The sequence below is a fragment of the Barbus barbus genome (genome assembly GCF_936440315.1).
Source record: "Barbus barbus genome assembly, chromosome: 24".
Taxonomy (NCBI): Eukaryota; Metazoa; Chordata; class Actinopteri; order Cypriniformes; family Cyprinidae; genus Barbus; species Barbus barbus.
This window is the reverse complement of record NC_136752.1, coordinates 29,579,334-29,651,422: the sequence shown is the minus strand read 5'-3', so window position 1 is coordinate 29,651,422 and position 72,089 is coordinate 29,579,334. Positions and strand designations below refer to the sequence as shown.

At 36.2% G+C, this 72,089-nt stretch overlaps 2 protein-coding genes across 4 annotated transcripts; one reads left to right on the top strand and one right to left on the bottom strand.

The window, feature by feature from the left end:
• Positions 1-57,448: 57,448 nt before the first annotated feature.
• LOC306844067 (alpha-1,6-mannosyl-glycoprotein 2-beta-N-acetylglucosaminyltransferase-like) lies at positions 57,449-62,758 on the top strand. Its single transcript, XM_079375929.1, has 2 exons — positions 57,449-57,587; positions 60,472-62,758. The coding sequence occupies exon 2, from the start codon at positions 60,675-60,677 to the stop codon at positions 62,037-62,039; it is 1,365 nt and encodes a 454-aa protein (XP_079232055.1). The 5' UTR covers positions 57,449-57,587; positions 60,472-60,674; the 3' UTR covers positions 62,040-62,758.
• A 3,844-nt stretch (positions 62,759-66,602) lies between these two features.
• wdr20b (WD repeat domain 20b) lies at positions 66,603-71,755 on the bottom strand (the record flags this gene model as incomplete). Of its 3 annotated transcripts, none has more annotated exons than XM_079375926.1 (4): positions 66,603-67,656; positions 68,063-69,307; positions 69,829-70,011; positions 71,468-71,755. In XM_079375926.1, the coding sequence occupies 4 exons, from the start codon at positions 71,723-71,725 to the stop codon at positions 67,603-67,605; spliced, it is 1,740 nt and encodes a 579-aa protein (XP_079232052.1). In that variant the 3' UTR covers positions 66,603-67,602. The 3 variants fall into 3 exon arrangements, with proteins under 3 accessions (XP_079232052.1, XP_079232053.1, XP_079232054.1); XM_079375927.1 differs by having other exon boundaries at positions 71,539-71,592; XM_079375928.1 differs by lacking the exons at positions 66,603-67,656; positions 68,063-69,307; positions 69,829-70,011 and adding an exon at positions 70,901-71,071 and having other exon boundaries at positions 71,468-71,716.
• Positions 71,756-72,089: the final 334 nt, after the last annotated feature.

Genomic DNA, 72,089 nt, shown 5'->3' with positions numbered 1-72,089 from the left:
CTCAAAACTGACCAGTGTATAAAAAAACAATATGCCAATAAGATTTTTTTATGCCATGGTGAATTGCAGTTCTGTGGGTTTTTTCAGTGGTTTTCTGAATTCCCTGCAGGTCTGGCTACATTCAAACTGATCTGAAGATCGTTTTGGGGGCTTTAGTTCAGTTCTGCTGCTTGGCAGAAGCTTCTGCTTGATCTTATTGGACGACAGCGTTTTTTCTTTGCACTGCAGCCAAACAAAACCGTTGTGAAAAGCTGCTTGTCTCCAAATAAACAGGCTTTGGTGCGTCCTGCGTTCTTCACATCTCATACCATACATCAAGTGATGCTCTGTGAGCCTGAAGTTCTGCTGGCAAATCCAAAGAGACAAATACTTCAGAAAACATCAGCTGCAGGTAAAACTCACCCGATGACACCAGCGTACCGCGGTAAAAACCCCAAAACGCCGTCTGAAAGAAGCCTGCGGCGCAGGATGAGGACATCAAACCAAGTGTGCAAACTGTTTGGAAAAACATGATAAATATGATTATAAATATGAACAAAATGTATGATAATATGACACATTTGTTTACATTGATAAATATATGGTGTGGTGGATATTGCATATGCTTTGATGTGTTTCTCCCATCCTCATTTCTCAAGCCTGCTCTCTGAAAATCGCTGGATATGTTCTTTTTTTTCAGAATTTTGATAGTTTAGTTGTGTTTTTTTGGGGGGGGGTAATTTTTTTTATCATTTTAAATTATGCAGCTATTTTTATAAATGGTTTTATACATAATACAGTTAAACTAAATTAAAACAGGAAATGTTGCCTTAGCAACTAGTTGAAATGAAATATAATTTAATATATACTTATAAATATACCTTTTTCTTTTTTTAGCTTGTATAAACGTTTTATTTCAGATTTAGTTTTAGTTATTTTAGTAAATCAGTTAAACAAGATGAAAATAAGAAATATTGCCTTGGAAACTAGATTAACTAAAATAAGTTATACAGTATATATAAATACGCACACAAACAGTATATATTTTGAAAATATTTACATGTATTTACTATATTTATATTCATATAATTTATATATTTTTAAAATATATAGTTAATATATAATCATAACATATTTTTCTGAAATATATTCATGCATGTGTTTGTATTTATATATACATAATAAATATACACAGCACGCACACACATATTATGTAAACAAAAACCTTTATTTTGGATGCGATTAATTGCGATTAATCATTTGACAGCACTAAATATAACATACTGTGGCTGGATGCAAATGATTTTTTGGTGAAAAAAGTTAATTTAATATGCACTAAGATGTTCTTTGTAACTCTGCGGCTATTTCATCTAATGTTTATTAAACCAGTGACTAGATGAATCCAGAGACACACAAGTGTGTGACACGATAAAGGCTTGTCAGTGACATTTCACATTTAATTGACTGTAATTCTCTTTCCTTGTACCTGCGCCACATTAACAGAGACATCAGCCGAACCTGTCAGCACACAAAACACAATCACCGTCTCATTAGGAGACCTTGTAAACTCCAGACTTGTCTGGAAACGTCAGCCGCCGCGGCCTGTGTGAAACTACAGCCGACTCCAATTACACAGATAACACCTTCTGCTTTATATGACAACTAGTAGTACATCAGTGTCAGGACACGTCTGTGTTCACACTGCAGGAGCCAAACTTCTGTCATCATTTACTCACCGTCATGTCGCTCCAAACCTGTGTGGCGCTCTTTAGGATTCACACTAGATGTTAGGCACGATATTCATGCTGCTCTTTTCCATTAAATAAATGTGACGCAACCTGCTAACTTCAGGAATGACAAACAACACTGACATCATGGCGCTCACAACGCCAATGTCATGGGTTTGATTCCCAGTGAATGCATGAAGTGATATAATACCTTGAATACAGTGTAAATTGCGTTGGATAAAAGTGTCTGCCAAATGCATGAATGCAAATGTAAATGTAGTTTTTGTAGTAGTTTCTTTTTATGTCTATATAGTTTTAATTCTTTTTTAGTTTCCGTTTTTTTATGATTAAGGTTTTTTTTTTTTGTAATATGCATTACATAAAAGCCTATAAATGCATATGTATACTAAAAAATTTAACTAGCCAGGTTGCATTAATATTTGTTAATTAAAACTTAAAATTTGAGTTAACAACAAAATACACTTTTGTTTTAACTTTGTGTTTTGTTGTCATAACTTTAGATGAAACATTGTATGTAAACTTAGAACTTATTTTTACAGTGTATCCAAATATAATTTCACTTAACTTTAAACATATAACTATAAATTCATAATTTTAAGTTAATTACATATAGTTTATTACAATTATCCAAGAAATTTCCATGCACAGTTACCATAGAGTTTCTATAGTGTTTTTATGCATTTGTTGATGACAATTTTTCAATAAATTCTCATATTTCTTACATTTATATGGTGTCATTCTTATTGAGGGGGGAACTGCATGTGTGTGTGTGTGTGTGTGTGTGTGTGTGTGTGTGGAATATTTGTGGAAACATTGTTAAAAAAACAAAAACAAATGGAGGAAGTCTTAAATACATTTTTGTAGTTTTTAGTGAACCAATTAATTACATGAGTTATACTATTCCAAGTAGGCTATATAGCAAACAATCTAATATTGTTTTGGTCAGTTTTGTTTTTAATTAAATATAGGTTTGTATTTCATATTTACTTTTGGAATCCAGACTCGGGCCAGTACAGGCTAATTGTACAATCTATGCAGGCGTGATAGTGGCCCAATGTGTGCAGTTAGTGCACAAATGACCCTTGGATAAATAACAGAAGTGATCAGAACCTGAAGCGACTCAAATGCATCGTTTAATGGATGTGAGTTATGCGTTTCCTTTCTGCAGTGAACTTTAGAGTTGTGACCATGGATGCTAAATTTGTTCCTCTTGATCAAATGCTAAGGCCTGATCTGCTTCTAATCTTTGTGACTTTAGCACTTTTTAAATGCCTAATATTACGGTCTTTACAGTACAGTCCAGTGGTGGAGGAGGAGAGAACTTGTTCTGGACCAAGTCTTTGGATAGATTTACCACTGGTTTACCTCTGCATGTTCTTTGTGTTTTTACTTTCACTTTTGGCTTGCAAATTTGAAAACTTGCAAGATTAATTTCTTAAGGTGAAAGTCACTGAGGAAACAGGTGAGTTGGCTGATTTAAAAGCTTTATCCTAAAATGTTTTATATTAAGTCAGTATCACTAAGGCTGGCAAAGTTGATATTTGTGCCAATTGGGATTAAACCAATTCTTTTTTTTATTTGTCAAATGCGACAAATACAGGGGAAATGGACAGTTAGGAAAGTACATTGATTTCATTATAATTATAACCTTGTTTAAACAAAACTCTTGTGCTGGAAAATTAAGGAGGCCTTTCTGAAATAAATGTGTAGTTACTAAATAGCATACATTCTGCTAGTGTGGCAGTTTTTGGCAGTAACCACTACAATCAAACCGTTTTGAGTCAAATGGAAGCAATATAAGTGCATTTACATTTAGAGAAAAAAAGTGAAAGAGCATGAGGTTAACAGTAGCCTCCTGAGTACGTTTTAGCCATTTGATAAGCATCAAGTCACGCAGGACAGATGTGACCCTGGACCACAAAACCGGTCTTACATTTAAATTTTTGGAAGTTGAGATTTATACATCTAAACGCTGAATAAATTAGCTTTCCATTGATGTATGGTTTGTTAGGATAGGACTATATTTGACTAAGATGCACCATTTGAAAATCTGGAATCTGAGGGTACAAAAAAAAAAAAATTATAGAACATGATCTTTACTTAATATCCTAATGATTTTTGGCATAAAAGAAATGGAGCCATACAATGTATTGTTGGCCATTGCTACAAATATGCCTGTGCTACTGATGACTGCTTTTGTGCTCCAGGGGTCTCAAATAGAAACTCACAAATATTGCACAGGCTTGGAATTTCCAGCCAAAACACTTACAGATCAAGAACAAAAAAAAAGGCATCACAGGCTGATTGAATAAAAGCGGTTTTATTAAAGTCATGTGCCCTGCAGCCAGAACTGAATCAAATCATGGACAGGGAGATGTGTAGGTGGTCTCAAATGAATCACCTGAAAAATTCAAAGAAAGTGAGTTGGACCATGTTCAACAGAATTCAGCCAAAGCAAAGCATGATCAGGATGATGAAAGCATACTTGGTTGATAGTAGTCAAACTTTGATCACCGCTGACTTGAGATTCTTGCAATCAAAACTCTGCTTCAGCTGCAGATTGTAACTCATGGGAATGCCTTTGGGAACCTGCAAGACCGAAAGGATTAAAAGCAGCACACAAGAGGGCAGTTTGTGAATATCCAGTGTACAACGTCTCACCTCTTTCAGATACACCAGGACATGATCATCTATGGTATCAACCCGCTCCACTAGAGGGGCAAATGAATTTGGTGTAGATCCAAGCTGAGGAACATATCATGGTTTAGCTACACGGTTACATGGAGCCTCAAATATCTAGGGATTTTCCCAAGTCATCTTAACGCATACGCACCGGTGACGTATCTGCCACAAAACCTGACAGTAGCTTAATGTCCACTATAACCATGTTAGTGCTAGACTTTGGGCCATCGTATCTGAATGGCATGGAAACAACAAGCTTTAGTCGACAAGAAAGCAGCTTCCCTTTGTAAGAGTTAATCATGAGCTGGTTTCAAGACAGTCAAAGCTGTTCTTACTTCACCGTGAACCTCAACATGAGATTGGCTTCAAGCGGTTGGCAGTCTCCGGTCACCTTTGCTTCAACACTCAATGTCCTGGCTACTGTAACGGGTGTTGGGATGTTGTAGAAACACGCTACCTATAGTACACAGAATGCAGAGCAAAGAAAACACAGAATTAGGGCACGCAGCACAGAAACAGAGAGTGAGGGTGAAGATACAGACCTGCACAGACACACAAGTGGAGCACATTTCATACACAATTATATAGCATATTTCATACACAATGGCAACTCAGATCTCTTTACATAAATTAGTAAAAATCACAATAAGGAATTTATCATTTTCAAATTGTTAACCGAAAGTTATACAAAATACAGTTCAATCAGTTCAGACGTAGCACAGTGCTCATTCAACAAATGCACAGCTAAACCGAGGAGTTGAGTCTGGATTTAAATGTGGCTTGTGTTTTAGCACATCCGATTTCTTCTGGAAGCTGGTTCCAACTGTGGGTGGCGTAATAGATAAAAGCGGACTCCCTTGTTTTGGGTGTACCCTTGTATTTCTAACTAACTCAATCCTAATGAGAGTGGTCTGTTAGGTTTAGATTCAGTGAACATCTGAAGTTCATTTAGGCCCTAGGCCATCGAGTGACTTGTAAAAGAGTAAAAGAACTTTAAAAATCAATCCTAAAGGTAACTGGAAGCCAGCGCAAGGACCTGAGGGCTGGTGAGACATGCTCAGATATTCTGGTTCTAGTCAGAATCCTGGCAGCAGCGTTCTGGATGAGCTGCAGCTGTCTAATGGTCTTCTTGGGAAGGCCGGTGAGGAGACCACAATAAGCCACCTTGCTGGTGATAAAGGCATGAACAAGTTTCTCCAAATCTTGACTGGAAACAACACATCTAAATCTTGCAATGTTTTTGAGATGATAGTTTCAGTAGTCATGTCAAAGCAGTAACTAAATCAGCATAGTAAGGTCAGTCTCCAGAATCACCCCAAGATTTGACTTGATTTTGAGTTGTTTGCCCCCCCCCCCCCCCCCCCCCAGAGTCAAGGTATGCGTTTCCAAGTGCAATGACTTCAGTTTTCTCCTTGTTTAACTGAAGAACGTTATGGCACATCCAACTGTTAACTTAATCTATGCATTGGAGTCAATGTCTCAAACAGAAGCCTGATAAAAATCCCACCTTCAGAAATGGCACGGTTGTCCAAGATAATAAACAGCTGTGCTCGAGTATTGAGCTCCTCAGCCAAACTGAAGGCGTATGCGAGCAGAGCCGTGGCATAAGTGTTTCCCAAGTTCCGAGCGACAGGCCTCAAGCAAGACAGAGCACTGGTGATGACTGCATTCTAGATAGAAAGAGAAAAAACAAAAAAACAAAACTACTGCCAGAACAGGAAGGTCATCTGCATGTGCTGGAGAGGTTTACCTTCATGTCATAGTGGTGCAGAGTTCCCTGTTGCACGAAACAGCCGTCTGAAACCTGCTTGCTCATCAACCAGTCCTTTGCGCTCTGAAGGACATTCGGATCAATGAAGATGAACCGTCTCGCTAGGGCAAAAGACCTCATGACGAAGGTGGTCAACCTGGCCGTACAGAAGTTGACAAACTAAACATACAAAACCACTGTTGACTAAATTAACACTGCTGTTGTAGCACCAAAGACGAAAACGACAAGCAGAACGCTTCAGTCTCCCACGTGGTGATTGTGTCAGGAACCTTGAGAGGAACTCTTGTGGATCCAGTGTCTCTAAAGGATAGCAGAAAAGAGATAAGGGAAACCGTAGTAAAAACTGGGAAACTGGCTTTAGATGCAGGTGCAATATGCCTTGCTAACCCCACTTGAGCAAGCTGCCAGATCCACGTTTCTGGAAAGTAAGTCCTGATGGTCCCATCAAAAAAGCTCTTGCCAGCCGCTTCTTCGCCTGAAGCAGCAGCCACCACCTCAATGCGCTCTGAAATGCATACAAAACCATGCAACACCAGATAAACTTACCTTCAGGTAAGGATTGATACTCCTTGCACTGAAGGGCTAGAACGGCGATATTTGTTGCGATCTTCATTCCCATGCTCTGGAGTAACAAGTCAAAACACGACATTTAAAGTCAAGGAGTCTGTAGTATTCAGGGACTGCATAAATCATGCATGGTTTTCTACCTTGAAGGTTGCGTAGGCATGACTTAATTCAGGCTTAACTGGACGGGATCGAAAAAGTAGACACTCAAGGTTCATCCTCAACACTGTATGGGTAACCTGCTAACCTCGGGAGCAAGTCAAACACCTAGGACCATGAAACCACAGTCCTTGTTGCAATGTTGAATTAAATGCACAATTTAGTACCTTACATAAGCCTCGTTCAGACGGTCAGCCCAAATCAGATTTGTACAAATCGGAAGGCTGCGGGTCCTGACAACATACCTGGCCGTGTTCTGAGAGACTGTGCTGCACAGCTGACAGATGTCCTAACAGATATCTTCAACACCTCGCTGAGTCAGGCAGTCGTCCCCACGTGTTTCAAATCCACAACAATCATACCGGTACCAAAGAAATCACCTGTGTCCTGTCTCAATGACTACCGTCCCATAGCACTGACTCCAATCATGATGAAGTGCTTTGAGAAGCTAGTCATGCATAACATCAAAACCAGCCTCCCCAACACACTTGACCCGCTCCAGTTTGCATACCGTCCAAACCGCTCTACGGACGATGCAATTTCCTCCACCCTCCACCTGGCTCTTACCCACCTAGAAAATAAAGACTCCTATGTTAGAATGCTGTTCATTGACTTCAGCTCGGCATTCAACACAATAATCCCACAACAGCTCATAAATAAGCTAAACCTGCTGGGCCTTAACAATTCCCTCTGTAACTGGATCCTGGACTTTCTAACTGGAAGACCTCAGTCAGTCCGTGTCGGCAACAACACCTCGAGCACTACAACACTGAGCACAGGTGCCCCACAAGGCTGTGTGCTCAGCCCGCTGCTCTTCACACTGCTGACCCACGACTGCACTGCCAAGTTCAGCTCCAACCACATCATCAAGTTTGCTGATGACACAACAGTGGTAGGTCTCATCAGCAACAACGATGAAACGCACTACAGAGAGGAAGTGGCACAGCTGGCTGAATGGTGTGGCACAAACAACCTGTCCCTCAATGTGGAGAAGACAAAGGAGGTTGTGATGGACTTCAGGAGAAACTCCGTTGACCACCCCCCACTGACCATCGACAGCTCGACTGTGGAGAGAGTCAGCAGCACTAAATTCCTGGGGGTGCACATCACAGAGGATCTCACCTGGACCACCAACACCATGTCACTCTCCAAAAAGGCACAACAGCGCCTACACTTTCTCCGCCGGCTGAAAAGAGCAAGTCTCCCTCCACCTATCCTCACCACATTCTACAGAGGCACCATTGAGAGTGTGCTGACCAGCTGCATCACTGTCTGGTACGGGAACTGCAGTGCTGCTGACCGCAAGACCCTCCAGCGGACAGTGAACACAGCTGCAAAGATCATCGGTGCCCCTCTCCCCTCCATCCTGGACATCTTCCTTACACGATGCTCCAGCAAAACCAACAGCATCGTGAAGGACTCCACCCATCCCTCCCACAGTCTCTTCCAGCTCCTACCATCAGGAAGACGGTACCGGAGCATCAGAGCCCGCTCCGCCAGACTGCTCAACAGCTTTTTCCCCCAGGCTGTGAGAGCCCTGAACTCAAACCACCCCGCCCCCCTCTGAAACCTCATGCAAACCCCTACCTCCTGAACATGGACCACCCCCCACCTCAAACCTTACCACACCAAAGAAAAACTGTATGGAACTTTTATATATTTTTTTATTTATTTTATTCTTATTTTTCTTTACACTATGGACACTCTCCTCTATGTGCACTATGGACACTTTACACTATGGACACTCACACTTTACACTATGTGCACTATGGACACTTACACTTTACACTATGTGCACTATGGACACTCACACTCTACACTAGGTGCACTATGGACACTTACACACACTGCTGCGTGTGCACAATCTCACAAAAAACTCAGCAATATATGTATGTTATGTTTACATGCTCTTGCACTACAAATCATCCTGCACTGTTCCCCAACCAGCTGCTGACTCAAATGTCTCTCTTTGCACATGTACAGTTTGTATTTTTCGTCTTCTATTTTTTAGTTTGTATAGGATAATATTTATGTGAAGCATTCGTATAGTTGTATTTTTTATCCTTTATTCTTTTAGTTTGTATAGGGTAAATACTTATATATAGTATACTTATAGTTAAATCTGTTAGTAGTGTATAGGTTTATAGTGTTTTTTCTTACTTCATTGTTGTATGTCTGTATTTATGTAGCACCGTGGTCCTGCGAGACACGACATTTCGTTCCACTGCATGTCCCCACATGTAGCGGAATGACAATAAAGCTCAACTTGAACTTGAACTTGAACTTGAAATCAGATTGCATTTAAATAGTCTGAACGGCAACAAACTACACAATCCGATTTTTGCAAATCTGGGTCGAGCTACATTCGTGTGGTTTGGAATCCCATTCGAATCGCATTCCTGGAAATCCGTTTCAGTCCGACTGGTTTCAGCCTAGCTTTTTCACGCCATGTAAGACGTCAGATATTGTAGAAACAAGCTTGCATTGTTGCAAACTGCAAGGCAAACGGAAAGACAAATCCATCTTACTGGATTTCTGCTGCAGCATCATATGACGACAACATGTTGCTGTATTATGGATTTCATGTCGCAAGACAGCATCTGTATTGCAGTTATTGTTTTTTCTTATGTCGGCGTAACAATGCAACAACATTGCTAAATAAACCAGTGCACATTCCATGAATGAAAGCGCAGACAAATCGGATACGAACAGTTGTAATACACAGTGTGGACAGTCAGTTATTCAAATCTGATTCCATTCGGATATGCACAAGATCTGACAGTCTAAACGAGGCTTTAATAGCTCAGGTTTGTCCAACTGACCCATCCACAACACATTCTAAAGTTTAACCTGGATGTTAAAATAAGTTCAATAAGAATCTGGTGCCTCCATGTCCTGCAGAGCGCGCTTTAGCTTCCACTCTCCGCACAACATTGTTATATGCTTGAACTGTTTTAGTATATCTATAGATTTTATTTTAGGCAAGTCGCGATGATAGGAGAAGGCTAAATTGATCAAACATAGGCTATGATCAGATCATGCTGCTTAGTTACTTTAAAAAAAAAAAAAAAAAAACCTCTAGCCCATATAAACAAATGCTCCAAACGTTTTTCTAAATTAACTTAAAACAAGACGAAATCTAATAATTTTGCCATTGCCGAAATAGTATAAACCATTTTAGGAGAAGGGGGGGAAAAAGAGACTGGCTCGGGTCGGACTCGGGCCAGTAATTCTGATAAGCTGTCAGATGTGGGCTGGGCTAGGGCCTAAATTCCAAGCCGTTTCATGTTGATGAAAACAACAATATTAGCATACTGCCCGCCCATTTGTTGCAAGTCCACTTACCATATAGATTATGTCAGCACCGTTGCTGCCAACCTCTCCAACAAACAAATACTTAATGGTTACAGGAAACGTAGCACCACACTTGAGTGGTTGCTTGAGCTTTACTACGCTCAGTTTACTACTTGCTGGGATGTGGGTTGGCCCATGGATGGGTTGACCCATACAATGCATTGTTAGCCATTGCAACAAATATACCGGTGCTACTCATAACTGCTTCCGTGCTCCAGGGTCTCAAATGTGAAGGCTTCTGCAATGAGGTATGAACTTATACTTGCCTTTCCATTAATTGTCCCTCCAGGAACAAAATATTCTGGGAGCTCTAAAAATGTGACCCTGCCGAGTTCAAATGTAATTGACACGGTTGCAGATTGACATCACTACACCTGAAAAAAAAAAAAAAAAACCCTGAACAAACAAGTCCACATCCTCCAAACATATGCTGCTGGTTAAAATTAGCCAATAGCGCACCTGTTCTCTCCTCAGTGACATTCACAGTAACACCAAACAAACCTTGCAGATCATTTTCAAATCTTGTGTTGAAAAAGACTGTTGTATCGACCGTAAGAGAGGCACAGCCAGTGTCATTCATCTAGTAGAGAAAAGAGTCACATTTAAGCCAAGTTCATGCAGAAGAAAAAAAAAATAATAATAAAAATACTCCAAGGCTAGTGTAGTCACACACCCTAGCGGTTTTAGTCAGGCATCGACGAGTAAGACCAGGAACTGCAACGAATGTATAAACTGGCTCACGGCACACTTCCACCAACACTTGACCAGGTACAGGCTGACCATATGTGTATCTGGACAAAAAAGAGAAAAAGAAATTAAGCGGGGGGCAGAGCAAGAACAGAGCAACCAAAAGACAAAGTCCAAGAAAAATAGCTTACACTTACTTTGCACAAACCTCAATCCCACATCTCCTACACTAGACATCTGTGGTGCATTTACAGTCACATCAAACTTGGGTAAAACTAAACCCAAACAAAATCCTTTTAGATTAAGACCTGATTGGTTGTCGGACAGTTGCACATTGTACTCAAAGACTTACCGTATTTCTTCACCTCAAAAACACGCAAAAACATCCGTTCGCCAATAAAAGCCCTCAGTGTGTACATCCCAACCTGAGCCTCAGGGTTTAACTTATGAGAAAGCTGCAATATCCACCTCGTTGAGGAAATATTTGTCCACTGACCAATCCTGTTATTATGAGTGTCCTAGTGAAACAATTAACAGCTCAGAAAAACTAAAAAAAAAAAAAAACACTTGCACCAGGGCAAATTCTCACCTCCACAACCACCAGACTGTACTGCAAGACAAACACAGGAATTTTAAACACTTACGTAGAAACATACATATGCATCAACATTAATAGGAAAGAGGTAATTGCACAGTGAGAGGGACTGAAGTTTGAACCAGAAGAAATAGCATTAGACTTGCAATTAGTTTAGACAACTCAATATGAAAGATTAGTACTTACCATTTGATCAAGAGGCACAAATTTGGCATCCATGGTGACAACTCTGAAATATACTGCAACATGAGACATACGCTAACATTAGTTACATAATGAAACATACGGTCAGAACTTTTAGCATAATGGAATTTCTTCAGTTCTCATTCAAGGGTCATTTGTAGCTCACCAGTTTGTCCTGGATTGTAGATGGGTTTGTCTGTTTGGATGAAGGTCAAAGGCAAGTAAGGTCTAAACATGACTTTCCTCTCTTGTGTCACTTTGAAGACCGTCCCTTTAACTTCCACCTTCAGCTTCTGCACCAATTCTCCACCTACTCGAGGAGCCTGTAGCGAAACATCCGTTTAGTGTACAACAAACCAATGGATAAGCCACATGTTTCATGATGGCAGACCTGGAAACTAAAGCAGCGGTGAAATGGCACTGAAGATGTCTGCAGCACAAGTTGAGTTGTCCGGTCTCTCTCAAGCAGAGAAAGGGACATTGAGAGACTCTTGAGATTTCAGAAGACTTACACACACTTTGGCATCAGAGCCAGACTCGATCACTGCAGGAACCGTCACTATGAATAATCTGTGGAAACAAAGAAACTTGGGTTCAGAGACTCAGGAATTCACTTAGATTATGTTGTCTGAACATTAACAGAAAGGGGCTGCCATATTTAAGAGCACAAAACAGCCAATGTTGAGAAACACCACCATTACTTACAAAAAAAAAGTTTTGTGGGTCCGATTCAACACAACTAACTTTTACCATAGACCTCCCCGTTGAAAAAAAACAGCATATGTATGTATGCTCTGAAGAATGGCTGCTAGTTTGAGCTGGTTTAAGCTGGTCCTGAGCAGAAGCTAGTTGCTTAGGACCAGACAGTCAACACACAATCGTCTTCATTAAAAGTAGAAAGACAAACTTATCTTTCCAGTGCTGATGCCGCGCGCGGCCTTTGATCTTGTAATGAACTGATAATTAATAAAATGCAGCGCTTATCTTTTGAATTCATTGACGTCTTTACATTTAAAAATAGTGCAGGAATTGAAAATGTTTACGACATGTTTATGTGGCCAAGTTTAAACGGAAACGTTTTAACAAATCAGATAGATATCCGATCAGCGAAAACGCATGAAATGACCAGGTGTAAAGAGGCCCCTAGTGGCAAAGAATGAATTTGCATTTTCATTCAGACCAACGCAAAAATCAAGTTTTCTCCGGTCTGCGTGTGCAACAAGTGGGCGGGCAATATGCTAATGTTTCATGTTGACATCAACATGAAACAGCTTGGGATTGGTTTTAAAAACGACTCATTTAAATGATGCAGAGTCGACGCTTTCTTCTGAGAGACAATAACTTTATACACGATGCACTTTCACATTTAAAACTTTACAGGATGTTTTCATTCACTTAGAGCTGTGTTACACACTGCATGAAAGATCATTTTCAAAAATCCATAATAGGGGAACTTTAAGTAAGAGATACTCATTGCAGCAAGTTGTTTTATTCGCCTTAAAATTAGCTGTAGCTTAATAAAACCCAGCAAGTATAACAAATTGCTGGTAAACTATTGGATTTTACAGTGTAGCAATTTCAGAGTGAAAACTGTTTGTACAGCAACTTTTTTATTCACAAAGTTTAACTGTAAATAAAGATTATTGGAATTGGGCATTTTACATTTCAGTCTTTCAAAATTTTATTTAATTAACACGTGCTACTTGCTGTTTCTTTGTAATTATTTATTAGCCATATCTGAATTGAAATCGTTCCTGAAATTGCTATTGTATATATTCAAATAATAATATCAAAACTATTTTTCATATTTAAACATAAATGATCATTTTTGGTAAACTATCCCTTTAAAGGAGCGTTTTTGTGTATTAATCAAATCATTTTATTTTAATCTGCTGTCACTGTAGAGTTATATTTCAAAATATGTTGAATTTTGTGATTTTACACATAACATTTTTCAATTTAGCTTCATGAAATATGACAAATAACCTCCAGATGCATTTTCAAACAGCGTCAGGACTGTTCCTCTATGTTCACCTGTTGAATACAAGATCAGATGCTGTTTGAAGAATATTCAGAGGTCTGATATTGACCACTTCTCGAGGCCTGCGGCTTTCATCTGTGCTTTCCTGCTGCCCGATGCTTTGCCGTTTGTCACGAGGAGGCAGCGACATGAACGAGGTTTACAGACCGCCTGCGGAGGACGTTGAAGGGATTGTGAGGAATCAAAAGGCTCTTTCCCACAGGACAACGGCTGGAGCCCTGAGAGCAGCGGATGAGTTACTGAGAACAAACATCGAGTCCGGTGGGAGACGAGGTGATGAGCCTGCATTCACATCAAACAGGCTCCTGAGATTCTGTGATAGTGGCATGATGTCGTTGCTTTGAACTTCATCTTCCTCAAACCCTTCATTAATTAAGTCCAGTGGGCTGCGGAGTCAAAGAAGATGAATGTAATGAAGAGGCCAAATGGATACTGAAAAATGAAGCGCTATGAGGGTCAAATTCAGCCGCCAGAGCATCTCTACAAATCCCTTTTCAACTTCACCACTAGTAAACAGACATTACAGGAATAGTACAGGCATAAAATGAAAATTAGCTGAACAGGTCATCCGAGATGTTTGTAGAAATGTGTCTCTGCATCAGTGTCTCAGCAATGGATGCTCTGCAGTGAATGGGTGCCGTCAGAATGAGAGTCTGATAAAAACACCACAATAATCCACACCACTCCAGTCCATCAGTTAACATCTGGAGAAGACTAAAGATGAAACAAATCCAGCATTAAGACGTTTTTAACTAAAATTCATTCACTGCAGAGCATCCTCATCTTAACTATAATAACTCATCCTAATCTTGGATGACCTGAGGGTGAGCACATTTTCAGAAAATGTTCATTTTTGGGTGAACTATTTCTTTAACCAGCATGAAATTACTGTGTTAACTATTGGAAATGTTTTAGAAAAGATGCATCAGCTACATCGCCAGCAGCATAAATACTGCAGATTTTTGGTTATTAGTTTACATTCACCAACAGATTGAGTGGAAAACATCTGAAGAAGGGAAAACAAAGTCATTTCAGTGGAGAATTATCAGTATTTTTAAGACCAGGAACATGCATTAAAGTAAATATAATCTATGTTAATTTCACCTGACATTAATAGCACAAAACAAACAATGGCTTCAATCGATACCAATTTCAACACGACAGCAAAAGCTTGACCTGCAAGCTCTTCTGAATGAACTAAATATTGTTTCTCGAGTAATTATTCGAGGTAAGAAGAAACAACAGTTTTTCAGGTCTAACAGCAACAAGTGTTAACATTCAGAAACTGAAAAAACAAAAACACTGAAGCAATTAAATGACTGCAGTCCTCAGTGTATGATTATTAATTATTATTCATTCTGAATGTGTTGCTGTTGGAGTTTGACTGAGAAGCTGTAATTAAAATGAGCCGTATAGTCTGTTTCTTCAGGCCAAACGTTTTGTGTTCATGTTGGATTGTAGATTATTACAGATACGGAAGCAATTCATACTAAATCAATGAGCCATTTTCTCTTTTTACTTATTAATATTCAGTATTGATAATTAATAATTCAGCATCAGCTGTATTTGCATCATAAGATCTAATGCATTCTTTATGCATTCTTTTATGACATAACTGACTATGCTTACATTAATTCATGAGCAATATGAGCATTTTAAACAGGATTTAGTAGCTACTCTGCTTCAGTAAGAATATATTCAATAATAAAAACTGATCTAACGGTAAATGAGGAAACAACAGACCTGTTGACTGCACATGCATGTCTCTGTTTCACTACGGTTAGGATGATAGTTATGTATATGCATACGTTATTAGTACGTTAATTACATAGGAGAGAATATTGAAATGGAATATGCAGCAGCATGTCATAAATCATTATGGTTAACAGGGTTTCTGCTGAATTTTGAAATCAAGTTTAAGACTTTTAAGCCCTACAACATAAACAAACCCATACAATCTCAAAATAGTCATGGTATTTCAAATTCATTTACTTAATTAAACAGGCTGCGGCACATTCAACTGCAAAACAGGATAACTGCAAGTTTACATACTCAACACATTTAATTCCATATTCACTGAAACTGGTTTGTTTTCATATATCAAAGTAGATGTCTATTGATATCGGATTTTGCTGATTTGATAATGAATGTGTTTAAAGAAAGTCGGTAACAGGGTTGACAAAAATACCAAAACATGAGGTCGAAAAATAGTCATAAAATTATAAATTACATAGCCTGAGATGGCACAATACATTTTTTTGTCATTTTAAGGTGTCTTCACTTCATGGATATTTAAAAGATATTTTATTTTTCACTTTTTCCAAGTGAAAAAGGCACCAATTTCATGGAATAGCCCTTGCTATACTCTTTGAGACTTTTAAGGACCCACAGAGAGCCTGGATGCAGCACCAAGCTCAGTAATTTCAGGAAAAAGCAAACACACAGGATGCATCCCAAGAAATTGCACATACAGATACATGATTTTAGCCCAGGCTGATGTGACTGTCATGCGATGAACGCAGCGTTAGCGGACCGACAGGCCTTCCTCGTGTCACCATCAGAGAGAAAGACACCATCTGCTGTTCACGGCCTGGATGCCGGTTTCTCTCCTTGAACAATATGTGCCTGCTGCTGTACAATATAAACACAAGCTGCCGCTAAGAGACGGATGGAGTGCTAAACAGGGACAGAGACGCGGCTTCAGCTGTCAGGAGGGCATACGGAGTGATTCCACCAGGAGGAAAACACGGACGGAGTTAAATCAGAGAAATTAATTTACTACAATGTTGGCAAAAGTCGAATGAATAAATCAAAAGTAGGGCTGTGCGCTTAGTCAGGTGGGGATATGGATTAGTGTCTATGATTAATAAATCTCAAAAAACTGCTATTGAAATATGAAGCCTGCGTATTTTCATGACAAACCGCCAAAATAAATGTTTGGTTTAACTTGAACAAATTATGACAGAAATACATTACAAAATACATTAGAACTGCATAAGACTTTACTTATCAAAGTAATAAAAATAAATAAATGTTTAAAACTAAAATTAAGGAATATCACACAATATTACAATTTATTTTCATCCATTTTTTATTTAAACAGTAAACATTAAAAGAACTGTTCCAATTTAATTTGGGTACATTTTAAAATATTCATTCAATTCCTAAAGGTTTTATGCATTCATTGGATTACCATGGTTTAGTACATTTGTATTAAATACTAAAACACAGAATTCAGGAATATTAAGAAGAAAAAACTATTTATGACTAAAAAAATAACATTTCATGGGTCTACTGTTGATAAAAGTTTAATAAATTATTTAATTATTCTGTCACGAATCCGGTTCGTGGTCTTCCGTCCACTCGCCATCAGCGGTCACTCTTCCATCATATTGACTCTCACACCACACAGACTGTTACATATCACCCTGGACTGCATTTCCCATCATTCATTGCACTAACTACACACAGCTGTCTCAATCACTCATTCACCTGAAAGCTATTACACTCGGACTGTTTGCACCTCTCTTGGACTACTGCTCTTGTACCTGAATTATCTCTCTGCCTTGCCCTGTTGGATACTGTTTGCCGATCATAGACCCACGCTTGCCCTAGGACTACTCTTTGTCTTGCCTGTGTTGTACCTGTTTGCCATTGCATGAACCTTGCTTGTTTTGTGACCACGTCCCTGAATAAAAGCCTTGCAAATGGATCCGCTCACCTCTCATCTCCGTAACAGAATACTCAGCCACAAAAGGATCCAGCAGCTTTTCAAATGGACACTGGCCAGGTATGGACAGCAAAACTGTTGTTAGCTCTCAAGCAGGACACTCGATCACTCGAGAGCTATATTCAAGAGTATTTAGAGATCGCTAATTATGTATGCTCATAGATTTTTTTTGTGAGGGCATTAACCAGCCGCTCAAATCGCGATTTAACCCTTGAAGGTCCCCGTTCGTCTCTAAGTGATTTTATGGACTATGTTTTATTGACTGTTGGTTCAGTGTTCTCTGTGGGTGTCACAGAGGAATGCAAAACTGTACTCACTCACGTAATGGCAGCCATGCTAGAGCACGCTCACAAAATGGCGGCGACAGCTGAGCCCGTTCATAAAATGGCGGCCACAACAATACCCCGTCATGTCATTGCTGCCAGTCATGAGTCAAATCAAGTCACCACTGATCTTTGCGAATCCAGTCAAGTCACAGCTGATCCTCGTGAGTCCAGTCAAGTCACAGCTGATCTCGTCGTGAGTCCAGTCAAGTCACAGCTGATCTCGTCGTGAGTCCAGTCAAGTCACAGCTGATCTCGTCGTGAGTACAGTCACGTCACAGCTGATCGTCGTGAGTCAAGCCACGTCTCCGCTGGTCTTCCACAGTTTCTTCTTGTCTCAGCTCATCATCCAGAATTACGTCACAGCTGATCATCCAGAGTCACACCACGTCACAGCTGATCATCCAGAGTCACACCACGTCACAGCTGATCATCCAGAGTCACACCACGTCACAGCTGATCATCCAGAGTCCTGTCACGTCCTGTCCGTCTCATCCAGATATTCAAGGTCAGTTCTTCGATTTTCCCAGTCTGGTATGCAGTGTGAGGGATGCACCGCTGGTGTCTGCAAGCGCAGTTGGTATCCCCAAATCCACTCACTCCAACCCTTCTGTTGTTTAACTAATTCCCCTGTCTGAAGCGCTTCCCATGATGGGGATCGTTTTATGTTGCGTTTGGGCTGCGTACACCACCACAGAACTGCTTGAGGTGGTGAAGTCCACTGTGATGTCTCCAGAGGTGGCGGCGCATGCTGCAGAACCCCCCGAAGCAGCGGTGCTCGCTTCAGCTCCTTGCGTGGTGGTGGCGCCCAGCTTCATGTCCAGCCCGTCATATCACGGTCGAAGGAACCGTAGATGAGCACTGTACCTGTCCTGTTAATGAACTCTACCTGTTCCCTGATGTTACCACTGTAGAGCCTCCAGAGTTGGCGGCATCTGCTGTAGAACCTTCAGAGGTGTCAGTGGTAACCACCTATGAATCTTCGTCCTGCCCTGTCACGGCTATAGAGGCCATCTGTGAACTCTTGCCTTGCTTTGAACTGGCCACGGAGGCCAGTAATGAACCTTCCTTTTCTCATGTCACGCCCTATGAACTGTTGTCCTGCCCTCAGTCAGCCGAGGGGGCTGATTGTGAACCATTGTCGTGTCCTGACCCAGCCGAAGAGGCTGCCTTTGAACTACCAGTCCCGTCAGTCACAACTGAGGAGATTATGGGTGAACTTCCTAACTGTTGCGTTGCGCCTCTAGAGGCCATTCGTGAACACCTAACCCTGCCTGTCATGAACTCAGAAACTATAAATGCACCCCATATCTGTCCCGTTAACCCTATCACTGCCATGGAAGCCTTCTGTACGCGCTGTTAACCCTGTCATTGCCAAAGAGACCATTAGTGAACAGTCTGTCTGTACCCTTCCAGTCAATGAGTTTAATCCTGTCTGCCCGGTTTCAATCTATGAATCTGAGTTTGCCTGTTCAGTCGTCACTAATACTCTTGATTTAGAATTATCTGTCTGTCCCGTTTCGACCAAAGAGCCTGATTTTGAATTGTCTGTCTTGGCAGTTTCTGTCAATTAAGTGTCTGCTTCAGTCTCTGTCTATGCCCCAGATTTTGAGCTATCTGTCAGTCCTGTTCCAGCCAATGCATTTGATTATGAACTGTTTGTTGGTCCAGCTACAGTCAATGAGCCTGATTATGAACTATTGACCCGCTCAGTGGTCATCAGGGAGACTGTCGATGAGCTTGTAGTGTTCTCTGTGTTAGTCTTGCCTTGCCTTGTGTGTTTTCTAGTGTTTTGATTCTTGCCTGGATTAACCCTTTCCCTTGCCGTTCGGACTCTGTTTGCACCTCTCTAGGACTACTGCTCGTGTACCTGGATTATCTCTCTGCCTTGCCCTGTTGGATATTGTTTGCCGATCGTAGACCCACGCTTGCCCTAGGACTACTCTTTGTCTTGCCTGTGTTGTACCTGTTTGCCATTGCATGAACCTTGCTTGTTTTGTGACCACGTCCCTGAATAAAAGCCTTGCAAATGGATCCGCTCACCTCTCTTCTCGTCGGCTCCGTAACATGTTCTATGTTCTCTTATGGCGCTTTTCCACTGCATAGTACAGTTCAGTACAGCACACTTTTGGGGGGTTTTCCACTGGGTACAGTACCTGGTACTTTTTTAGTACCACCTCGGCCGAGGTTCATGAAGTGAAAACTCTGCTGATCACTAATTGGCCCGGAGAGAATCATCTCTGCCTGCCTCATTGAATTTGCGGCACGAGACACAACAGACCCGCTAGATTTAAATCAGCACAGCCAGCGAAGGATCGAACGCAACTGTTTTGAATGGACGCACCTTTTTTAACAACCAAAAATGGCTGTTTCGTTGTCTGAGGAAGTACAGACGTCCCTCTCTTTGATAGCCGAGGAGCGGATCCAGCGAGAGCTTTGAGCGATGCAGAATTAAAAAGTTTTTCAGGAATCACGGCAGTAGAGACGGCGGTAGAAACTGCAGTGGAAACGCAAACCGAGCCGAACTGGTTGGAACGCATTCGTTGAAACTGTAATATTTTACATTTTTATTTATTTGTCTAAATATCTAAAACTTAAAATAATGTGAGCTATTTTAGTACTTAAATTAAAACTAGAATAAAATAAGATTTTCATTTCAGTTAACATTTATTACAAACTTTTTTTTTTTTATAGCTTTAATTTTCATTTTAGTTAACTATAATAACCCTACGGTGGAAACACATTAACATAGCCTTTGAAAAAGGTCTATTAAAATCGAAAAAATAGAATTGTGTTTCAAGAGAAACCAAAACGTTCTCCATGAATTTGAAAATGCAATCGCAAACTATCATTCATGCATTTGGAAGATGCTTCATCCAAAGCACTGTATTCGAGATACAAGCTTAATCAGCTCATGCATTCCCTGTGACGAACCCATGTTTTTGGCGTTGCGAGCGTCGTGATCTACCATTTGAGGAGGGTTATATTTGACATTTGACCTGCAGTTTGTTGTGTTTTCAGCTTGTTGATGTTCGTCTCAGCCTCAGTAAATCAGTTTCCTGGCTGATATTTTGTGACCCTGTGAAATGCGTATCCACTGCTAAACCACAGCCTCCATCCTGTGTCAATCTACATGAAATAACCCTGTTCAATGTGTCCTTCTGCAGATACGGTCTGATGAACGATCTGCTAAAGTGTCTGTGTGAGGCCTGGTCTTTGAAATGAGTTCCCGTCGCCGGGAACCTTTGATCGCATGTTTGAGGCTATGGATCCAGCTTCAAATATTTCCCCTTTCTATTCACCAGCTATTTGAAGCAAAGCCAATATGGGATTTTTCCTACTGTTTGAAGTTAAATAGTTTGACATTCGCTTATTAACATACGACCACATTTGCATATCAACACCAGCATTCAGCATTGTGACCTGCACATGAAGAGGTCAGCCAATCACAACAGACCTCATTAACATAAACTCTTAAAGGCACAGCAGTAGCAAAAGCAGGGTCAGGAAGAGAGAGCAGAAAATGATTATGAAAGACTAAATTACAACATTTTGTGCAAGAAAAACATGTCAAGTGTCAAAGCTGAAGACTCTCGGGTAATGAGGGTCACAAATTGCCGTTTAGAGCATTCGGTCGACAAATGTGTTTTTATAACATCTTGTGTTCAGTCATAATAGCATCTTCTGAGGCATTTAAACAGGAATATGTTGTGAACTGCAGAAGATTGTCTTTTAAAATGAGGTCAATTATTGCAGTGGAGCGAGTGAAATGATCCCAAAAGACCCGCGACTGTTTCATAATCACATAATGAGCGACTGTGTGTATAATGCGATAGGAATCAATCTTAGTAATGCAAAAGAGATAAAGGACATCAAAAGTTTAAATGCATTAAACAAAAACTTGTCTGATCACATTTCACCCATAGAACCAAATGGGGGGGGGGGGGGGTGTAAAAGAAAATTAAGCCTATTTTTAGGACTATTTTTAGAGTTTTGCATTGTGATGTCATTTTCTTAATGGTTAAGTTCATTTATGTGGATATTTTTGTAAGATTCTCATTACTGTACTATACTGTATTTCTGTAAAAAAAAACTGTAACATATATATTTTTTTAATAAAATAAGCATTTAAATATTTCATTATTTTTCATTACTTTTGTTTAATTACCAACTTAATGTCATGAAGATAATGCAATAAATGAAAACTTGTCCAGATTATATTTCATCCCTGAAATCAAAAGGAAAACAAAAAATAATATAAAAAAAGAAGCCTATTTTATGACTAATTTTTAGACTTCTTGCATTTTGATGATGGTTAATTTCATTTATGTGGATGTTTTACTTCTCATTAGTGATTTTCTATTAGATTATCATTACTGTATTTGAATTTAAAAAAAATTAACTAAAGAGAAAAGAGCACAACAAATACTGGATTGATATGTTAATATTATATTATTTCTCATGAATATTTACATTGGAATATACTTTAAATTGCAATATATTGTAATATATATGTGTGTGTGTGTGTGTGTGTGTGTGTGTGTGTGTGTATATATATATATATATGAATATGAAAAAAAGCCTATTTTGGGGAATATTAGATTTTTGCATTGTTATTTTTATGATGTGTGGACTAGAGATTCTCATTACTGTATAACTGTAAAAAAAAAAAGCACTAGTAAATACTAGTAAAAAAAAAAGTAATAAAATGAATTTGAACAATTTATCTAAATAGAAAAGAGCACAGCAAATACTAGATTGATACATTTTAATATTTCATTGTTTATCATCACTATTTTTGCTTTAAATTGTCAACCTCGTGTCATGAAAATAATGCAAAAACCCCATAATGGTCATAAAAACAAAAACTGACTTCACTTTCATTTTCTTCACTTTTGCAAACTACACATTTTATTTATTTTGCTTTTTAGGTGAAATGTCACTCATACATGTTTTGTGTGAAATTAACCCAAAACATAAAATTCTGAATCAAGCACGGTGCAAATCAGGTAATAAATTCAACAAGACTTCAAAACATGTTTGGAAAAAAAAAATGCTGCACTGAAAGAAAAAGCCTGCAACTCCTGTGTAATGATGTCGAGTTAAAAGGAAACTCCTTCAATTATTCAACCTGGTGCAAAAGCACTGGCGCCAGAGACACGCATCAAAGCGGCGTTCACGCAAACACACAGCCGTCTCCGGCCCAGAAATGTTTGCCGATTCATTATCAGGCAACTCGATGAACGTAAATGACATTAAAATACTGTCAAGAAGCAAAAACAGAGCTGAGAATCTGTGAATGGCACGTCAAGAAGATTGATCTGGAGTAAGTGACGTGCATTAGTTTCATAAGATGCCTCTGCGGCGAGCTGTGATTGGGCGGCTGTTTGTGCCTCAATCACGCCGATGCTGGGATTTCACACAAATCTTTCTGAGGCTTTTTCACTTTAATATTTCAAAGACATCAGAGGGAATCGCTGCGAGCAGATAGTGCGCCTTCAAATGCCTGCGAGTGCTTTCTCTCCAAACACCATTTGCCATCCGTGAAAAACTTTTCAGATGAGTGTTTCTGACTGCACTCGGCCCACTGCTTTGTGTTCACGCATCGGCTAAACGGAATGGAGCTCTGTGGGATTTTCTGATGATTAATGCTGTTTGCCAAGTCGAGCATCACTAGAGCTGCTCTTGATGTCACATTCACAGCAGCGCATGCCCTCTTTTACCTTTAGTACTCAAGTCAACAACCCTCCACGCACACCTTGACAATACAATTGTGTTTGTGTGTGTGTATGTGTGTGTATATATGTATATATATATATATGTATATGTGTGTGTGTGTATATATATATATATATATATATGTATATGTGTGTGTGTGTATATATTACTACTGTCAAGCGATTAATCGCGATTAATCGCATCCAAAATAAAAGTTTTTGCTTACATAATTTATTTGTGTGTACTGTGAGTATTTGTAGTGTATATACACACATGCATATATATATTTAAGAAAAATGTTTTGTTTATATATTAATTAAATTTGGATATAATATAAATTATATGAATATAAATATATACAAAAATTCAGTTATAATACACAGTGCTCATCTCCATGCCTTTTTAAACCTGTATTTCTTACCTCTTTTCCAAGGGTACATGTAAATGTAAATATTTTCTAAATATATACTGTATGTGTGTGTATTTATATATATATATATGTAATAGATTTACACACACACACACATTATGTAAGCAAAAACGTTTTTGGATGTGATTAATCGCGATTAATATGTGTATGTGTTTTTAATATGTTGGAATATGTTGTGAAGATTGTCTTTTAAATATATATATCTTTTAAGGCTCGCGACTGTTTTATAATCACCTAATGAGCATCTGTGTGTGTAATGCAATGGTTATCGATCTTAGTAATGCAAAAGAGATAAAAGAGATCACATTTCACATTACAGTCAAAAGGGAAAATGCTGTTTAGGGAAAATGAGGCCAATTTTTAGGACTATTTTTAGATTTATGCATTGTGATGTTATTTTCATCATGGTAAAGTTTTCATTAGATTCTCAATACTGACTTTCTGTAAAAATTACTGTAATACAATTTTTTTTATATAATTTTAATGAAGATACAAGAGCACAGCCAAGACTCGTGTCACGGTTCACACAGCAAGGATGAACGAGGAACACACAGACGAGGAGTAAATTCAAAATACAGTCTTCAATAACTCCAAGCAAGGCAGGGCAAGACAAGACAAGGCAAGGTAGACACAGACAGGAACACCGGAGAGTAACGAGTAGACCAGACGAAATCAAACTGAATAGACAAGACATTTAATACACAGGATAATCATGGATAATGAGACAAACACAGCTGGACAAGAATGAACTAATAATGACACTAAATGAGGACAGGAAACAAACCAAATATGGAAACAAGAGGCGGGAACACACGACAGACGACTGACAACTAGATTGGTCATTTTAAATATTTCTTTATTTTTCCTTACTATTTTTGCTTTAATTCAACTTAATGTCATGAAAATAACGCATTATATAAAAATGAAGTCTATTTTTGAGATTATTTTAGATGCATCTCTCAGAGAGCTAGAAACACCCAAACACATAAAAATAAATATTTTATAATAATTAAAAAATCTATTATTTTTAAAAATGTATTTGTTTTATTTATATATGGATTTCAGCAGACTGCAGACTGAAATGATTACTACTGCATATGCATATTTCATATAGTGTACTGTATACACTGTTAAACAATTTAAATTGAAATGCATTTATATGCACTTGCATATGCAAATAAATTTTCATGCTAGGCAACTAAAAATGACACACTGTTATATCATATCTCTCATAGTATGCAGTTAATTTTAAGCTATATTCCATTTATACATCTGTCCCTCTTGAAATTGAAGGTCAAATCGAGAGAATAATATGTGTATGTATGTGTGTGTGTGTGTGTGTGTATATATATACATATATATGTATATAGTCATAAAGCGAATGGGATACTAGGTTACAGTTTATTTTTATTCTTACCCTTCCTAACACTGACATCTAACAATTTATAAGCCATTGGCTACAGACAGACATTATTTAGTCACATAAGTGAGTGATTTACCGTCATTATAAAGGGTTGCGAGTGTACTAGGATCCATTCAAACACATTGACAGACTCTGAGCTTGACTCTGTCCAGGTTTCTCTCTCAGGTCACATTTACTCTTCTCCTGATCCAGAGAGATCATGTTCCCTGAAGCAGATGGTGACGCTACACAGAGATGAAAAATATGCCATTAGCATTTGGAAATGAATGGATTTTGCTCTTTTAGAGCTGAGCCTGGAATGAGCTCTGTGTTTAATCAAACCTCCTGACTGTCAGCATGACCTCATACACCTCCATTAGATCTGTAGCATCGAGCAGAGCATCAGGTGCGTCTGAGAGACACTGAGAGCATGCTGAGAACGGCATAGTAACACACTACTCAGACTGTCCTGCAGTGTGTAGCCTATACTGCAGATCATTAAGATGCATGGGTTTCACAGATAACGTTCCTCTATATGTTAGGCAGGCCCAAACACTTGCTGTTTTTAAATCCAGTCTTAAAACGTATTTTTATACTCTGGTTTTTAACTCAGTATATGAGAGCTGTTTTATGTATTTGGTTAGTGTTAATGTCTGTTATTTTTGTTATGTGCAAAATTGTTTTATTTGATTATGCTTGTACAGCACTTTGGTAAACAATTGTTTAAAAAAAAAAAAAAAAGTGCTCTATAAATAAACTTTGATTTGATTTGATAAGAAGAGCACTGCATTGAATACTATATCCCATGATGCAATGCATGCAACTTGGCCTTCGATTTCCATTATGTACATAGGCTGTGTGTGTGTGTGTGTGTGTGTGTGTGTGTGTGTGTGTGTGTGTGTGTGCGCACGCAATGCTTCTATAATATATATATGAATGCTCTCCACACATAGTATATGTTCATCAAGTACTTTCACTTCAAATGCGCTAAACCCCAGCCTCAACCCATTCAGAAGTACCAGTACTTACACAGAAATACTAGTAGCCAGAAAGAAATAGTAATTTTAAAGAAAAACGTCAGACGTACTTAGAGGCTTTTGCATCTGAACTCTTCATATATATATATATTATTATTATTATTATTATATCATCATTATATATTATTAGTATACTATATTATATTAATAATATTTTTATTCAGAAGATTATTGTTTTAATATTCATGAAAATAATCATATTTTGAATATTATTAATATTAATAAATGTTTATTTTTTTATATTTTCAATTAGAATTTTTATGTTTCATTATATATATATATAGTACTACATGATATTTAATATATAATATTTATATTCATAATATTTTATTATTTTAATATTAGAAATTATTATTATTATTATAGTTGCATTTTATTTATTTATTATACATTTTGTATAATATTTACAGTTTAGAATTTTTATAACGTATAGGAAACCTATTCAAAATCATTTGATAAATATTATTATTATCTATTAACTTAAGCATTTCACTATATTGCTGTTGCTGACAGGTAATTATTATAAGTGCCATTTTATAAAAGTAAAAACCACTTTGGTTATTATTATAGCTCCACTCTTGAATAAACAATATAACTCCTGTTATAAATCACCTTTTCGTGGTAAATGTTCTTCATGGTCTATGGTGAAATATATTTCCCATAATCCCATCTGAAGTAAGCGTTTTAGCTTTTGTCTGCTTCTGCTGTTAAACTAAGTAATCTCCATTTGTTTGTCAGACCACCACAGTGACATGATGTTCTATTGCCTTCAAAGCTCACACTGATTCTACATGTTCAACCATTAAACCAGAATGCATTCAAATGCACAGGCGCTCGTTAATGAAATGCATATGAAGCAGTGGGAGCCGCTGCAGTGCTTTGCAGTGTTACAGTGAGATATCCATGGGATTTTCTAATTAAGACACAGTCATGACTGGATAACCAGGTTGTGATTAACCTTTCCTTCAGATTCTGAGATAACTTGACAGAGCCGCTCATCTGAGAGCTTCGTGTTTAAACTATGCACATGCATTTTGTTTTGAGGATATGATGAAAATGTTACAATGTTTGAGAAATCCTGCGGAAAATAAGCTGCTGTTGTTTGTGGAAACTTCTGCCTTCAAGTCATGCTGGAATGATTGTGTTTGCACTCATGAACGAAGCCACTATATCATAATTACTTGTGGGAAGCTGCAGGATTTGAGTTAGTTATTTAAAGAAGTACCCTTATGAGAAAGAAGCTTATTCAAGTGTGCTATTAGTATACTTCTTTTAAACTAAAAATAGGAAAGTATCATTTTAGTCTACTTTTCATGTACTTAATGGCATTTAAGTATACTTGACAGAAAAAATCTAAATATATTTGAGCGATACTGTGCTCTTAGAATCCGTGTTGTCATTGTTATATGGTAGGGGCACTATACACATCTTCTGTACTGAATTTCCAAAAAACACAAGCAAAGAAGAAACTGGAACAACAGATGCTTCCACATGTAATCTAACACGATCATCAGACATAAAACGGCATCAAAACCGTGTAACGTTATGGAATAAAATGTCGACCAATAAAGAGTTAATAATGACTGTCAAGCTTCGGGGTGTCGATCGACGTTTTGATTATCATTCTGAATCCAATTCATAGTCTTTTTTCAGCTTTTTGTTCAAAATGTTGTTTATTTCTTTTTTATTTATTTATGAAACTTACCCACATTCAAGTGTTTAAAAAAAGAATGCATGAAGCGAGAATACAATGTTTCTGTTTACAAGCAGATACGCTGTTCTTTCTTTTGATGTTTTGTATGTTCAGATATTCATACAACAAAATATATGCAAATTAATACCTAATAGGGACATAGTAGTATACTTAAAGCATGATGTAAAGTTCACTTAAAAAAAAAAATGACATGTATCTTTCAGTATAAAACTACTACACTGGACGTTTACTGAGACTATACTTCAAAAATGCTACTAAAGTATTTAATTAGTAAACTATCAGTATACCTATAGGTTCACTTTTAGTAGTTGCAGTACATGCTAAAAACATTTATGTAAACTAGCTGTGCACTCGAAGTTTACTACTGTTATACTTAAAGTATGCTTAAAAGTATACGTATATATACTAGAAAGTGGGCCAATTTAGTCCCAAGGAGTATTGAAAAAGTACACTTACTAGTATACTACTAGTACACTGATATTTGTATACTTACTACATATACTTAAAATATACTTGAACTGTACTTAAGAATACTTAGCAACAACCTCCTATTCAAAGGGAAACTAAAGCAGTAATTGGCTGAGAGCTAATGTGTTAATCTAAAATCAGAGCCATGGCTTGTTAATGAGGAGATCTGGGTGACGGCATTCGCCTTGAAATGACAAACAGTTGTCACTGCTTTTGTTATTGCTGTGCATGATTGACAGCAAATGTGATTACCTTTGATTGAAAGCAGCTGTCGCCTCCTGTCAGTCGTCATAATCAGCATAAGCAGATTCTTAATAAAGGTGAATTCTAGTGAGTGGATGCTCAGACTAGTGCACTGCTTCATGCATACTGCACCTTATGCTGCCTGTATAGACTACATTAACATTTACAGCATGCTATATAAAGGAATGCAGTACAAAACATGAATGCACTGTATTGTGAGCGGCATTTGGTTTTATCTTAGTGTCTTAGCTGTTGCAGAGCAATCAAATAATGAGTTTAGAAGAAGACTATTTTGTAACAGCATACTAACTACTATGGGACAGTAGCTTACAATTATCTGAATACTGTATTATAAGGCTGGGAGGTAAACAATATCATATCAAGATTGCAATGGACATTTTTACTCGCTATGGATTAATCTAACAACAGAAATAAACATAACTAATAAGTCAGCATGTTCTGTGTGGTGTAGCGTCATATGCGTCACAAACTCAAACACACCTGACGTTCACAATGCTTTTAAAACTACTGCATGTATAAATATTTTATCATTTAATTTGAGAAAAACTAAATGCCATCATTGCCAGAAAAATGTAAATACACAACAGAATTTCTGAAAAACAAAGGGCCCTATTATTGTTAAAATAATAATAATAGGGTTATTAATGGGGGGGGGGGGGGGTAAAATTTTATTAAAACATTAAGACTGAATCTCGAAACTTAAACTGGAAAAAAAAAAATAGAATAAAAATCAAATGGAATTTGGCAAAAAACAAAACAGATTTCATGCGACCATAAAAACATACATTTTTAAAACTAATCAAATTATATAAGTTTCATGATTGCAATGTTTTAAACATGTTTTTTGTTTGTTCGAAATATTAAAACAAAAATCTAGAAAAATTTAAACAGAAAACAAACAGAATCAGAAAACAGAAATTTAAAACAGGGGGAAAAAAATTATCTGGAAAAACATAAAACCAAACTTGGGAAAAATAAACCAGATTTTGTAAGGGCCCTAAAAATATCATTTTTGTTAAACATTTAATAAATTGGTGTTAAATTGTAAGTTTAATGATCACAATTAATTATACATAATTTTTCCATACTATTTTTTTTTTTATTTAACTTTTGAGTCCAGAAAAATTACAATTGAAATAAACAGAATTGAAAAAATGTAAAATTGAAAATGGAATTTATAAAAAATAATGAATATATATATATATATACATATATATGGAATTTGTGGGAGGGGGTGAATAAGGTACAATATTGTTTAATTTGAAAAGATGATGCCCCAGTGACAGCTTTTATACCTTTTTTTTCTGAGAGTGTAGGAATAAACACTATAAAGCTTTAATTTACACTCGTTTACACTGATGATTTGGTTGTGATATGGATATTTACACTGTTCAGATAAAAGTATAAAGAAATTGGACATGTATTTATGTACTTCAGGACCCTAGAGAACAGAGCTCGGAGCCTTTTAATGATGTTTTTCTCACCAGCGATGTGAGAGAGCGACAGATCGAGTCACGCCGGGTTATATCAGGAAGGGTCAAGTGGAGTTTTTCCTCAGGGAATGTTTTTCCTCCTATGATTTTTTTTTTTTAACCACAGCAGAAAAACAATACGGATCAGGATCACAGATGTGGCCACGTCTGCATGATGAACACAACGCTGAGAGCACATCACTCCTGCTGGAACCAAAGCCAAGTCAAGCATTACTACCGCGATCACTCAACAAACCCCACACGTCCTGCAGCGCTTGGCCTCAAATCAGCCTTGTTGAGTTCAGAAAAATGACTAAAAATATCTAAAAGCTGCTTATACTGTTTGAAGGAGATTCCATATGAATTGAATATGCTTTCAGAGCAGTAAAACTAGCAACTATTTATAACCATGTAGCTTTACTAACTACCACATATCAGCACCCTAGCAACAGCATGGTTTAAGATATAAGTCTTGTTTTCTGTAAAAAAAAAAAAAAAAAAAAAATCTTCTTTTTTCCTTAAAACAAGCAAAAATATATCTGCCATTGGAGCAAGAAAAAGGCTCTTGTTTAACCTTTGAATTAAGATGACTTTTCTTACTCCACCGGCAGATATTTTTCTTTGTTTTAAGCAAAAACTTAACAAAATTTTGATGATTTTTTTTTTCTTAAAATCATTTTACTTGTCAAGTAAATGCACGTTGATTCAAGAATGTTTAGATATTTATACTAGAAAACAAGACAAAAATACTAAGTAAGGCAGTCATTTTCTGCAGTGTATATATAGGCTATAACATATTAAATTTGTGTTAATCCTTAAATCGACTACTTTAAATTATCATGTTGTAATATTGTTTCAAATCCAGTATGAGTGAGGTTGTATTCATCTTCACATTCTCAATGCAAAGCAAAAAGCATCAAGTTTTCCGGTTGAGCAGCTGAATGACCTGCAATAACCATCTAATAATGCAATAAATCTAAAATCGTACATGGCCTAAACTTTAAAATCCCAGTGCAAACGCAGGAACACGTGTTAATGAATCAGTGTCATACTTATTTTGGTCCCTGCTGGGCTCATTACACCGATGTGTTTGTCTTTCTCTGCACTCATTTACTATTATTGATTTGTTCCTACGCTTTCAGCCTCTTTTCCAATATCAGTTAGTAAGCAGCGCCTATTAAGCCCGAGTCTTTACAATGAGAAACTCCCCGTGGTTTTGGCGAGCGGCCATGTGCGCTACATATGGGAATAAAACCAATCCGCACACAACGTGGGTGCTTGCGATAATAAACTAGACCGAATGCAAACTTCATTTCGTTTCACGAGCTTTCCGCACTCCTCCTTCTCTCAAGAAAAAGAGGCAAAAGAATTGAAAGAGACGTATTAATTTGGGCCTCCTGCCGTGAAACTGACAACAGCCACACATGAAAGGCTTCTCCCGTCTCTGTCATCATTACTGCGTCATTGAGACGTTTTGCTTGTGCAAAGCAATGTTATTACTTTCTGATATAGTTTGCAGGCATTCAGCGGGATCTTGAACAAAAATGGCACAAGCTCTCTTGTAGGAAGTCGTGGCCTAATGGTTAGAGAGTCGGACTCGTAATCCAAAGGTTGTGGGTTCGAGTCTCGGGCCGGCAGGGATTGTAGGTGGGGGGAGTGAATGTCCAGCGCTCTCTCCACCCTCAATACCACGACTGAGGTGCCCTTGAGCAAGACACCGAACCCCCAACTGCTCCCCGGGCGCCGCAGCATAAATGCCCACTGCTCCGGGTGTGTGTTCACGGTGTGTGTGTGTTCACTGCTGTGTGTGTGTGTGTGTGTGTGTGTGTTCACTGCTGTGTGTGTGCACGTTGGATGGGTTAAATGCAGAGCACGAATTCCGAGTATGGGTAGTACTTGGCAGTAAAAAAGAGCAAAGAAAATTAATTCTCCTCCATATCTTCAGAGCTTTGTGCTCTTTATTTTGTTCAGAGCATAAAAAAATAAATCACAAATGAATGAATATCAACTGAAGTATTGTGTTTTATCACAGTAGACTTTCTTGTCTAGACGTTGCATTTTTACTGACCCAGTAGATCAGCTCTTAATGAAGTTACTTGATTCATTTAGTTTTAATATAGAAATAGATTTAGGGCAATACACTACAGGTGAATAGAACTTAACTGGTGTGACCCTGGAGCCCAAAACCAGTCATAAGGGTCAGTTTTTTGGGAGGAAGCTGAATAAATAATCTTTCCATTGATGTATGGTTTGTTATGATAGGACAATATTTGTCTGAGATACAACTATTAGAAAATCTGGAATCTGAGGGAGCAAAAAAATCTAAATATTGAGAAAATCTCCTTTAAAGTTGTTCAAATGAAGTTCTTAGCAATGCATATTACTAATCAAAAATTAAGTTTTGATATATTTACGGTAAGAAATTTACCAAAAAAATCTTCATGATCTTTACTTAAAGGGGTCATCGGATGCAAAATTCACTTTACATGTTGTTTGAATGTAAATGTGTGTTGGAAGTGTGTACACATCCATCCTATAATGATAAAAATCCACCCAGTTTCTTTTAAATCCCTATTTTAAAATCCTCTTTCTCAAATCAGGCTGTTCTGAGATTCCTGTCAGAATGACGTAGTTCTGTACAGGCTCCTCCCACGAGAGTTGATTGACAAGGCCGTCTTAGCTTAGCCCCGCCCTGAGTGAGCTGAGAGCTGACTCCGGTGCAGGGAAAGACAGATTAAGCATTGTATGTAATAATGAATATAGCAGTCTTCATTTACTCCCGACATCTGAGCCGCTGAGGATTAACATTACTTTCATTTTGAAGTGAATGCGCCGATCCTCAATCTACATAAATGTGTCTATGTTCGTCCGAATCATTTGTGATCCAGCTTTATCTACAGAAGAAATGAGTATAAGGGTTTTTATGAATCTTTGTAAATGGCCTTTCCTAATAATGTGCTAGTTAGCCAGTTTTCAAGTTTAGTATGCTCCATAGATATATACCTTACGTTTCTATGCGCTGCGATACGTAAGCCATCCGCCATATTTGTAACGGTCTGTGAATCTTCGAGCGCATCGACTGTGTGCGTCTACAACAGCACGTTATATGCTTGTATATCTTTGAATATTCATTGATTATTATGGTGCATGCGAGATGGCTGACACATCAACGTATCTGGAGCGGTCCAATAGGGAATCTACACATATCTATGGTCTGCTCCTCACGCTACTGAAGAGAGGGGCGGGGTCAGCAGAGCTCATTAGCATTTAAAGCAACATGAACTAGAAAAGCGTGCTGAAAACAGAGCTGATTTTGACAGAGTAAAGAAGGTGTTTGTACACTACCATTGAGAAATTTTAACCAAAGTATGTTATAGACTTTTCATTAAGACCCTAAAGAATCATATCAACTTGTGGAAAATGGGCATCTGATGACCCCTTTAATATCCTAATGATTTTTGGCCTAAAAGAAAAATGTATAATTTTGACCCATACAGTGTGTTTTTGGCTATTGCTACAAATATACCCCAGCGACTAAAGACTGGTTTTGTGCTCCAGGGTCACATATATATCACCATTCTTCCTCATTAAGAACTGCAAACATTTTTTGAATTGTAAATGTTATGAAATGTTGTGTTTAAATATGCACTAATTTTTATGTTTCCAGAGTATAGATCTGAAAATCAGATAAAGCCAGGTTCAAAATTCTTGTTTGATTTTGTTGCCATATTAGAGTTAAAGGTTTTTGCAGAAGGTTTTTTGGGATTTTTTTCTTTATATCACTCCATAAATCTGAAAAAAAACGGCACGGAAAGAAAAATATATTTCAGCCATTTTAGGAATAAAATGTTATATAATCCTGGTTATGTGGAAATCATCCTGTCTTTTCCCTATTCCTAAAAAAGCTAAGGTGTCTAACAATCTTGCTAATCCGAGGCCTATAGGTCTGACTTCGCAGATTATGAAGTGTTTCGAGAGGGTTGTACTGGATCATCTGACTAGGCTTGTGGTGAAGGGTGGGGGGGTAGATGATGCACTACTGTTTATGGTCCACAATATTTACAGTCATCTTGAAACTACTGCCAGTTCCGTTAGGGTCATGTTTTTTTTTATTTTTCGAGTGCTTTTAATACTATACAGCCACATATTTTAGCTAATAAATGAATTGATTTTAAATTGCATAATACAACCATTGCCTGGACCACAGTTTGTTAGAATTGGTAACAAATATTCTGATACCCTTTTAACTAATACTGGAGCACCTCAGGGTACAGTTTTATCCCCTTTTTATTTTCGCTCTATACTGCTGATTACAGGCATAGTCAGCCATCTTGCTGGGTACAAAAACCTTCTGATGACACTGCTTTAGTGGGTCTACTTAATCAGGGTGATGATCTTGCTTACAGAAGGGAGGTTCAGTCTTGGTGTGAGTCAAACTTTTTGAAACTGAACATAGGGAAGACTAAAGAACTTGATTGATTTCAGAAAGAAAAAAGAGAAGATTCTTCCAGTTACAATTAATGGTCAGTTGGTCGAAATTGTGCAGTCATATAAATTTTTAGGTGTCCATCTGGATGAAAACTTAAACTGGAAAGAGAACACTAATGACCTAATGAAGAAGGCTCAGTCGAGACTGTTCATTTTGAGGAAACTCAGATCATTCAACATCAGCACAAAGCTCGTACATGTTTTTTATCAAGGGATTTTAGCTGGTGTTCTTTTTTATGCTGTACTTTGCTGGGGGGCAGTATATCTGTTGAGGACAAAAATAGGATAAATAAGCTGATCAAGAGGGCCGGTTCAGTTATTGGTCTTAACCCAGATGTATTGGAGGTTACTGTGGAGAAGAGGATAAGTTAAAAATTAAACATTGTCCTGCTGTTTGAAGGCCATCCACTACACAACTTGTTCAAAGGACTCAGAAGCTCTTTTAGTGAGCGATTAGTAATGCCCCGGTGCACTAGTGAGCGCATGAGAAGGTCTTTTGTTCCCGCAGCGGTCAGATATTTCAACAAACACTGTTAATTATTGAATATTATTTTTGTGTTTTATAGTGTTTGTATTTTATATTTTTGAACTGTGAAATTTAATCCTTCTTCAATTGTGTCTCCTAATCAGGTTTTGCCTGTAGTGTCTTGTATTAATACACTGACATGGCTACAAACCAGTGTTATTTTGGTATCATTGAGATGATACACTAAGGTAAGTGGTTGCAAACAGTTTATTTTAGCTACATTTAATTTTAAAAATATATATGTTGAAAGTTAGTCAACTAAATTGGTTTATTTAAATGTAGCTAAAATAAATTGATTGCAACCACTTGGCTTTTTTTTTTTGTAAATTCAATGATTTGTATTATAGCTTTGGTTAATATTTTAGATGAGGTTTTATTTTTTAACACTATAACAACACTGCCACAAACTATTAATTCGGATGGGGATCATTCAATCAAAAACTTTCATTCTGTCATCATTTATTCACCCTCATGTCATTCAAATCTGTATAACTTTCTTTTCTTTCCATATTTCAAAGAACATTTTCAAAACAGCTTTGGACCTTCACTGCATTTACACATTTCTCAGAACAACTACTTTTGTTTTCCACAGAAAGTTTTTCTTTCTAACCAAAAACCAACTGAGAATGTCATATGAAAAAAAAAGTTTTCAATGAACAGACAAAGTTATAAATGTTTATTGTCCCCTAGATCCATCTGAAATTGCATTAGGAGATTCTCACAGGCTCGCCGGCTGAATATTAGATTTCTAGAAAAGTCAATAGAGGGCCTCGTCATTAAAGTGAATAAATATTCTCACCCCTCAAAGCCATCTCAAATCCTGCATTTCTGAGTTTTTTCTTTATTATCGACAGGATAATGTTGACTATTTTGCCTCGTGGCTTTTTATATTAAAGCGAATGTGTGTGAACAGAGAAACTCGCCAATAACTCAATAGCTGAATGATTTTATTAGACAAGATTACTTCACCTCGCTGTCTGCGTCTCTGAGGCTGCACTACATTCATTTTATATTTGATTGATGTCTGTATATTTCAGCTACGGTGGGATACACCTCGATCATGCACAGCCAGCTGTTTTGGACATTTGTTTTCATATTAAACAACTACAGTTGCCACAGTTACATTTACACACTGTAAACGCTTTTTGAAGTTGTACATAAAGATTATTTAGCAAGAAAATATTACAAATTTTTACTTAAAAATGTCATATTTAATTCAATGCATTGCTTGCCGTTTCTTTGTAATAATTTGTAAAACTTACTAGCAAGCAAAAACTGTTTCAACTTTACTTTAAACAAATTTACAGTAAAAAAAATTTAACTGTAAAGTTCCACAAAAAAATTACAAAAAACAACTGTAACACATTGAATTAAATGTGGATTTTTATATATAAAAATTAAAGTACTATCTTCTTGTTAATGTACACCATCTGTTTTATTGACAACTTATATATTTTTAAAAAAATATATTATACAGTGCAAAAAATATATATAATAATTGGTGTAGAAATAATTTTATGACTCCAAAATTACTAGTAAGTTCCACAAGTAACAATGCATTAAACATTACATTTTTAAGTAGAAAGACTGAAATTGTATTTTCTTGTAAATACTCTAAAATATGTGTTTTGTGACTTTAAATTTTTTTTACAGTGCATTAATATGCTGAATAAAATTGGTGTAGAAACAATTTTCAATTTTTTAATTACAAATAAATTTCAAATAACACATTTAATGAAATGTAAAATGTTTACATGCATAAAAACTAAATTTTTTTTCGAATGTATACTCCAGTAATCTTTGTAAACTTTGAAAAATATTTTTACAGTGTCCAATACATCAAAAACTGATGTAGAAAAAAAAAATTAATCAGAAATTGCTAACAAATTTCACACGTACTGTAATGACAAATAAATGGCAAGTAATGATTAATTAAACTTTAAATTTTTATGTAGAAAGATTGATTTTTTTTCCACCTTGTAAAATGTGCACCAACTCTGAAAATATATATTTTACATTACATTAATATACTGGAAAATCAGATTACACTTTCACTCAGAAATTGCTGGTATATTTCACAAATAATTACAAAAAAAAGTAAAACTTTTAAGCAGAAAAACTTAAATGGTATTTTCTTGTAAAACACATTCCAGCCATCTTTATTTAAAACTTCTAAAATAATTTTTACAGGTGTGCACCAATTTTTTAGTGCATTTACACATTTTTCACACTTTTATCCAGTGCTTTCAGTACATTTTACTCGTATATGCATTAATGGAAATCTCAGTTCTCCATATTGACTATTATTCTGGTTAATATATCAGTCTGTCGCCCTTAAAATGGAGCAGTGACTGTTGTGCAGGGTCTCGTTCTTCAGTCGCATCTGCAGAGATGTTTTCCTTGAATTTCCTTAATTATCTGTATTATTCTCACAAACCCGTGACGCCTGGGGATCTGATTGGTATTTCTGGAAGGTTTTTAGAAGCTCTGGAGACAATTTACTTCCCCTCCTCAAGTTAATTCATTTATTTATGTGTGGCGAATGAAGATTTAGTATTGTTAGTTACACAAACACAATGACATCTCAGGGAGATTAAAGCGTCCCGTCCACCGCCGTGCATGCTGTGAATTAATTAGCTGGTTAGGAACAGAACGATCCATTAGAGTAGTATAAAAAAACATAGCCAAACCAGCACATCTACACTGACCTGATCACAGCCTGTGTTCACACACACACACACACATAAACACACACACACACGTTCTGAAGTGCAAACAAGCACCAGACACATTCTCAGAGAATGCATGCATTACTATAATGTACTGTACATACTGTTTTACCAGATAAACAATGCAAGTTGCATTGAATAAAAACATCTGAAAAATGCTTGATATTCATAATAAAAGCATTTGTTACTCAATTTAAAACATCTTTAAATCAGAGTCAAGAAAGACATGGCTTATTTCCAAAGTATTAGTGTACTACAGTATGCTGCCGTATTATTTTAGTACAATTTATATACTATACTAAACTTTTAACATGAATAATTATTAAATAATAATTCAATAATTTAATATTTATTCATATAAAATTAATATGTAATAATAAATCAAATTAAAAATTACAATTAATTATCATTGTAATATCAGGCTACTTAAAAAATTATAATAATTGTATGTACTTTTGTCTTTTTTCAGCTGCTTCCACACAAAATCTTTCCTTGTCACACAGTTTCTGAAAGCTGTCACTCAAACAGCAAATCTGCAAAACCAGACACTCATTTTTGGCCTTTGACTACGTAACACACAAAATTCTAACAGGAAGAATCTTGTTTAAGGAGGAAGAGGATGAGTCGGATGGGGAAGGTGATGAAGAACAGGAACAAGAAGAGTGGTCTCTGATGAGATTAGGGCAACTGTCATTGATCATGTGATCAACCGCGGTTTAATGATGAGAGAGGCTCATTCTTGTCATCCCAATTTCTTGTCAGGAGCTCATGAAAGAAGAGCTTTAGTTTTGAATTACTGTGTGTATATGACATATCCAAAAATATATTATTATGGCAAAAGTGTTTGCAACGTAAGACAGATGTTTGCTTTTCAGATGTGTTTGTGATATTTTGAATGTAGTGAGGCATTTTGTGTGTGCAATTCTTGGATTTGTGTGTTAAGTTTTGAAAAAAAGAGATAAAGTTTAGAAAGTGTGTGTAAGCAGCTGAAAAAGCTGTAAGGTTGAACTTCTTTTTATTTATTTTAATTTCCATCTAGCAATTTTATTTAAGTTCTACATTTCTAATTTTCATTTAGCTGAATTCTTTCATGAAATATTTTAGTTTTAGTTTATAGTTTGACTTTCAGTTGATAAAAAACTGGTACGCTGTTGACTATATTTTAAAATAATACATAATATGTAAAAGTGCACATTATGCAATAAAAAAAACATTTCAAATAAGAAAATATTGATCTTTAGTTACTAGGAGAATGCTAATAATTAATTAGTACATTCAAGAAAAAATAATAAAATTTGGGTCACAGACATGCAATGATTCCTGTATGGATTGATTTTCATGTTTGCAGATATAAACCAGGGTTAAACTAAACGGTTATTTGTTTGTTTGTTTGTTTACTTAAAATAAACTTTAACTTGTAAATTAAAATTAAATTAAATAAAAAAAACTAAAATTATATTTCAGCTAGTTGCAAGGCAACATTTTTCATTTTCATTTAGTTTCACTTGATGTACTAAAATAATTCATTGTAAATATTGATATTGATTAAAAAACTATATTAAAACAATATTAAAACTTCAAATAAAAACAGAAAATGTAATAAAAGCAAATTCATAATATGAAGAAAAAACTGTAACAGAATATTAATACTAAAATAACACTGATGTGACATGACAATGCTTATTTCAGTCAAAAATCACATCTTTACAGGGCTAATTCAGAACAAGCCACATTTTCAGTAAAAATCTCCCTGCAAACCGCAAATGATGATGGTAAACTCTCTCTGGCATGTTTCCAGTGTGGAAAATGGACTGTAAGTGCACATTTTTCCTGCCACTACAGATGATGATGGTCTCTTGTGTTACACTGAAAGGCATGATAACAACATGTAAAACACACAGCTGAAAATCAAACACTGCCAAGAGAAGCCATCGAGGCTGATGAAGCTGCAGAGAGCCAATTTAAGGGCAGGTATTTCAGCGGGTGCCAGAAAATGCATCAAGAAAAAATACAAGATGCAGCATCCAAATCCATCCACTTCTGAGATAATGCATGTATTTGAGCACCGGCTTGTATCTTAGCAAGTGTTGAGTCTAATTAAAGGCTTTGGATTTCTCCCAACGGTGCTGACTTGCACTTTTCCAGCCTTCAGTCAAGTCGTAATGATCATGTTTACGTGATTAACTCCCACAAATGCTTTCCTCTTTGGAGGCGTATCAAATGAAGGAACATGCAGAAGCAAATTGGTCAAAATTGTAAACATATTTAATAAATAAGCACGCGTGGAGCGAGGGATGTGTGTGGAGCTGTCGATGAAGAACAGCCTTTTAATTCTTTCTGAATTCTATATGCGCTAACGAGCTAACATTTTGAGAGCGTTATCAAAGACACAGAATGATATCATTAGCTAAAGTTATCAGCTTTTGTCTTCTCCAGATGTTAACTGATGGACTGGATTATTGAGATGTTTTTATCAGACTCGCATTCTGACGGCACCCATTCACTGCAGAGCATCCAGTAAGGATTGAAAGCATGGAAATGCAAACCATTTTATTCAGTTTTTCCTGTTTGACTCTTTCAAGCTGATTTATGAGCATGTGATGCTGTCATTATCCTATCGACAAGGTAAATCGGTGAGTCGTAGTAATGAGGAGAACATGAGATTGTTTTCTCCTCATTGAAAACGCCCCTGTTGTAAATATTCGGCAAGGATGTTAATCACACGGTATGTTTTCCAACTACAGCATTGCAGAAATAAAGCATTTATGCATGTGCAGCACGGACGCTTGAACTATATAATTGATCAATAACAACATATTTAACGTGCAGCTCTTATGGGACGTAGCATTTCATTGATTTTGAATGTTTTAATAGCAGATGCAAGGCAGTTTACGGATTTTGATCTCCAATATAGATATGATTCATACAGAGTTATAATTATCTTTCTCTTGAAGGAGTTATGATGTAATGCAGGACATCAAAGAGTGAATCAGATGCTGGTTTCTGATAAGAAATGTCTCATAAAAGTATGCAAAAATATATGTATTTAGACCCAGTCGATGACTTTCCCCCAGAAAAATATGCAAATTGCTCATTCATCCCGTGTAGTTACAATGCTGATTTCACTTGACAAAAATCAATCAATTAATCACTGCAGGGCTCACATTTTCTGAGTGTCAGGAAAATTTGGGCGTTGAACATAATTGCAAATGATAGAGGTCAGTCAACAAGAGCAGGATGAAATTACTGCAGACGCAAACAAAAAATCAAGCAGCATTAAGAGACAAAGTGTGTTTAATGAGCCAAGAAACCCAGTACTTTGTGTACAATTTACAGCCGTACGACCCAAAACATACACAAACCTTCCAGATGCTGATCTATTACGGACTGAACTCTGGAGAACAAAAGCGTGTAACACCCAGAGGTCATTAGTAAGAGGCAAGCTGTACCAATATTGTTCAGTACAACGTGCAATCGCTTACTAAGCATTTTAGAAAGATTAAAGCTGAAACTAATCCAGCATTAAGATGTTTTAACTTCAAAATGTTGCTTCAATGCGAGTCCATAATCCATAACGTTAAAAAGGTCTTAATGCTGGATGTGTTTCATCTTTTGTGTTCTCTAGATGATAACTGATGGACTGTGGATTATTGTGATGTTTTATCAGACTCTCATTCTGACGGCACCCATTCACTTCTATTGCTGAGACACTGATGCAGAGACACATTTGATGAAGAAACGAACCCATCTCAGATGAGCACATTTTCAGATACTTTTCATTTTTGACTGAACTATTCCTTTAAGAAAAACACATTTTTCTAATAATTATAATTTTAAAGCCACGGCTTCATGTATAAATAAAAAAAGGTTATTACACTAGAGAATCCTCACATACAACATAAACCGCTGCTTTTACTTGATGATGAAAAAGTGTAACCTCACTCCCTCAGTGACCCTCCAAAACACTCAAGATCACAATAGAAATAATTTGGCCCCCAGCATGCGATGTGATTGATGCCCGGATCACAGCCTGACAAATGAAGCGAGAAAAACAGGAGGGACTGTTGACTCATTTTTCATGTTATAATGAACTACAGGATCAGGGAGCTTCAGCTGGAATAATAACAGCATGAGAAGGTCTCGAGATCACGCAGGAATCTGTGAAACACCTCCAGCTTCATTTCTGCTGAATAATTCATGCTTCATTAATTGGAAAGTAAATGAAGTCCAATGTTTCCACACATGAATAGTGTGAACGATTAGTCTGCCTAAATCAGTTACTGGCATCCCTTCAGAAAGCTGCTAGGCATCTTTCACCAGACGCTCACCATGCATTTAAGATGCTTCTGGTGAAGAGCTCAGAGCTGGTTTGTGAATATATAACAAGCTCCAAAACTAGAGAAGATTCAAATTATAGAATTAATAACTCAATAAGCAACTAAAAAAACTGACAAAGAATTTAGTTAGCCTACTTATCAAATAAATAAATAACTTTTATGAATAACTAATTTATTTACTTATGAAATAAATAAATAACTTAATTACTAAATAAATGAGTTACATATATTAATAAATAATTTAGTTACTACATAAATGAAATAACTAATTTAGTTGCTTATTATATTAAATAATATTAAATCATTTATTTATTTACTTAAGTAAATAATGAATTTACTTATTAAATCAATTAATTAGTTATTAAATAAAATAAATCGTTGAGTTGCTTATGAAATAACTAATTTAATTACTCATTAAATAATTTAGGCGCTTAAGTAAATAATAATTAAAATTAGTTTAATTGAGTTACTTGTATGTATGTGTTTTATGAAAATATTAAAAATTGATATCAGACATGCATGCTGGAAACCCGTGCCACAAAATAAAAGTAAATGCATCTCTTTATCTGAGACAAACCTATGAAATAAACTTATGAAATAAAAAATTATATAAATTTGAGTAAAATATAAAATTTGACTTTTTTCCACCGGGCAAGGGATAGAAGTATCGCTTTTTATTTTTTCATTTATATGTTTATTATTGAAATGTTGTTATATGCATGTGTCAATTTTATTTAATTTCTTTATTTTCTTAAATATGTGGGTATATAGTATTTATAGAGTTGTAACTTTTAGTTTTAGTTACTTTTTCTTATTTGTAAGTCGCTTTGGACAAAAGCATCTGCTAAATGACAAAAGTAAAGTAAGTAAGTAAATATATTTATAATGAATTCAGATTTTTTTTTCCTTACAATTCAGAGTTTCTTAAAATTCAGACATTTCTACACACACACACACACACACACACATATATAACACATATATACAACACTAATCATGACAGCATCCACTTTTTCTGAAATGGGAAACATCTGTTTTCTTAAAATCTCTTTTTCTATATAATGAAAGCAAAGTGGACTGAGCCTGCACATATATATATATGTCACTATACTATATTACATTTCTGAAATGTACTGTTTTTTGTGAGCAACAGACTGCCGTTCAATAATAATAATAATTTTCAAACTCATAATAACATTTGGTTACCAGCTGTGTGACTTCAGAAGACTTGGGAAACAGTGCACGGGTCATATGAACAAATGTTATGATACATATTATGCATTTATGGTGCTTTTGTATGTTCTTTTAAGCTTAAAAGTTTCTGTGAGCAACTCCTGGATCAGAAAATCTAAACAGAAAATGCATTTTTGAGCTACTGAAGTATTTCTGTCGGAAGATGGAGAAGCAAGGTCTTTCGTATAATGTTGTTTGCTGAAGCCGTCATACATCGGTCTGAGACAGAGTGCTGGGTGAATCTGGCTCTCCTAATCGGATTTGGGCAGGTTTACATTAATGCATTTGGCAGATGCTTTTATTCAAAGTGTGTTCATGCTATACGTTTTCCATGAAGGGTTCAATTTGCATTTTCACTGCTGGTTATACTCTGTATAATTGTGTATGTGACCAATAAAATCTTGAATCTTGACTCCAGCAGATGAGCTAACACAAGAGTGATGAAAACCTGAAAACTAGACAGAAAACTAGACGCTTTCTCATTGCTTCTAATGTCAGTAAATCTGTGCACATTGAAATACTGTGGCTTTTTTGATCAAATGTTCCTCATTTATAAGTCGCTTTGGGTAAACTGAATAAATGTTATGATAAAGACGACGCTTGGGAGTTTGTTGTGTTTTGGCAGTTTTTAAATACAGAAGCTTAAACAGCGAAGAGCTATTTTTGGCAGTAAATAATGCATTTATGAATAAAACTCTCAAACTCAACAGTTTTATAATGTAAAGCTGTTTTGTTTTGTTCTTTTACACCAATATCAGACTGATTCGGTCACTTGTAATCAATAATCTGACCTTTTGCTATGTGTAAAAAATCTAATAAAATAAAGCACAATCCACCTCTAAAGCCTTTTTTCACAAGATTTATTGAAAATATTGAAAATATTCTACAATACAGACCATATTTTCATTACATTTACAGCTATACATCACTCTCATGACTTTTATAAGTATTATTTTTTTATGTTTTTATTTTAAAATTAGTTCAAGTTTTAGTAATTTTATATTTTGTCATTTTTAGTTTTTTTATCTATATTTTATAAAAAAAATTATTGCAGCTTTAGCTTTAGCTATTTTAGTACATCAAGTTAAACTAAATAAAAATGAGATATGTTGCTAGCTGATTGTTTTTAATATTTTATTTCAGTTAATGTTTATAAAGTAACCAAAAAAAAGTAAATAAACAAATAAGATGAAGCACATTTCAGCTATATATCATTCATATGACAACATTTTATTTTACATTTTCATTTTAGTTCAAGTTTTAGTAATTTTATCATGTTTTTGTAATTTTTTGTTTTGTTTTTAAATATCTATATAGTTTTTATTAATTTATATTTCAGTTTAATTTTAATTTTAGTAAGTTTTATTTTAAAAAAATTATATTTTTACTTTTATTTCAACTTTAAGTAACAAAAATAAGTCAAATTAAAAATTAAATAAGCAAATAATACGAAGCACAATGCATCTGTAAAGCATTGTTGTTGTTGTTTTTTACGATTTTGAAAAATGCGGTGTATATACTACAATATTTCCAGCTTCCATCACATGAGATTTAAGATCGTATCACACACGTCTTTGTGCTTCTCTCACTGATTGATTTTCGTTTGCGTCTGCAGTCATTTCAGTCCAGATCAGCCTGCTCTTGTTGACTGACCTCGGTCATTTACAATTGTGTTCAGTGTCCAAAATCTGCTGACACCTTCCTCGGTTTCAGCAAAACTGTGAGCGCTGCAGTTTAACACCTGCCAAAATCAGCACTGAAGCTAAACCTTGATGCAACCTGCAGTTATCAAAAAACAAACACTAAAGCAAGCATTGATTAGATTACTAATAAAACAATAACATCTTCCATATTGGGATGTACATCCCAATCAAAAAACACAAAATTAACATTGAATTTTATTATTCATGTCGACTTTGTGCATTTGAAAGTTAAGTGACTAATACGAAGTAGCAAAATAAACAAATATAACTACAAACTGAATCAAGTGGGAAACCACAATGCACATCAAAATAATGATTGGCAAAATTATTATTACATTTGATCAAATTTAAAGCATTAAAAGAACATTATCTGACACAAAACTAAGGAAATTAATTCAGTGGACAACAGCAAATCTTAATATAGCAATACGCTGATTTAAAAATATATATAAAGAAGTTTTGCTCTGTTTGTTTGTTTTGTGATTATATATCGTTATGACTATAAAATAGTTATTGATTATTATTATTATTTATAAATAAAATGAGAAAAACTACCATTGTAATATTTCACCTTAAAATGTTGAATCAGTGTTTATTTTTATACGTAATTTTGTTGTGTTTTTTTAAATTTCAGTATTTTTTATTAAAAATTCTACTTTTTCTAAATGTGTTATTTTTGTTTTAGTTTTAGTTATTTTGTAAATCATGTTAAACTAAATAAAAATGTTGGTTTGGCAACTATAGCTGAAATAAAATGCTTTTTATATTTTATTGTATTTTATTTCAGTTTACATTTTTTTTTCAAGTAACAAAAATGTTATATGATTTTAATTTCAGTTCCAATTTAAGTTTTAATTAAAGAGGGATCAACAGAAATCTATTTTATTTTATTGGGATTAATTTTGTTTATAAAACTATCTTGAAAAGCATTACTATTTACTGTCATGCTACTCAAAACAAAAAAAATTCTACTTTTAGTTGTTTACTCCCAGTATTGTCATGTGTGTGTCCCTGCAGCACAGAAGCAGTCATCAGTAGCACAGGTAACAACTTAATTATTGATTAGTAATATGCATTGCTAAGAACTTCATTTGAACAACTTTAAAGGAGATTTTCTCAATATTTAGATTTTTTTGCTCCCTCAGATTCCAGATTTTCTAATAGTTGTATCTCAGACAAATATTGTCCTATCATAACAAACCATACATCAATGGAAATATTATTCAGCTTTCAGATGATGCATACATCTCAATTAAAAAAAATGGACTCTTATGACTGGTTTTGTGCTCCAGGAACACATATGCAGCTTGTTCTCAACGCCAGCTCATTTGAAACATCAGCTCATCCGCTCATTTATCGAGCTGAGGTTAGAAATTATGACTCACCGACAGTTTAACCACTCGTCAAGGGAAAGAGAGAGAACCAGGCCAGATTTAAACGTACGTTAGTTGTAAAAGTTAAACACCCACGTATGGCACACTCCAGATCCTGATTTACCCACTCGTTCTCGCTGAAGAGGTGAGACATACAGGCATCTCTGGCCCCTCAGCGTTATTATCGTCGGCCACCGGCGAACACTGATGGCCCTCGATGACACCGGCTGCAGGGCAGATTAGCTCTTTGTGTTGAAGACTGGAGAGCTTCTCGATGGGCTAATCACTCTGCGCTTCATGAACCCGCAGCAGAGAGCTTTATAGACTCGTATAAATGTGTGTCTGATTTTGTGTGATGAACATCCGATGCCGAGCAGAACAGGTTCCTGGATCCACGTCCAACTTTCCCATTAAACAATCAATGTACTATTCTTGCATTCGACTATTAGCTTTTACTATCATTTAGGCAGAGATTTATCTGAAGTAGATGATAACGCAGTCTGTAACGCTTCATGTTTCCAGAACTTAGTAATTGTGAACTTGAACGCAAAATGCATTGAAGGAATAGCCAAAAATGACAATGTGTTAGAAATGTTGCTCTGCATCTCATCTGCATCTGCAACACAACTGGTTGACGCTCACCTGACACACCTGTGGAGTCGTATTCAAACTAAACATCTGCATTTTCACATGAATGAAGACTTTTTCCGTTTGCCCAGCTCAGTTTATCTGTTGGAAACCGAGGAGCGACAGACAGTAAGAGAGTAAGTGAGCGCAGTTCAAATTAAACCACTCCCGCTGAACTTGATTCAGTCTGACAGAGAGAAAAGGGCAGCTGTGGCGATCTGGTCTTTTCATTGCAGCCAGCCCAATGTAAGTCGGCTTACTTGTCTATCATACGCTCGTCTCGAAGCTCGCTGCATGAAAATATGCCTTTTTCCCTCAGAAGCAGCTCTGTTTGAGTGACCTACTGTAGCTGAGGGCAAGATCTGGAGAAATATTGTTTATTTAAAGTGACGGTGTCTCTACCATTGCTATCAGCTCAGATTTATGTTCACCACAGAAAGGTCTTATTATTCAGTGCTTGAATCTTAGTGGCTATAGGAATTATATGGGAATATCTAAACTCAGGACTAAGTGCATAAATATGCCATCTGCCATATTTTCAGACAATCTTTTGCATGTTTCTAATGTACGTTTTCCAGAATGTAAAGCATTTATCAATTCCACCTCCTATGCAAATACCTTACATCATATTTAATATATATATATATTTTTTTTTTTTTCAGTTTTATGATTACAAACAGTTGCATGAACTTCAAGTGCAATGCAAGTCATTGTGAATAAAAGCTTGCATGCCAAATGCATGAATATTAATGTTTAAAACAAGGTTAAAATGCAATGTAAAGCATTTATCAACTGCATCTCATATGCAAATATCTCACATCATATTTTAGAGAAAAAACTTTCAGTTTTATGATTACAAAAAGCTACATGAACAGGGAGTGCATGAACCAAACCATAGCATGACAAACATTAAGTGCAATGTAGGTCGTCTTGAATAAAGGTGTCAAAAGCATAAATGTTGATGTTTACAACAAGGTTAACATGCACTTGTTAACTAGAACTAACAATCAGCACAAAGTAAAGTTTTTATAAATATCTTACATGCTTTATATATATAACAAAAAATGTATTTCATTTTAACTTAATTTTTGTATTTAAATTTGTTTTTTATTTTCAGTTTTATGATTATAACAATCTCAGTTTTGGAAACAAGGAGCAACAGTTCAAATAAAAAAAAAAGGTTTCTAATGTACGTTTTCTAGTTTATTACAACTTAAACATGCAAAATGTACAAATGCATTAATAAAATTGGCAACACTCACTGTAATCCAAACAGCATGGCATTAAAAACGCCAGCCATGAGTTTGATAGGGAGTGCATGTACACCGTCTTGAATAAAAGCTGACAAATGCTTAAAAATAAATGTTCACAATGAGTTTAGCATGCAATTGTTAACAAGAACTGGTATGCAATCTTGCATACTTTATATTTAGTTTCATTTTCAGTTTTATGCTTTCAACAAGAATTTTTGGTGGCAGCCTAAAGATGCTTGCTGATCATCTTTGCTGCTAAATATAATTCACACAAAAAAAACGGCCTTCATTATGTGTCAGTCAGCAATTACAGTATTTGCTGAGCTGACAGTAAAAAAAACAACAAATAGCTTAGTACACAATAAATAGCTAAATCTTTTATGAAGTAGACTAGAGAAACAGCACTACTAGTGGTGGCAACGGAATTGAAAAGTGAGTCTCACAAAACATGAGTTTAATTCCCAAGAAGTCATTAAATAAACCTTAAATGCAATTACGTTGGATCACCATGCAATGCTTAACAAGAGCAAACAATGAACACAATTTAATGCATTTATCAATTGCACTGCATATGCAAATATCTTGCATACTTCATATTTAAGAAATAAAATCAGATTTTTCAATAAAATCGTATAAAGCCAAGTCCATTTTTCACCAGTTAATTTTGTGCCTGTTTTTGGTGCCAAGACATTTGCAGCATTAACGAAATAAAACACACGTGTTGCACTGCATTGGTCACTTGCAGTGTAAATGCAAAAGGCAGCAATGAATTGAAAAGCCTGGTTGTGTTAGCAGACTGGACTTTAAGTATCCCTGACCCATAACTCCAAACCGTTTGGAGATTATCCAAACCTCCGGTCCAGAGTCGTCTAAAGAGGGTCGGTGTGAATTGACTCTTTGCATGATGTTAAATGTCACTCCTTGATCTTTCTGCACTCAAGAGTAATTCAACTTCCCATCAATGCTTAGCAAAAGGCTACACAGATCACAAAAGACACGTTTACGGCTTTGGCTCTTGTGTCTGATGGTTTTATCGGCACAAGCATCTGACCTGACTTCATTCGAAATGGCTTGTTTAATTAAACTGCAACTATAAGTGAATTAACAATGCTGAACTAACTTAACCAGAAGTCCCCAGCTAAAAATGTTGACCTTTTTTCTGGTGAAAGAAATACATGAATGCAGAAGTAAGCCGAAATTTTAAATGTCATGGATGAATGTTTACTGAGTATTCCACTATTTTGTAAAAGGAAGTGAAATGACAATTTTCACCTGAATTTAGAGCCAATTTGCAGGTGGGTAAAATGACTTTAGAAAGATTGCAGCATTATTATATTATTTTTACACAGAGATTGGTAGGTCTAGAAAATATTTAGCAATCTTTGTTGCATTATTTGACAACGGCGACAGTTAAAAAAAAAAAAAATATGAAAAATAAATTTTTTGCATTTTTTCCCCCAAAGTTTATATGCATGTAACTCAAGAATTATTAATGATATCGCAACATCCTTTTTGATTTTGATTTCTTAACACACTTTTGCTTTGGTATGTTAACTTTTCAGGCCCTTTGAGATTCATTTCCGGAGATACCGGGATCTCAATGCAGCCTCATGTGTAAATTGTACACATATTCAGTGATCAAAAAACAAAATGTGGGTCGCTTTGCATACAGCTGATATTTATTGCATTTAAAGAGGAATGTCTGAAGAACATATGATGTTGAAACTAGAAATGTATCTTCTTTCCCTCTTTCAAAACAATAGAGCATAACATATTGAGTGCCAAAAACATTATTTTTCAAATGTTTGCATGCCTATAACTCAAGACATAGTAAAGATATCTTAATATCCTTTTAGATTTTGGTTCTTAACAAACCTTTATTTTATCATATTCATTTTAATGTCCCTATATGGTTCAGACCCAGAGATATGGGGATCTCAATGTGAAGAATGTTGCATTTTTCGGCAACTCTTAAGGTGTCCCTGTTACACGTTACATGTACTTACTATTATAATAACAATATGCATAATTGCAAGCAACCCTAAGACAAATCCTAATCCTAACCCTAACCATATAGTTAGTACACATAGTTTAATAAATATTACTCAGTACTTAAATGTATAATTACACTGAAACAAGGACACCTTAAAATAAAGTGTAACCCATTTTTCTAATTTTCAGTGGTCAAAAACTAAATGTGAATCACTTTGCAGTTGCATACAGCTCGTTTCGAAGCACCATCTTTTTGATAAAAAAAAAAAAGCTGATACTATCCTATGCAGTACAGAAAACGAGGCCGATGCTATTGTAGCATTACCTGGTACGTCAAAGTAGCGTACGTTACGTTAAACTGTAACAGCAGGGGATTGTTGGCATATAAGAACAAGTGATTTCAATAAACAAAAAGTTCATATTAAGTGACTTACATCGTCTGAATATAACAGTATTGCCTGATTTTGCTCTATTTCGTCAACTGTGTGAACGCGCTCAGGACAGTTGGACCGTGCAGTGGATCAGAGGTAAAAAACTATATAAATACAGTTCAGTTTCTCACACAAACCAATCTTTTCATGTCTTTAGATCTCAATGTATCGTCACGAGCCGCATGGTTTAATTTGGTTTTGTCTGTGTATGTTTTTTTCTCTCTCAAAGCCGTGAGTCCCATTGACTGCCATTATATGACTGACAGACTGCAACGGTTTGAGTTAAAAATCTTCATTTGTGTTCTACTGATGAAACAAAGTCACCTACATCTTGGATGCCCTGGGGGTAAGCAGATAAACATCAAATGTTCATTTTTGGGTGAACTATACCTTTAAATGCCAAAATCATTCTTTTTTCAATGTTTGCATGCCTAAAAATCAAGAAATACTCAAGATATCTTCATATCCTTTCAGATTTTGATTCTTCATTTTTGAATTTCATTTTAAAGGCCCTATATGGTTCAGGCTCAGAGATTTGGGGATCTCAACACGGCTCCGTGAGTGAATTAAACATAGCTGACATTACTGCCGGCCCAGAATGCTGTGCATAATACCTGAGCTTGAGGCCACACAGCATGCATGATGAATACATCACCCAGTGCATTCACACATCCACCATCTGTTATAGCTGCTGGAACACCAGGAGCTTCTGTGTTTTAACATCTCAGATCTGACCAGTATGTGCATTTGCACAGGCCTGTTAACCCTGAACACTGTTCCTGAATATATATAAAGATACAGCTCACACACACACAAACAGAGCCTGTTTATACTGGCCTTGAGTTTTTGCCTGTTTGCTGTTTGAGAGCCACGCCATGCACTTCAAATGGCGTGGAATATTTAATTAGCTCCGCCTCGGTTGATCGTCTTATCATGGCTGGCTCTTAACTTATCCTATTTGCATGTCTCTTTTAACAGAAGACTTCAGAAGCGCCCTTGAAGGTTTAAAAACAGCCAGGCACCTTTAGCTCACCCTGTCCACATCTGCAGCTCCATTAGCATGGCTTTGAATACTGAAGATGCATAGCGAGCTGTAGTGCTCTAGCGCCTCCTCAGGACACGGACGAGATCGCAAAGCTGAAAAACCCCACAGATGCACAGTAAAGGAGGAAACCAAGCCATGTACAGACAGAAAGCCACTATTACAAACAACCTAGCAACACCCATAATACCCTAGCAACCAAAAACAGCACAGGAACTGCTAATGATCACTGTAACTATAACAAAACACCAAAAGAACCGGACATACAGTCATCATTTAAGAGTGAATCTCACAAAGTTGTCAAGAAAAAGAGCTCAGCTTCATCCCAAAACAATAAGAAAGAATTAAAGTGATATATGAACTTATATTAAAATTATTAAAAACATTATTTAATAAATTATAAAAATTAAGTTTTGCATTAAGCACATTTTCTTACAAATACACATATAATATAAATGTTTTTATGTAAATATATTAATATATATTATTTAGAATCGGTAAATATTCATGACAGTAATTTGTTATACTGCCATAAATTTATAGTAAATTATTAATTGAACCTCTTTTATTATGAAAATATCAGTTTTCAAATTTTCAGTTTTAATTTCTGCTGCTAAATATAATACTATTGTAGTGTTAATGGGTTTTTGTTTTACTGTTGCATTGTAATTGTATTATTATATTATTCACAGATCATATTTATAACTGTTAAATATTGATTCATGGTAGTAATTTGTTATGTTGCCTTTAATTTATACTCATTTATCATTGCACCTGATATGCAAAAATTTCATATTTAAGAAAAAAAAACATCAGCATTCAATTTTCTGTTTTATTTTTTGCTGCTAAATATAATTTGCAGTCTTACTGGAACTAAAAGCAATTGTTGCATCGTAATATATAAAAATATATTTATATTTACAGTTATTATTTATAACTGAAATATCACAGTAGTAATTTTTTTAACTGCCTTTAATTTCTACAATTTAAAAAGAAGAAATGTATTACAGTATTTTTTACTGAAACATATACAGTAAAAATACTGTATTACAATAATAATCACCATTATGAATTATCAAAAAAAAAAGAAAAGAAAAATAAATTGCCAGGATGCATCACAATGGATTATTTCATGTGCAAATCTTACTTTTATTTTTGCAAAATAATTGCATAAATTATTCTTTTTTTTTTTTTTTCAACTCCTAATTTTAGGTGAAATAATGAGATGGCATTCAAACACAGCAAGAACGACAGCTAAATTAAATGCTCACATTTCACACAGCAGGAGAGTGTTTTACCAGACTTATTGTTATCATATCGCGATGAAATCATGCGAAGCCGGGGTGGGATAAAAGATAAGCTCAAAGGTCAAACTGCGAGGAACAAGTGTATCTTCTTCATGTGCATCCAGAGGCAGCGGATGCAAGCCATGTGCGATGTTTCCATGCCAACCAGCCTCAGAAGCAACATCTGAAATATCCTGTTATCTTGGAAATAGATGGCAAGCCAAAGGATACACGGCTGGCAGAGTAAATCATGAGGCTTCCAGCTTTAACTCTTTCATTTTACGCCCAAAAGCAGAGCATTAAAAGCCAGCAGACATCCATAAATATCTCTTACTGTATATCCACGACGGCTCTTAGTACGTCATTGTCATAGTTTGGGTTGTTTGGATGATAAAACTGCATGAGCTGATGGCAGCTTATATAAACCACTGCTTTTAACCTTAAACTGGTTTTATTGTCTGTCTGGATGCAGATATAACCCTGTTTTTAACTCATTCATAATGTGCATGAAACCACAGTCGAATATTCAGTTTTATAAAGGCTGCTACATCAGATTGACTGTGTTTTTACAGAATATAATAGTAAAGTGTGTCAGCTCTTCAAATATTTTGTGCTTCTGCCATCTAGTGTCTGACAGACACGTCTTGAGTTTTCATTTTACTTCACTTTTCACTTTTTTTTTTTTATTTCAATTTCGGTTTGCTTTTTAAAAAACGTCATTTTGGTCGTTTAGTTTTTAAGCGGTTGCTTTAAATTATTTAACGTTATACGTGACGAACGTGTAGCCAACGTGGAGGCGTTCCTCATGAATATTAATTAGCACGTGCTGAGGGCGTGGGCAGTGGTGGTCGCGCGTCCAATCAAGGATCGTAATTAATGTTCATGATTAATATTCATATAACTAAACATCTAAACTATTTGTGAAATTTAAAAACAGATGCGGCATCGCGACGAGGTGGCCGAGTGGTTAAGGCGATGGACTGCTAATCCATTGTGCTCTGCACGCGTGGGTTCGAATCCCATCCTCGTCGACTGCTTTTATATTAAATATACTTTTATCACATAATTTTTTATTTTAGATTCAACTTTGTCATTATGCAGACGTACAGAACTAGTGATATGCCGTTAGCATCTAACCAGAAGTGCAAGAATATAGTGTTTTCTATACAGATAAGTGCAGAGTAAGAGAAGCTATAACTTAGTGCTATCTACAATATTTAACAATGTAGAGAATATAAATAGGAGTGCAAATGTGTACAGTATGGACAGCTGTGCTTTGTACAGTAACACTGTTAGACGGTATACAGTGTAACAGCTAGTCTGTGCAAAATATGAATAGTGACATTACGATCACTAACACACATTAAAAACCATGTATGAATTACCTTTATGACACACACATAAATTAAACTTATTGTAGCAGTACTGGAGTTATTACTGATGTATTTATTTTTGTGCAAAATCTATAAACTGTATCTATCCATCCATCCATATATAAACAAACTAACGAGTTAATAAAATTTGACTAACAGCCCTTTATATTCGGCCAATAATTAATTTTTACTTCATTATGCATTTTTCCTCTGCTCAACTTTGGTCAAAATCATATTTTTATGCTTGTTTTGCATTGATGTCTTCTACATCTCAAGCTTAGGTGTAATATTTAATTGCATATATAATCAGTGAGGTTTACGCACAACTTTCCCAAGTTCATAATTTTAATCAACTGCAAAATGATTACAACCAAACAATAACTCATTTATATTAACCACAGTCAAGCATCATTAACTATGATCATTTGCATATGAAATTTATTGAAACAAAGCATAAACCATCTATAAACCTTCAGTTTACTGAATTCAAACATCTTTCAAAGAAGAAAAACACAGTGCAACTTCTGAACAGAAACAAAACAATGTTTATTGAATGCTCCAGAGTAACTTCATGATGTTAGGATGGTGAGCTGGAGGACATCATGGAAGTTCAGCGGTCAGGAGTTCAGTCCAGCTGGATAAAGAGAGACAACAGTGAGGTTAGTTTTATGATGCATCAGTAAGTCATGCATCTAAATTATTAAACAAGTCACATGCAAACCAACACCATTCATGTGAGCTTCCAAACAAAGCATGCATGATTTAACTATGAGCAGCAGAACTCAAACACTCTTAAAAAGCATGAATCCTTGCCTTGACAAAGCCGATATCTTTAGCGTACTGTCTGAAGCACTGGCGGCACATGTTGAGTCCGTATTTACGGATCAGACCATGTCTGTTTGAGCAAACCCGGCTGGAGAAAACAACACAAGTTACAAACACTCAAATGATAGCATGCATTTAAAAACACAGATGAATCCACAACATATACAAATACCAAATTCATTATTTGATTAAATACTACTTTCACTATTAATAAGCATCCCTTATAAGCTTTGTGGCTAAAAAATAAATTAATAAAATTGCTTAAAACAAGCACAAATGCGATAAGAATAATAATAATCTTAATTCAAATGCTAATAATACAATTTTTAGTGCAACACTGACAGATATTTCTGCATATTTTAAGCAAAGAGAAAAAAATAACACGATCATTTTTTCAGGATATTTTTGCATATTTTAAGCAACAACAAAAAAACTTTACAAGACTTTTTTACTTAAGTAATTGTTTCTTGATTCAAGAATTTAGATATTTATATTAGAAAGGCAAAGAAACTAATAAAAATGTTTGCAGTGCAGAATTTTAACAAGAAATAAGAGGATTTTTATTATTTTAAAGTGAATCTCTTTAGTGAGACGGAAATCAGTAGCAGAATAATATCAATATTAAAGGATCGCTCCTCGTGTCGATCCGAACCATTAAGACCTTCTTTTGTCAGATTTCATCAGAAATATCTTCATTAGTGCTCCGATGAGCGCAGATCTGACGGGTTTGGAGCATGAGGACGAGTAATGACTGAATTCTGATTTCAGGGTGAAGTAAGTTTATCAGTTTAAGGTTGAAATGTTTCCTAAACGCGGTATTAGCCGAGATCAGAGCTAGCCGCCGCCATATTAGCGCTTCTTCATCAAACATGTGCTTCACAATCAGCTCTGAATAAACACACGACGGCCTGAACACACACACAATCACAACCCCTTCACATTACACCGCGACTGAAGCAGAACTGACCAGGATCGGGATCCCTGGCCGTATTTTCTGGGGTGACTCCAGTAGAGCTGCTGATGGCCCATCTCGTCTCTCTCGATCGGGATGTAGGAAAGGAAGTGGCGCTTGTGCGCAGGCGCAGAAAAGACGCGCTCCTTCTACGCGCTTCCTGTGACGACAGCGCCGCTTAGCGGTCTATACACACAAACAAAAACAAATATTCGGTTATTATTTATTTATAAATGACTGAAAACACGTTTCGCCATTGAGAACTGGGAATCTGAGTTAGATGGATGATATATTAAAACACTTATTTTTTCTTATTTTATTTACTCTTTTTTTATTGGTAAGTTAATTTATAATTATTAGACAAAGCGTTTTTATTACTTTTTTAAATCGTTAATAGGGTGCAAACACATTTTAAAATAAAATAAGGAAAATACATTTAAAAATAAATAATACATTTAAGCTATACTTTATACATTTTGGTATATGAAGCTTGAAACTTTCAAAAGTATATATCATTGAGCTTATTATTATATTTAAAATATATTTGGTCCAGAATAAATGGATCATTTATATAACGTTCCCTTAATGTTCCCATAACCCCATTTTTATATCATAATCATAACCCAAACACATCTGCATCTAATGGTCGAGATGACGAATTACACACAAAAAAAGTGAAATTTAAAAAAAATAAAATATTGCTCTGGTGACAAAAAAAACTCACATCTAATTCAATTCTACGTGTAAAACCCCATATGTTTCATATTATTTGACATGATTTTGTAAAAATGTTGTAAGGTGCAAGAATTAGACAAATTAGTCACAAGTAGAAGTAACCCTGTCAATCATTATGGTCGCTAAATATATCTAATATGAGCTTGTTGCATGCATTGCATGAACTTTTTCATTCTTTTTTAAGCACAAAAGGCGAATATTGTGTGTCATGTGACATCAGGCGCGTGCTGACAGCTGAGGCCCCCGAGGTTTGCTGGAGCCTTTGGTTCCGCGCGCGGAGCCTGAGCACTATGACACGCGTCTTCAATTAAAATGCGCTTCTATGAGGACATGACAGCCGCCATACATGCCTGCATCTGCGGTGAGGCTTTGATTCTCTTTGGGTTTCTGTGGTTCGTGTGGATCAACATGCGGCAGCTCTTTAAGAATCAGTAGCAGCAAAGCTAACGAGTGACAGTGCATCACAACAATCGGTCTGCATTCGCGTGCATCGATTATCAGTCAGTTAAAACGAGTAATATCAACTAAATACAGTTTGTGATGAATGCAATGGCATGCTTTTGGCTTTAATGCTTTTTCTGGCTCGCGCCGCTACTCGCTTTAGCATGCAGCAGCAAGGAATGCATTCGTGCTGGCTTCATACTTCCTTGTTTTTCAACTTTACCCAGTGCATATTTGTGCAATCAAACGCTTTCTCACATTTATGAAGCTCTGGAATTGCATTAGTTGACAGTCGTGTAAATATGGTCGCGTTTCTCCCATATTGTGTTTTTGCGCGTGCACGTGCATGTATTTCCCGCAGGTTTATTCATAGCATTCATGGTCATAAAAATACGAATGCATTAACCTGCTAAAAGCACACAGATCACTACGTATATGTAGAAATGAAAGGGTGTTTGTCTTGGTGATTCACTGCAGCTTGTGGTAAGTTAGTGAATCATATGCAGTACTACTGTAGTATTAGTATAGATGTTAGGATAATCTGTACAGTAATGCATTTATTTAAGCAGAAGATTGTTATTTGGAAGCAGCACTCATGATATGCATGAATTAAATCAAGGTTTCATTAGATTGCACCGCACGTTTGCACTTTCATTAATGCATGTGAGTGTTTTTCCCATTTGAGAGGTTCAGAATAGTGTTTTTATATATTTCTGTGGTTGTTTTTGTCATTTATCTCACATGGTATTTACTGTGAAATACTTGAAACACGGCTCAGACTGGACATTGGCAGTAAAGACAATGGTGCAAACTATACATACTAGTAAGGAAAATAATATAACGTATAGAATGTGGAATCTAATATATGCAAAACTCTCATTTAGTTATATCTGACATCACAGGTGCGTTCAACAACTATGTTTATATGCATCCTAATAATCTGTTAAGAATCAAGACAACTTGATCTAAATGAAAAGACTTGATGTAAACACCCCAGTCTAACAAATATTAATCAATTAGGTGTATCGTGATTGAATATGTTGATCTGATATGATTTAAAGAGTTGCAGATATTAAATAATCAGGTTAATAGAAGAGTAATCGCCATTAAATTGGACTTCTTTCACAACCAGAAGCAGCTTGCATGCATTGTGCAAATTCTCATCTACAGATATCTAGTTAGTGATTACAGCCTATTTTGGGATGCTGCTTATAATTCTCGTTAGCAGCCTGAAATTTAAAGCATATTTTTAAATATGTAAACACCAGCTGAGATGCATGCATGCATTGGATCACTTGACACTGTGTTGCATCTCGCTGTTTATTCAGCATCTCTCACCATGAGTGTTGCACTTGTACTTAAAGTTAAAAATAGTTTAAATCTAAACTGCATTCGGTATCATTCTGTAACTCTACACAAGACAGTATATTGATGTAAAATACCACTTTTAAGAATCTGTTTACATGTGGAAAATCATGTAAATGGATGTTTTTAATCTGATTGCAACAGCGAACAGTTTCTTTGTATTGGAAACATTATTTTAGTATTTTATTATCTGCACTGCTACTGTTCTAGTCTTCTAATTAGCAGCTCTTCAGGTTAAATCCACAGAGACTAGTAATTAGGTCTGGACCCCTGTGGGTTTATACTTTAGTTGAATCCAGGGCCACATTTGTTATATTAATACTGTTTTAATACTATTAATCTCATGTTTCTTAGGGCACTTGGTCGAGAAAGATTTGATGTGCACAATGCAATATATCACTGAGTGTGTTGTGCATTTGAAATACAATCAGCTTTAATACTTGAGCCATGCATTTTGCCTTTGGTCAGCCATAAAAATAGCAGCGATCTAACAATAGGCCACATTAAGAGGTTTTGCCTTTTCAGCAGATAAGCCTTTCTTGAAAGTTTCTTGAGAACAAAAATGCTTTTCTTTGGTATTTTTGTGTACTTTGTCATTTTATGTAAATTATTTATTTTAGATGCATTGCTTAGATGCAATATTTTGGCCTAAACTTAAAAGGCATATTTAATTTCCATGCATTTTGATTATACACAGTTTTACCGTAAACTTCATTTGATGCATATTTGTCAGTCATGCATAAATGAAACAGGTCAGATTTCTGTAACTACATGTTTTAAATATACAGTAACCAGGTTTATATATTTATCATTAATAAATCTGCATTGTTTCAAAACCGAAAATTGCTTGTTCCACAGCTAAACATATTTCAATAATGTTTTTGTTTTCATAACTGCATAAATGTTATAGTTTTTTACACTGAACAAATTTATGCTGATTCTCTAAGCAATTTGAATACATGCATTTGCAAAAAGTTAACAATAAACTGGATAAACCTGACCTGTTTCTTTCATGTGTGATTGACAAACATATATATTTAGTCATTTAACAGATGCTTTTATCCAAAGCGAATTACAAATGAGGCCAATGGAAGCAATCAGAATCAACAAAAGAGCAATGATATGCAAGTGCTATAAGAAGTCTCAGTTATCTTAATGCAATATATAATAAAAAGAAAACAGATATAATAGAGCACGCTAGAGGCATCACATCAAGTTTTTATTTGTTTGTAAAACAGTGTAATCCAAACATAAGGAAATTTCATATGCAATTCAAACACATAAATATTTAAGTAAGGCCTAAATATTTTTTGGGTGTAGCTACTAAAATTCCATTGTTTACAATTAATATTTTTTTGTAAGGTGAATTTGTAATGTCACTTGCAAACAAATCTCAGACCGTGCTAATTAAAATCACCCTTTCAATTCATTTTCCACAGGTTTTAAAAGGCGACTCCTTTGCCTCTAAGAAAAATGCCTTATGGGAAACAGCGTCATTCGATTACATTCCAGAATTAGAGGACCAAGACTGAGCTGCATTTTCTATGATAACGTTTTGTAGCAGACTTTTTTTGCATCGCAAACCTGCCGTCCTCGTCTCCCGAATCATTTCTACGACCGTCCCGCGAGGCGACTGCCTATCATGAGATTCCGAATTTACAAGCGAAAGGTGGTAATACTGACTCTAGTGGTGGTCATCTGCGGATTCGCCGTCTGGAATAGCGGGAAACCGAAGAAGGCGAGCGCCGCAGTGTTTCCCAAAGAGGCGGAAACGGGGAAACGGAGTAGCGTTGGCGGTCAAGTACAAATACAGGTCACGATCCCAGTAACCCGTAAAACTCTCAACGAAACTCTTCCGGAAAAACAACAGTTACAACCACAGGCAGCTGCCAAATCTGAAGCGGATAACACAACTCTGGTGTACCGAGGAATCGTCTTTCAACTCAACTTCGACCAGATCCTAAGAAACGAGGAAAAGTTTCGCTCCTCGCGCCAGAAGGACGACCTAGTCGTCGTCGTCCAAGTTCACAACCGTCCCGAATACCTACGCCTGTTGGTGGACAGCTTAAGGAAATCGAAAGGAATCGAGAATGTCTTGCTGATATTCAGCCACGACTTCTGGTCGCCGGAAATCAACCGGATAGTCGCGTCCGTCGATTTCTGCTTGGTCCTTCAGATATTCTTCCCCTTCAGCATCCAACTCTATCCTCAAGAGTTCCCCGGGAATGACCCCAGAGATTGTCCTCGAGACATTCCCAAGAAAGATGCCTTAACCCTAGGCTGCTTAAACGCAGAGTACCCAGACTCCTTCGGACACTATCGGGAAGCCAAGTTCTCGCAGACCAAACACCATTGGTGGTGGAAGCTGCACTTTGTTTGGGATCGAGTCCGAGTCTTGAAGGAGCACCAAGGACTTTTATTGCTCATCGAAGAGGACCACTACCTCGCCCCCGACTTCTACCATCTTCTCAAACTCATGGCGTCCCTCAAGAAAAAGCAGTGCCCCGACTGCGACATCTTATCCCTAGGAAGCTACGGACACATCAGCTACTCCAGCAAAGCCAACAAAGTGGAGGTGAAAGCATGGAAGTCCACCGAGCATAACATGGGAATGGCGCTGAACAGAGATACCTACCAAAAACTCCTCAGATGCACCGATGCCTTCTGCACCTACGACGACTATAACTGGGATTGGTCGTTGCAGCACCTTACCGTGACCTGCTTGCCCACCTTCCTGAAGGTCATGGTCAGCGAGGCGCCTCGCGTCTTCCACGCCGGCGACTGCGGGATGCACCACAAGAAGTCGGCTTGCATGCCATCCACCCAGAAGACGAAGTTCGAGAACATTCTCCAGAGCAGCGGGAACCAGTTATTCCCCAAACAGCTGCTCATTACAAAGAGACTCCCAGCTTCTGGAGCCAAAGGAGTGGCTCCGCACGTCAAAAACGGAGGTTGGGGAGACATCAGGGACCACGAACTCTGCAAGAGCTACCTTCGATTGCAGTGACTTTGTATTGTTTTTGTTGTTTTTGCATCCTCTAATGAAAGCCTTTAAGAGTTCTTTACGGACTATTTCTTCCTATTGCCTGTTTTATTGAGATATTCCAAATAAAAAAAGTATGTGGCGTTTGGATTTGGTGGTTATGAGCATCATTGAAGTATTATAGTGTTATTGTTGTCTTATTATCTATTATTAAACTGCATTTTTGTGCCATTTCGAAGACGACGTTTGTATGTGTGATTTGCAAAAGCATGAACTTTCTTATTCTGTGCATATGTGTGTGTATATCTAGAGACAGTGTAATTTTGATCTGTTTAAGGTTATGCTAAAGCGACTGGGCTATTTTTGATATGCAGATGAACTATTTTCTATTTGCTTGAATGTATCTGACCCTTTTCCAGGTGTAAGGTTCTGCTTCATATTGAACGTATTACAGCATTAGAATGGTTTTGAAGCTTTTGCAAGACATTAAAATTGCATTAACTATCTCGCACTTCTCATTAGCCCCTTATAGACCCTTTGTCCCATTTACACAAGCTTTCGGATCTCTGGCCTCAATCTTCACAGATCTAACAAAGTGTGCGAAAATAAAGCCTTTGGAGCTAGTTTGTGATGTTTTAGGAGAACAGTTAGTAATCAGGGCTATTATGACTGAATATATAACTGAAATTATTAGTGCTGTCCAACGATTAATCGCATCCAAAATAAAAGTTTTTGTTTACATGATATATGTGTACTGTGTGTATTTATTATGAATATATAAATACAAGCACATGCATGTATATATTTAAGAAAAAAGGCTATGTTTATATATTAAATATATTTATATATAATATAAATGTATATACATGTAAATATTTTCAAAATATATACTGGATGTGTGTGCATTTATATATACATAAATAAACACCGTACACATATATATGTAAACATTTTATGGATGTGATTAATTGTTTGACAGCACTAATATATATATATATACGGGTATAGTTTCATATATGGCTTCTAATTTTCTCTGAAATTTCACATTTTCATTCAGTTTAATTTTAATTAGTGAAATGAATGAAAAAAAACTTGAACTATATGGACATATTTAAAAGAAAATGGCAAAAATAATTTATATTTCTAATTTTAATAAAAAAAAAATAACATTACAAAACACAAAATTACTAAAATTTTAGCAAATGAATTTATAAAAATAACATATTAACAAAATATTTGTATTTGTCGTTCTAAACCTGTTTAACTTTCTTCAGTGGAAGACGATAGAAGGTTTTAAAACTAAAGTCAATGGGAGCTGGTAACTGTGGACAAAAACAGTAGAAACATACAGTAAAATGGTGTCAGCTTCCTCTCTTTGAATGATTTTTATTAAATATTTTAACTTAATTCAATAATTTGATGATGCTTTCAGCTGCCAATAAGAGTGCTGTAGCTCCTTTTAACACTTTTACCATGTTTGAATTTCAGTTCAAGAGGTTATCAAGTACTTTTAGAGGGAAATATCTGCCAGAAGTGCTTCCTATCTGAATGTCCAATTCATACACTGTAAAAAATGGTATGAGCTATCTACTTAAAAAATTACGTTAACAATATTACACATATTTTTGAGTAGTTTTCAAAGCTTGATGAAATGGAATCTACCTATAAAAATCTCCTAAATTATTTAATCTATGACACAAAGAATTTAATATTATTAGTGAAATGTATTCATTTATTTTAAGTTGATTCTCAAAAGTATTGTGATTTTGAATAAGGCCTGTTAACTAACAATCACAGCTAAAATATAACTGCAAAATTGAGCTAATTCTCTTCAAATAAATAGGTAATAGCCTTCTTATTTATTTTTTAGTTTAATAAATTCCTCAATTTTAGCCTTAAAACGGCTTACGTTTCCCTAAAAAATTAGGAAAATATATTTCTTGGTTTTACTGTATTGGTGAAAAGTTCTCAATGTTTTCTACACAACACTGAACCAATAATTTCTTTAATAAAATATGCACACTATTTTAACTTATTTTTTTTATGAAAATTACGAGACCCATGATTCATTCTTTACAGTGACACTCACAGCCTGGTAAAAAGTTGTAATTGGGATGTTTTCCATTAGTTAAAGACACTTGAGTGTTTAAGAAAGTGATTTTTAGTGCATTGTTATGCAGTTGCATGTGGAAAAGAGTTGCATCCTCACGCCTGCGAGATCTTCTGGTCTGTAGATGCGACTCCATTCCTTCTTCATTGTGCGTCTGTGGGATTTTTCACCTGTTTTATTCTCCCTCTGGTGAATATCTGATCTGAGCACCTTTTAAATGCATAAATGGTTTCTTACCACAATCTTTTCAGCTAATAACTGCACCGAAATGCATCCTATTAATCATTAAATGCTTGTGTTAGCAATACTGATAAAATGCAGAACAGAGAACTGCACCGATGGACTTTGTGTGAGCGACTTTAATGCAACAACAACCAGGATACAATTTCACTGATTTTTCTTTATATTTTTTTATTAGATCTTGATATTTGACCTCTAATGTTCTCATCAGATTCTCTCAAGATGAAATCATCATTTATTTTATAGCTCAATTTATTAGTTTTTTATTTCTCCTGAGGGATTTCTGGAAAAGCTTGTTCTAGCTTGTATGAGCAAAGTCAGTATGTTTTAGTCCAATGCCATAACATTACCTGTCCATTATCAGGAAAAAGAAAATCCTCTCTTGGTCAAAATGACCAGAACACAACATGAGGCTTAAATACTGCAAATGCATCGGTTTATAAATACCCTGCAATTTTTCCAATTACAAATGTTGTGCAGATATTAAATCCTTATATATATAGATAGATATTACAACCTTTAAGACGAATTACTCTGGTGCCACCATGTGTTCAATGCATTCAGACATCCACTGCTGACATATAATGCTATTGGATTTAACAGTTCAGTGCCAATTTGTACGATGAGTAATAAGTTAGAATGCAAGTGACCAGATATAATTATATGAATGCATTTTTAACTGAATGTTCAAAACATAATTATGAGGTATGTGTTTTATGCACAAAAGCAGATCAGAACTAAATGTGTTCCAAACTATGTCCATCAACATACTCCTTGTGTGTGTGTGCCAACTGTCTCTCTGTGTTAATTTCCCAATTATAAGAACTAAAGTCGGGGAACATCAGATGAAAGGCCGTTCCGTTCGGAGAGATGAATGCAAAGATTGCAAACAAGCAGAGAATTAATAAACTGTGGTGTAGCGTTTAAAGATTTGGCCCAGAAATTGAATATTGCAAGAGTTGATTAATCATCATCTTTGTACCCTTGATCAAAACTAGGAATGCAACCCGGTTGAGCTGCTAAATGAATCGTGATACAGTTGGGGGTGTATAAGAATATATCTCTGACTCAGATCTTCTCCATCTTGCCTCTGTATAATAGTAGTGTTTATAAGCGAGGCGCTGCTTTGTTTACAGCAGCAAACTGAGGAAATGCTATATTGCTGCTGCTCCATAAGCGCCACCTGCTGTCTGAATGTAAATCTGCGTCTAATTCAGCCCGTCTGCGGTTTCTGTTTCATGCAGATGTTTTATGTAGCATAAATTCACAAAGCTATAATCAGACCGTTCTGTTTTTGCTTCAGATTTTTTCAATTATACAATATAATTTAGATTAAAAACCGCTCATGATGCATGCATGTACGATGTTTGTTTGGATCGTGATTAAAATGCAGTGGTTGCCTTTAAATTGAAATGAAAAGAGCACAGGCTTCATTTGATTTGTTTTCAAATTAGTTTTGTTATTTGACATCTCAAACGTGCAGCATTTTGTATGAGAAATAATAAAAGCATTTATAATTTGTCTTAAATCTCAATTTGTTAAAAAATAAATAAAATCAGGAGAACATCGTATCGAGTGAATCGTTACATCCCTCATCAAATCTCTTCACTTCAGGATATAAAGTGCATTATATAACATAAAACACTTTAGAATAGTTTTAATGGTGTGTTCGGGTCATTTTGACCCAGAGAGGATTTTCTTTTTCCTGAAAATGCTAGTATTTTTACATTTTTGGTGGATTTTTATTTTATTTTTCACCTTGTTATAGGTGTTTCTGGTCAAACATGACCAGCTTACTTATTTTACGTTATATTATTACCAAATCTTGGATTCGATCTTTTAATCAACTAGTTTTCCTTCAATCAGCACAGGTTTTGTGTTTCTCTCAGGAACTGATTGATCGTAGGCTTCATTGATTTGAGCTCATCCACTTCAGTTTTTGAGTGAAAAACGCATTATTTGTGGATAATTGTTCACTCAAAAACTGAGACCTACGATCAAGCAGTTCCAAAAAGAAATACAAAACCTGTGCTAAGAGTTGATAAAAGAATTGAATCCAAGATTTGGTGATAATATAGCATAACGAGATTTACAAACTATTTTAACACCAAATTAGCTAAAGGGTTAAATTAGTAATTATATGCTAGCCACAAAAACAAGCCACAGATATGCTTAAGATCATTTTAATTTTGATATATATATATATACATATACATATATATATATAAATTCCTCTGTATTAGAAATACAACTGTTTTCTATTTTGTGTAATTATTCTTTCAATCTATCATAAATCCGTAATTACAATATTTACACATTGTACATTAACCCGTTTCATTTGAAACCATATTAAAATAAATGTTCAGAAAAGATATCTAGCTCTCTTTATACTTTGATAGCATTTCCAGGGAGTCCTTTACGACTCCAAACATTTGTAAAGCCATTTTCTTCTAATTAATTTAGTGCAAATGATTTTTCACTCTTGAACAAAAGTTTGATTGCAACATCCAGCGCTGATGGAGCGAAGCATCACGCCGTTACCGAAACGCATCAGCGGCTTCCGGCGTGATTTTGTTCCAATGCAATTGAGAGAAAAAACAGTTTCAACAATCAGTGCAAAACACCTCGACAGTCTGTTTGCTATGAGCTCAGAAATCCAGCGAGGACAAACGGAGGACCGCCATGAATGTGGAAGGAATGGACTGCGATTCTGTGAAAACACATAATGAACCAAGAGGGAACAAAACTAATTACTGAAAATACTGAGCATCAGTTTGACTCTCAAAACCTGCCGAGAACATCATATTTCATCCCAAATGCCCATTCGTTTTCATTATTTTCATGACAATTACACACAATTCCCAGTAGCTTATTGAAATGTGAAAAACATTGTAATACAGTAGTGAAAACCATCCTGTTTGGACAGAATTATTTAGCTTTTAATTAAACTCAGCATACTGTACATTAAATACTATTATGGTACTTAAAGTTGTACTTCACAATATATTGCATCACAGTAACAAGAATTAGGCTGAAAATGTGTTTAATTATCATGAAAATAATGCATGAAATCTTAATGGTCCTAAAAATAGTTTTTGTTTATGCAAAATTTTTCTTTGTTGATTTTAGGGTGAAATGTGATCTTGACAGGCTTCGGCGTGAATAATAAATGTGTGTTCCTCAGCAAACATGATGGCAGATATTGATATAATGTGTCTGAAGGTCCAGATAGAGCAGCTATACGACCGTCCCGCTGGGAGAGTTGGCTGGGTTTTGGGACGACAACAGACCCTAAAGACACAAAAAAAAAGAAGACAAGTGAGGTTTTTTGAAAGAAATTAATACTTTTATTCAGCAGTGATGCATTAAATTGATTTGGGAGTTTTCTCAACTTATTTTTATAGCAGATTTTTGAGTTTCTCCACTTTTTTGAGAAAACTCAAAAAACTGCTGAAGCTGGTTTCCTTAAACTTTTCAAGTTCTCTCAACTTTTGATTTCTTACAGCACTGTAAAAAATAAATAAATGGTTGCTTTAAATTTTTAAGTTTTCTCAAAACATTTTTTCACAGTGTAGGTGGATGGAAACATAGCTAGTGGTGCAATGCTACATTTACAACGTCTACAACTCGAATGGAACATTTTCAGCACATACTAATAACATGGCACATTAAACTCAACCCAAACGTCGCTACTCACCACTTTGCCAGGCCGTGCCCACGTGCAAACGAATCCCTCCTGACAGGCAGTGACCAAACAGTCCTCGAGGAAGATCAACACCGTGAGTCTCTCGTGGGCGATTTTCTTACAAACCAGCGGCTCCAGCAGCGGGATTTCCTCCATGCGCGGACACGAGGTCGTTCCCAGCGTCTTTGCGACGTCCGTTTTAGCCGCTCGCGCGCCGATGATCTGGTTGAGCTTGTCGCTGCTCTTGTTGCTAATGTAGCTGATGCTGTGATTGCGTTTGTGCTCCTTTTCCTGATTCCGCTCCTTACGCACTTCGTGCAAAGCTAACGTCGCGAATTTGCTGACGCCTGTCGCGATCAAAGCGCTGTCTACAATGCTGGCAGGTTTGCTGCTGTTTGGGCTGCTGCCTGTCGAGTGCTGCAAACTATTCGAGCGCGGTAACGAAGAGTTTGCGCTATTGTTTCCGTTAGCGCCGGTTTCCGCGCTCATTGCGTTCGTTTGAGTCCTCGTTCTGGATAACGGAAATAGAACGTCTTCTGTAAGGTCCCATAAGCATAGCTGAGTGTCCTGACCGACCGAGCCAAACCGGTACGTCACGCTACCGTTCGTAGAGTTTCGTTTGGATAGTCTAGATTGCGTGCTATTCGCCCGTTCGCGATTTCCGTTGAATTGTGCATTGTCATGGAAGTCTTCGTCGCTTCCGCTAAACTCCGCTGGCGCTTCGCAATCCTGAACGCTAGTGATGCAATGATCGAACGCAACGACGCTCACCCACGATTTGTGCCCTCGTCCACGAGCGACAACCCGGCCGTCCGAAAATGACCAGACTGTAACGAGATCGTCTTCCCCGCCGGTTACGATGAATCGTCCGTCGGGGCTCCAGCAAACGCACAATAGCCCACCGAAGTAGCTTTTCATTGTGCCTCGCAGCTCTGTTGCGTCAAAGCTGAAGACGCGAAGGAATCCATCCTGACTGACGCAGGCCAGAAACTTTCCGTCGGGCGAGAAAGCGAATTCGTTAACCGCGCCTTCGCCCACCGTCCAGCGGAGGAGAGGATTCCGGGCCGATTTGCTCTTGCCGGTGTGAACGGCGTAGCTCTCGCCTTGCTTTAGGAGCTGGTAATGCGGCGGAGTCGTTCCACAGGTGTGCTCCACATTGTACAGGTACAAACAACCGCTCCCATGAGCCACCAGGAACAGGTGGTCTGAACCCGGGACCCACTTTATACACGTCACCGTGGACTTGTCAATTAGTCTCTGTTAGAACAGAAACAAAAAAGAGAGGCAGAATTACAAAAGATGCAAAAAAAGGTCCAAAAATTTATTTAAATGTTGTTGCAAATTTCAAATTTTATTTATTAATTTTAATTTCAAAAATATATATTTTTAGAATGTATGCAAAGACAATACAATTTAGTAAATTAAGATAAAAGCCTTAAATCACAATTATTGTTTTAACAACCAGGTCAAATAAAATAAATAACAGTAAAATAAAATAATGGTCCGAAAATAGATTTCATTTTCTTAATGTAAAGTATAATTTATTTATTTAGACCAATTTAAAAATATATACATTTAATTATATTAGAAAGACAATAAAATGCATCTTTCACATAAAAACCTTAAATCATTTCATTTGTTTTTTTAATGTAATTTTTCAGTCAGAAACCTGAATATTTGATCTAGTCCAGATCACTGACTTAACAACTAGGTTAAAACTCTTTAGGTTTAATCTCAAACAAATAAGTTGCTAGAATGGAATGCAGTTCAGGACTCACGTCTTCATTAAAAAGTTTGCTGGTTTCCTTTTTGATGGGGTCAATGAGCTGTACTTGCCCTGCAGAAAAGCCCACCAGCAGCGAGACGCTCTCCGCCGTGGCCGTCAGCGCGTTGGAGTCGTGACACGTGGGGAGCGTTCCCTTATATATCCGCTTGTCTACAGGTTTGCTCATGTCAGCGGCCTGGTGACATCAGAAACAAGCAGCAATTTAATATTTTCACATGCATGATGTTAGGCTAAAGAAAGCATGATTTGCAATTAAAAATATCGGTCTCACTGTCCAATTAATGCACATTACAATTAATGCATGATCTACATCTGAATCAGATAATGCACAGTATATTCTGAGCTGCACTTGCGTGCATTTAAAATGATTTGCAAATGATGCTGTAAACACAAATTATGGAATAATATTACTCATGCAACAGGTTACCCACCCAAAATCTCATGCATACGCCAAAATCTGCCTGTAAAATGACAGAGTGCATAGGATACTTTAGATGCACTTTACATGTTAACGATATCGTAAACACAATAGTTTGCACTCAACAGCCTTTTAAACATAATGCAACAGGTGACCCACCCCAAAACCCCAAAATCAGTGAATGTGCATTATATTCTAGGATGCATTAACACACAAACTGTGCTTTGAAAAGTATTTACATAACGTTACCACAGAATGTAAACGTTAGCCACCTAACCATTACACATAAACCCTGGACATGCCCTAATGCAGTTAATGCATAGTTTTTTTTAGGTTGCATTTACATAAATGATTTTTAAATGATGCTGTAAACATAAATTATGCAACAGGAACAGGTTACATACCCCAAACCTCATGCATATGCCAAAATCTGCCTAAAATAACAGTGCATAGGATATTTTGGATGCACAACACAAAAGTTTACATGCAACAGCTTTTTCAACATAACGCAACAGGTAACCTACCTCAAAAACGCATGCATAATTATGGATCTGTGCAAAAATCAGTGAATGTGCATTATATTGTAGCATATAAACTGTGCTTTGAAAAGTATTTACATACAATAACCATTACACATAAGCCCTGGACTGCAATGCACAGTATATTTTAGGTTGCATTTACATTAGTTATTTGCAAATTATGCTGTAAACATATATTATTGAATTATATAATTCTAATGCACTAGCATATAATCTGAATTTTAAACGTGTGTTTATATAATTACCACATAATGCCAAAGTTCACCATAGGCATAACCCTAGAAATCAGTGAACGAAATAATTTTTGTTGGATTGTAACTGTGCACACAACAAAGCCTTTGCAACACAATGCGAGCCGCAAACATCATGCATAACTCTAGATCTGCTCCAAAACAATGACTACAAACTATGTTCTGGATTGCAATCTGTATTTAAACACCATGCAACAGGTTTCCCACTTTAACCGCATGCATAACTCTGGATCTGCTGGAAATCAGAGAATGCACGGTGTGTTTACATGCAACTTGAGCTGTAAACATTATTTACACACAGTGCACAGTCTAACGCTTTTCTTGACCAATGCACACTTATTTTTGCGCATGCATGTGTCAGTTTTATTGACATAAACTCATTTAAAGCTGAAGAAAGAGTCCTATTAGCTGTCAAGCCGTTACCTTCTTGACGCCTTTATAAATGTAAAAGTAAAGCTCCCGGCCCACATTGAAACAGATTCTCTCGCCGTTACCGGACTGATCGTTCACGTTCACGAACGAGACTTTGACCGGGTTCGAGCCCTGCGAGTTGAACGGCACGCGGTTCGGCCGGCTGTACTCAGAGTTCGGCAGGAGTTTATAGACGCCCTCCCGTGTGCTGAATTGAGTTTTAATTTCGTTCGCCTCCTCCCCACCTCCCTCCGACGCCATCTTCCACATTAGTATTCATTCCGCTTCGTGCACGAGCATGCGCGCGCCCCTCCTCCTCCTCTGCGCGAGACCGACAGCGCTGCGCGTTCACGCAACCTAGATGGGAGGTAAAAATACACAGCAAATACAGAAGAAAGACACCGCTGTTCTATCGTTGCATTATATATAAATATTAAAAATATGTTTTCAAAATATATGAAAAAATATTTGCTACAAATAAATGTATTTATAAATATTTTATGGCAATTTTAAACTATTTTACATTTTAAACATTCAAATTATTATACAGCAAAGGATACAGAAGACAGCTGTTCTATCGTTGCATTATACAAAAAAAGGTTTAAATATTATGTATTAACATAAAATATTTTCT

Bases quoted from the DNA above. Each gene is read 5' to 3' on its own strand.
- LOC306844067 (XM_079375929.1), top strand. From the start codon at position 60,675: ATGAGATTCCGAATTTACAAGCGAAAGGTGGTAATACTGACTCTAGTG.